The 52,500-nt window shown below is 44.4% G+C and overlaps 3 protein-coding genes across 6 annotated transcripts in view; 1 reads left to right on the forward strand and 2 right to left on the reverse strand.

Moving 5' to 3' along the window:
- Positions 1-2,768: 2,768 nt before the first annotated feature.
- Positions 2,769-5,700, reverse strand: LOC139155209 (U4/U6.U5 tri-snRNP-associated protein 1-like; the record flags this gene model as incomplete). The annotated part of the gene is made up of 2 exons (XM_070730297.1): positions 5,300-5,700; positions 2,769-2,823 (listed from the first exon to the last, which is right to left on the reverse strand). Coding segments are annotated over exons 1-2 (392 nt in total), but the record flags the coding sequence as incomplete, so codon positions are not given.
- A 6,184-nt stretch (positions 5,701-11,884) lies between these two features.
- On the forward strand, positions 11,885-37,177 carry DEDD (death effector domain containing). Its single transcript, XM_070730298.1, is given in 6 exon segments — positions 11,885-12,033; positions 22,272-22,401; positions 22,403-22,682; positions 24,749-24,856; positions 30,697-30,843; positions 36,252-37,177. Coding segments are annotated over 6 exon segments (1,071 nt in total). The 5' UTR covers positions 11,885-12,004; the 3' UTR covers positions 36,629-37,177.
- A 5,529-nt stretch (positions 37,178-42,706) lies between these two features.
- The window catches only part of NIT1 (nitrilase 1), a 15,414-nt gene continuing 5,620 nt past the window's right edge, over positions 42,707-52,500 (reverse strand). For 3 of the 4 annotated variants that reach the window (XM_070730302.1, XM_070730299.1, XM_070730301.1), the window contains 3 exons: positions 46,267-46,442; positions 44,602-44,727; positions 42,707-43,727 (listed from right to left, as the gene is read on the reverse strand). In XM_070730302.1, the coding sequence (XP_070586403.1) occupies positions 43,449-43,727; positions 44,602-44,727; positions 46,267-46,442 (581 nt within the window). In that variant the 3' untranslated portion in view covers positions 42,707-43,448. The remainder of the gene's footprint in view (positions 43,728-44,601; positions 44,728-46,266; positions 46,443-52,500) is intronic. The other variant, XM_070730300.1, reaches the window with a different exon arrangement.

Raw genomic sequence — 52,500 nt, forward strand, 5'->3', positions numbered from 1 at the left:
AATAATAATAATAATAATAACAACAGACTCTCAATGGGGGTGGGGGCGTCCCTGAGCTGGCTGTTTTCTAATAGGAAAGTGAACCCAAGAACAAGGGGACACAATCTGAAGTTAGTTGGGGGAAAGATCAAAGGCAACATGAGAAAAATATTATTTGACTGAAAGAGTCGTAGATGCTTGGAACAAACTCCCAGCAGACGTGGTTGGTCAATCCACAGTCACTGAATTTTAAACATGCCTGGGATAAACACAGATCCATCCTAAGATAAAATACAGGAAATAGTATAAGGGCAGACGAGATGGACCATGAGGTCTCTTTGTGCCGTCAGTCTTATAGGTTTCTAACATGAGAAGATATTATTTCACTGAAGAGTTGTAGAGGCTTGGAACAAACTTCAATGACTGGGATAAAACACAGATCCACCCTAAGATAAAATACAGGAAATAGTATAAGGGCAGACTAGATGGACCAGGAGGCCTTTTTCTGCCGTCAGTCCTTCTAGGTTTCTATGTTTCTATGTTTCTTCAAAACGTTTCATGTCCCAACAAGGCAACACCATCAGTGCTAGAAGGCTACGCCCGAGTCTACGGAGAGGGGCGGCACACAAATCCAATAAATTATTATTATTATTATTATTATTATTGTTATTATTAGAAGGGGGCGGCGTTTCATCTCTGAAAATCAAACAGCAAACAATAGAATACAGTGATACCTCGTCTTACGAAACCCCTCGTCATACAAACTTTTCGAGAGACACACCCGGGGTTTGAGATTTTTTTGCCTCTTCTTACAAACTATTTTCACCTTACGAACCCAAGACTTCGCCACTGGGAAACCCCTTCCCCTCCGGACTTCCGTTGCCAGAGAAGCGCCCGTTTTTGCGCTGCTGGGATTCCCCTGAGGCTCCCTTCCATAGGAAACCCCACCTCCGGACTTATATTGCCAGCGAAGCGCCCGTTTTTGCGCTGCTGGGATTCCCCTGAGGCTCCCCTCCATAGGAAACCCCACCTCCGGACTTCCGTGTTTTTGTGATGCTGCGGGGGAAATCCCAGCAGGGGAATCCCAGCAGCGCAAAATATGGGCGCTTCGCTGGCAACAGAAGTCCGGAGGTGGGGTTTCCCATGGAGGGGAGCCTCAATGAAATCGCAGCATCGCAAAAACACAGCGGTCCGGAGGTGGGGTTTCGAGGACTTCGGTGTTTTTGCGATGCTGCGATTCCCCTGAGGCTCCCTTTGCTGGGAAACCCCACCTCCGGACTTCCGTTGCCGCGAAGCGCCCGTTTTTGCGCTTCTGGGATTTCCCTGCAGCATCACAAAAACACGGAAGTCCAGAGGTGGGGTTTCCCATGGAGGGGAGCCTCAGGGGAATCCCAGCAGCGCAAAAAACGGGGGCTTCGGCTGGCAAAAGGGTGAGTTTTGGGCTTGCAGGCATTCATCGCTTTTCCATTGATTCCTATGGGAAACGTTGTTTCGTCTTACAAAACATTTCACCTTACAAACCTCGTCCCGGAACCCATTAAGTTCGTAAGACGAGGTATCGCTGTATAGGGACCCTAGTCTGACCCCCTTCTCAAAGCATGAGTGGCCCTGTATTCCACTGCAGCCTGCTAAAGCCGGCGATCGGGTCCAACATTAGACCCCCCTCGAGACCCACTATAAAAGTGAAAAAACATTTTGGATTCCCGCATTTGGAGGGGCCCAGGGGAAGAGCCTTCTCTGTGTGGTGGCCCCGGCCCTCTGGAACCACTCCCCCCGGAGATTAGAATTGCCCCCACCCTCCTCGCCTTTCGTAAGCTCCTTAAAACCCACCTCTGTCGTCAGGCATGGGGGAACTGAGATATTCTTTGCCCCTAGGCCTTTACAATTTATGCATGCTGTGTTTGTTTGTAGGGATGTTTGTTTTACAATAAGGTTTTTTTAGTTGTTTTAGTATTGGATTTACATGCTGCTTTTTATTACTGTTGTTAGCCGCCCCGAGTCTACGGAGAGGGGCGGCATACAAATCCAATAAATAAATAAATAAATAAAATTATAGTCCTTGATTCATGGGCAGGGGTACCCTCTCTCGGAGGTTACCTGGGTTAAGAGTCGGGATGTCAAGGCTGATAGGTTAATTAAGCAGTTACACCAAAATTACCCGACCGAGCCTCCCCAGGGAGTGGGGGGAGCGGGGGAGAGAAGAGTATAAAAGCAGTACTAACCCCTATATGTTTTATTCTATTGTTTCAGGGGGTGGTTCTTCGCGAAGGGGGGGAGATGTTAGAGGCCTTGGCCTGCCACAGCAGCACAGAGTGTTAGGGGAATTGGGAGGGATAGGTTGAACGAGAGGGAAAGTTTACTAGTCACGACAAATGCTTTTCTCAAAGCCCAAGGTCATCTTTGGTTTGGCATCGACTGAAGAAAAAGGGAAGTCGGTGGAATCCCTGCCCTCGGGCTGGTCCTCGTGATGAACTTGTGGGTGGGGGGGAGGTGGGATGGACCTTAACTTGGGAGGGGTACTGGAGAGAAGTGAGTATCGGTACGGCAGTAGCGTTACCAACATGGCTCTGATAATAAATCGAGAGAGAATTGGACTGGGATCTGATTTATTTCTCAGACGCTCTTTGGGGCGTTGACAAATGAGACTTATACCATGGCTCTCCAATCTATTCCTGAAAACCTCCAGTACCGAGACACACTAACAGAGGAATGGCAATTTCCCAACGAATGTAATTAATTCATTAATTAATTAATTCATTCAATCAATTTTTATGCCGCCCTTCACTCACTTTGTCTCCTCGATGCTGAGCGAAGCGTCTCCTCCCGAGGACTTCGAGCTAACAGCTATTAGAGAAGGAAGACAGAGGCAGAGAAATTAATTAGTCAGCACCCAATAAACATTGTGAGTTGGCCACCCCGAGTCTGCGGAGAGGGGCGGCATACAAATCCAATAAGTAAGTAAGTAAGTAAGTAAAGTAAGTAAGTAAGTAAGTAAGAAAGTAAGTAAGTAAGTAAGTAAGAAAGTAAGTAAGTAAGTAAGTAAGTAAAGTAAGTAAGTAAGTAAGTAAGTAAAGTAAGTAAGAAAGTAAGAAAGTAAGTAAGTAAGTAAGTAAGTAAAGTAAGTAAGTAAGTAAGTAAGTAAAGTAAGTAAGTAAGTAAGTAAGAAAGTAAGTAAGTAAGTAAGTAAGTAAGTAAAGTAAGTAAGTAAGTAAGAAAGTAAGAAAGTAAGTAAGTAAGTAAAGTAAGTAAGTAAGTAAGTAAGTAAGTAAAGTAAGTAAGTAAGAAAGTAAGTAAGAAAGTAAGTAAGTAAGAAAGTAAGTAAGAAAGTAAGTAAGTAAGAAAGTAAGTAAGTAAAGTAAGTAAGTAAGTAAGTAAGAAAGTAAGTAAGTAAGTAAGTAAAGTAAGTAAGTAAGTAAGTTAAGTAAGTAAGTAAGTAAGAAAGTAAGAAAGTAAGTAAGTAAAGTAAGTAAGTAAGTAAGTAAGTAAGTAAGTAAATACATACATACACACATACATACATACATACATACTGTACATACATACATAAATAAATTGCAAGTCTTCGGAGAGGGGTGGCATACAAGTCTAATAAATTATTATTATTATTATTATTATTATTATTATTATTATTATTATTATTAATTATCTCACGGTTTGGGTTTTTTGTTTTGCACAACTTGATATCCAACACGGTCAGATTTCCGTTTCTTTTGGGAGTTTTGAGAAGGATCTAATCCAGTGATGGCAAACCTTTTTTTTTTTCTCGAGTGCCAAAAGCAACGTGAGAAAATATGATTTGACTGAAAGAGGAGTAGATGCTTGGAACAAACTTGAACCTATGATTACAACACAGGAGGGAAGTGTTTTTAACAGGAAAGTGAACCCAAGAACAAGGGGACACAATCTGAAGTGAGTTGGGGGGAAAGATCAAAAGCAACGTGAGAAAATATGATTTGACTGAAAGAGAAGTAGATGCTTGGAACAAACTTCCAGCAGACGTGGTTGATAAATCCACAGTCACTGAACTGAAACATGCCTGGGATAAACATATTTTATTTATTTATTATTTAGATTTGTATGCCGCCCCTCTCCGCAGACTCCTAAGATAAAATACACGAAATAGTATAAGGGCAGACAAGATGGACCAGGGGGTCTTTTTCTGCCGTCAATCTTCTAGGTTTCAGATTCGCTTAACAACGAGATGACTGGCTTTTTTTTATCCACTGCAGGGATTCGCTTAACGACCGTGAGTGGAAAGGTTTTTAAACGGGGCAAAAAAACTCCCTTATCAACTCCCTGGCTCAGGAGTAGGCGAAGTTGGCTCTTCTATGAGGTGTGGACTTCAACTCCCAGAATTCCCCAGCTAGCATCTTTGACTCAGGGATGCTGGGAGTCGAAGTCCACACCTCATAGAAGAGCCAAGATCATAGATTCCTAGGGCTGGAAGGGACCTTGGAGGTCTTCTAGGCCAGGAGTAGGCCAGGTTGGCTCTTCTATGAGGTGTGGACTTTAACTCCCAGAATTCCTCCGCTATCATGCTTGACTCAGGGATGCTGGGAGTTGAAGTCCACACCTCATAGAAGAGCCAAGGTGGCCTACCCCTGTTCTAGTCCAACCCCCTGCCCAAGATCATAGAATCCCAGGGCTGGAAGGGACCTTGGAGGTCTTCTAGGCCAGGAGTAGGCCAAGTTGGCTCTTCTATGAGGTGTGGACTTCAACTCCCAGAATTCCTCAGCTAGCATGTTTGCCTCAGGGATGCTGGGAGTTGAAGTCCATACCTCATAAAAGAGCCAAGATCATAGATTCCCAGGGCTGGAAGGGACCTTGGAGGTCTTCTAGGCCAGGAGTAGGCCAAGTTGGCTCTTCTATGAGGTGTGGACTTCAACTCCCAGAATTCCTCAGGTAGCATGTTTGACTCAGGGATGCTGGGAGTTGAAGTCCACATCTCATAGAAGAGCAAGGTGGCCTACCCCTGTTCTAGTCCAACCCCCTGCCCAAGATCATAGATTCCCAGTGCTGGAAGGGGCTTTGGAGGTCTTCTAGTACTAGGGGGTAGGCCATGTTGGCTCTTCTAGGACTTGTGGACTTCAACTCCCAGAATTCCTGAGCCAATCATGTTAGCTGAGGAATTCTGGGAGTTGAAGTCCACCTGTCATAGAAGAGCCAAATTGGCCTACGCCGGGTCTGGCTTAAGTAGGAAAATGTCGGGCCTCAATTGGGACCGAAAGCCGAGGGCTACCGATACTCCCCTGCCCGTTCACGTCGCCCCTGCGAGGTAGGCCGCTGAGGAGCAACCCTTCTCTCCCCCCGCTCCTCGTACCTCCGCCTTCGTGGCCCTCGTCCCGCTTCTCTCGCTGGCTCCGCCGCCCAGTCTCGCCGTCCTGCCCGGCGGCGGCGCTGCTCCGGCTGCCCCGGGCGGCGGAGGAGGCCTCATCGCCGCCGCCGCCACCCCGCCGTCCGCTCCGTTCGCCCCGACTCCGGCTCCTCTTGCTCCGCCGCTCGCCGCCGCCGCTGCTGCGGTGCTTGTGCTTCTTGTGCTCGCGGTGGCGGGACGACGAGGAGGAGGCCGCGCCGCCCGCCGAGGAAGAGGAGGCCGCGGGCGGCGCGCCGTCCTCGGAGGCCTCGCTGCGGTCGCGGTGCCGCTTGGAGGAGCCCATGGCGAGAAAATGGCGGCTCCCCTCCTCCCCCCTCCCCGGAGGAACGGCGCTTCCTCGTCGCCGGCTGGACACATCCGGCGATCGGAGTACCACTTCCGGTCCGACCGGAAAACCCCTCCGCCGGCGGCCTTGATAGCCAAAACAATGGGTTCCTAGGCGAAGCTTTGGTTCTGTGCTGTCTTCTAAGTCTCCGTTGAGCGTTTGTGGGAAGGCGGGAGGATTTTCTTACTTATTTTCATATTTATTTTCATATTTATTATTATCTTATTCATTTATTTATTTATTTTCTTATCTATCTACCTCCCGCCCTCCCTCCCTCTCTCTCTCTCTCTCTATCATTTATCAATCTATCATCTATCTATTTATCTATCTATCGTTTATCTATCTGTCTATCTATTATATCTATCTATGTATATCTATCTATCTATCTATCATCTATCTCTATATAATTTATCTGTCTATCTATCTATCTATCTATCTATCTATCTTTCTATCTATATCATCTATCTAAATATCTATCTATCTATCTATCATTTATCATCTATCTATATCTATCTATCATCTATCTGTCTATCTATGATCTATCTATCTATCTATCATCCATCATTTATCTATCATCTATCTATCTATTTATCTATCTATCTATATCTATCATCTATCTATCTATCTATCTATCTATCTATCATCCATCATTTATCTATCTATCATTTATCTATCTGTCTTTCTGTCTGTCTGTCTGTCTGTCTGTCTGTATGTCTATCTATCATCCATCATTTATCTATCTATCTATCTGTCTGTCTGTATGTCTATCTATCTATCTATCTATCTATCTGTCTATCATCTAACTATCTATCTATCATCCATCATTTATCTATCTATCTATCATTTATCTATCTGTCTTTCTGTCTGTCTGTCTATCTATCATCCATCATTTATTTATCTATCTATCTATCTATCTATCTATCTATCCGTCTATCATCTATCTATCTATCTATCTATCATCCATCATTTATCTATCTATCTATCTATCTATCTATCTATCTATCTATCTATCTATCTATCTATCATCCATCATTTATCTAGCTATAGTGGTGGGGGGGAGGTATTTAGTCAGACACCAGTTGTGCAAGTTCTCCCACTTAAAAAGATAAGAGAGGCCTGTAATTGACATCATACGTAGACCTCAACCATGAGAGACAACAGGAGAAAACACATCCAGAACATTACATTGTCTGATTTTTAACGAATTTGTTAGCAAATTATGGTGGAAAATAAGTGTTTGACCCACCTCTGCCGTCAGGCATGGGGGATATCTCCACTGGCCTATGTAGTTTATGCATGGTATGGTTGTGAGTTTGTTTTGCTTTTTAATAAGGGTTTTTTTTAGTGACTTTTAATTATTAGATTTCTTTTACATTGTTTTTATTATTGTTGTGAGCCGCCCTGAGTCTACGGAGAGGGGCGGCATACAAATCTGCTTAAATACTTCCCCCCCACTGTATCTGTCTATCTATCTATCTACCTACCCACCTACCTACCTATCTTTCTGTCTGTCCATCCATCCATCCGAATTTTTAATGCCGCCCCTCTCCTTAGACTCAGGGCAGCTTATAACATGTTAACAATAGAAACATAGAAACATAGAAGTCTGACGGCAGAAAAAGACCTCATGGTCCATCTAGTCTGCCCTTATACTATTTTCTGTATTTTATCTTAGGATGGATATATGTTTATCCCAGGCATGTTTAAATTCAGTTACTGTGGATTTATCTACCACGTCTGCTGGAAGTTTGTTCCAAGGATCTACTACTCTTTCAGTAAAATAATATTTTCTCATGTTGCTTTTGATCTTTCCCCAACTAACTTCAGATTGTGTCCCCTTGTTCTTGTGTTCACTTTCCTATTAAAAACACTTCCCTCCTGAACCTTATTTAACTCTTTAATATATTTAAATGTTTCGATCATGTCCCCCCTTTTCCTTCTGTCCTCCAGACTATACAGATTGAGTTCATGAAGTCTTTCCTGATACGTTTTATGCTTAAGACCTTCCACCATTCTTGTAGCCCGTCTTTGGACCCGTTCAATTTTGTCAATATCTTTTTGTAGGTGAGGTCTCCAGAACTGAACACAGTACTCCAAATGTGGTCTCACCAGCATTCTATATAGCGGGATCATAATCGCCCTCTTCCTGCTTGTTATACCTCTAGCTATGCAGCCAAGCATCCTACTTGCTTTCCCTACCGCCTGACTGCACTGTTCACCCATTTTGAGACTGTCAGAAATCATTACCCCTCAATCCTTTTCTTTTGAAGTATTTGCTAACACAGAACTGCCAATACAATACTCAGACTGAGGATTCCTTTTCCCCAAGTGCATTATTTGACATTTGGAAACATTCAACTGCAGTTTCCATTGCTTTGACCATTTATCTAGTAAAGCTAAATCATTTACCATATTACAGACCCCTCCAGCACTTTTTAACAGAGCCAGCATATTGCCCCCAACATTCCCGGTCCTTAGGAAAGGTCAGGATATTATAACCTATTTTATCTTCCATTTTCGGTGTTGTTTCTGTGTCATATACAGTAATATACATTTTTTTTGAATTTATTTATTTATATTGTCATATTTATATTTATATTGTTAAGTAGAGTTGGGCAGCATATAAATTTTACAAATAAATAAATGTTTATTTAGTGTAATATTGGAGGAGGTGACCCTTTACTGTAATTTTATATTAATTGGATTAATTTTATTGCAAATCGCTGCTTTTTAATATGTCGTAAGCCGCCGCGAGTCATTGGAGAGGGGCGGCATAGAAATTTAACTAATAAATAAATAAATAATAATAAATTTGCAGGGCCCCCCCAACTGTGGCAACTATAAGACTTGTGAACTTCAACTCCCAGAATTCTCCAGCCTGGCAAAGCTGGCTGTGGAATTCTGGGAGCTGAAGTCCACGAGTCTTAAAAGTTGCCAAGTTTGAAGACCTCTGCTTTGAGACCTGTATGCAACGAAATTTCATTTTTAATGTATGCCAATTAATGTGGTGGGGCCTAGGGGAAGAGCCTTCTCTGTGGCGGCCCCGGCCCTTTGGAACCAACTCTTCCTGGAGATCAGAACTGCCCCAGGCATGGGAAATTGACATCTCCCCTAACTATTTTGGTTTATGTATGGTCTGATTGGGTTGTGTGATTATTTTGTTATAAGGGTTTTTTAAATTGTGTTTTTAAATATTGGATTTTGTACATACAAATCTAATAAATTATTATTAATTCATTCTGTGACCTGGTTCTGAAGTAGAAAGGTTTGTATGAAGAAGCAATTTTTGCCATACGAATCAATGTAAAAGAAAATAAGGCATTCGATTGGGGAAACCACAGGGAGGGTGGAGGCCCTGTTTCCTCCCAGGAGATTCCTAGAGAGGCCCCACGGAGGCTTTCCCCCGCCTTTTCCAGCCCCATTTCCTCCCATATTCCTAGAGAGGCCCCATGGAGGCTTCTCCCTGCCTTTTCCGGCCCCGTTTCCTCCCAGATTCCTAGAGAGGCCCCATGGAGGCTTTTCCCCACCTTTTCCAGCCCTGTTTCCTCCCAGCAGATTCCGAGAGAGGCCCCAGGGAGACTAAATTATTACTAAATTATTTTCACTTATGTCTTTCTAAATCTTTGCAGTTCTTCATGCCTTTAGCTTAAAAATTTTCAAATTGATTCTACTATACTAATCTATTATTGACTGTTGCTGGTATATTTATATTAATGGTAAAAAGGAAAATATCAACCCTACGAGACTCGACTTTCAATCCTGGGCCTAGAAAGCTTAGAACTAAGACGCCTTAAACAAGATCTAAGTCTTGCCCACAAGATCGTATGCTGCAACGTCCTGCCTGTCAAAGACAACTTCAGCTTCAACCACAACAACACAAGAGCGCGCAACAGATTTAAACTTCATATGAACCGCTCCAAACTTGACTGTAAAAAATAAGACTTCAGTCACCGAGTTGTCGAAGCGTGGAACTCATTACCGGACTCCATAGTGTCCTCCCCAAACCCCCAACACTTGACCCTTAGATTATCTACGGTTGACCTATCCAGATTCCTAAGAGGTCAGTAAGGGGCGAGTACAAGTGCACTAGAGTGCCTTCCGTCCCCTGTCCTATTGCTCTCCTATATCTCCTATTCCTTTCTTCTATTCCTCTATCTCTTCTTCTAGTCTTTCATTGATATGTTCTATTACTATATCTTCTTTTCTATTATTTCTTAGATATATTTTACTATGAGTCTCTCCTCTATAACCTTCATCATGCATTTTACTGTGTGTATATAGATATACAGTATACCCACTAAAACCCTCACTGTGTATTGGACAAAATAAATAAATAAAATAAATAAATATCTCCTATTCCTTCCTTCTATTCCTATATCTCTTCTTCTATTCTTTCATTGATATGTTCTATTACTATATCTTCTTTTCTATTATTTCTTAGATATATTTTACTATGAGTATCTCCTCTATAACCTCCATTATGTATTTTACTATGTGTATATAGATATATACCCACTAAAACCCTCATTGTGCATTGGACAAAATAAATAAATAAAATAAATAAATAAATATCTTCTATACCTTTCTTCTATTCCTCTATCTCTTCTTCTATTCTTTCATTGATATGTTCTATTCCTTTATCTTTGCTCTTCTTTCTTAGATATATTTTACTATGAGTCTCTCCTCTATAACCATCATCATGTATTTTACTGTGTGTATATAGATATATACCCACTAAAACCCTCATTTTTTATTGGACTAAATAAATAAATAAAATAAATAAATATCTCCTATTCCTTCCTTCTATTCCTATCTCTCTTCTTCTATTCTTTCATTGATATGTTCTATTACTATATCTTCTTTTCTATTATTTCTTAGATATATTTTACTTTGAGTCTCTCCTCTATAACCTTCATCATGTATTTTACTGTGTGTATATAGATATATACCCTCTAAAACCCTCATTTTTTATTGGACAAAATGAATAAAATAAATAAATATCTCCTATTCCTTCCTTCTATTCCTATATCTCTTCTTCTATTCTTTCATTGATATGTTCTATTCCTATATTTTCTCTTCTCTTCTTTCTTAGATATATTTTACTATGAGTATCTCCTCTATAACCTTCATCATGTATTTTACTATGTGTGTATATATATATAGTACCCACTAAAACCCTCATTGTGTATTGGACAAAATAAATACCGGTAAATAAATAAAAAATAATAAAAATATTTTCAAATTGATTCTACTATACTAATCTATTATTGACGGTTGCTGGTATATTATATTAATGGTAAAAAGGAAAATATCAATGCTAGTTACAATTGATTTATGCAATTTTTTCCTTAATTTTAATTTTTCTTAGCTCCTTTTTCATAACTAAGCAAACATTGAAATCATCCTTTCTCCTCTGTAATCTCTCCCATCCAAAAACGTGTTTCGTCCTAGTTTCATTGCAGTTATTTTAATGTTTTTGCATTCAAATATTCCAATTATTTAATCAGCTGGTCCGACCATGAGTGGGTTCTCCTGCCTTTAAAGCTCCGCCCACTGGTGGTGCTGAAAATTACGTCATCGGACCCGCCCACGCCGGGAGATTCCCGGAAGCGCTGCAAGGACCGGGGAAGGAGTTGCACGTCGCGCATGCGCGGGATTGCTGGCTTGTTTTAGGACTGGTAGGCCAGGATGTTTTATCTTCCGCTCTGTCCACGCCCACTCCCTAAAACGAGGCGGGGCGACTCTCCCCTTTTGCCCATTCCTCGCCAAAGCAATTCAATAGCCGCGACGCCCAGCGCCTTGCCCTTTCCCAAGATGGCCACCGCTCTGCTCTATTTAACCGCGCCCTCCTGCCCTTCCTCAACATGGCCGCTGCGGCGTTTCGATACGGCCCATCGCGCATGCCTGCCCTCCTTCAACATGGCAGCCCGCGGGCGTTAATAGCCGCGACGCCCAGCACCTTGCCCTTTCCCAAAATGGCCGCCGCTGTGCTCTGTTTAACCGCGCCCTCTGCCCTTCCCCAAGATGATCGCCGCGGCGTCCCATACATCCCTTTCGCGTAGTCCTGCCCTTCTTCAACATGGCCGCCCGCGGACGTTGAACAGCCGCGACGCCCAACATGGCCGCCAGTCCCCAAGATGGCGCCTGCCCGCTTCGCCGCGCCCACGGGTCGGGACGAGGTCGGTAGGTCAGGGGATTCCCGGATGTCTCTCCCCTCTCCTCTCCCAGCCTCTCCGGGTAGGAGGCGGCGGTTGCCCGGATGTTCCTGTTGCTGCGGCGCCCGTGGCCGGGTCGTCACCGGGGGGCGCGGAGCGGCTGGGCCCAACATGGCGGCCCCGGCGGCCCTGTGGAGAAAGTGAGCAGGAGGGCGAGGCGGGTGGGAGGAGCCAGAGGCCGAATTGGGGAGGGGGCGGCCTAGAGAGGGAGGGGCCGGCCCCGCCCCGTAGCCGTGGGGCAGGCGGGGGGCATTCCTCGGGGGCGGGGGGGAGGGACGGAGCCCCCCCTTGAGGCCTGAGGGTCTGAGGGGGGGCACTCCGAATTGGCGACCCTCCCACATAGGAAAGTGGGGGGGGGGCGGGTATCTTTGGGGCTGGAGGAGATGGGGGGCTATGGGGGGGGCATGAGCCCTCCCCATACTGAAAGGGGGGGTCGTATTAGCCCCCCCCAGCTGCTCTTCTCTGCCAGCCAGTCCTCTGGGGCCCCCAATGCCAGCGAATGGACGGGAGGGGGCAGGGCCATATTAGGGATCCTCAGAAAGGGGGGGGTTATTATTATTATTATTATTATTATTATTACTACTATTACTATTATTACTATTACTATTACTACTATTATTATTATTTATTATTATTATTACTGCTACTACTACTACTATTACTATTATTATTACTATTATTATTACTATTATTATTATTCATTAGATTTGTATGCCGCCCCTCTCTGTAGACTTGGGGCGGCTCACAGCAAGAGTAAAAACAATACACAATAACAAATCTAATAATTAAAATATTTATTTATTTACTTATTTATTTATTAGACTTGTAATTATTATTATTATTATTATTATTATTATTATTATATTTGTATGCCGCCCCTCTCTGTAGACTCGGGGCGGCTAACAACAATAATAAAAACAGCATATAAACAATCCAATATTAAAACAGTTAAAAACCCTTATTATAAAAACCAAACATACATACAAACATACCATGCATAAAATTGTAGAGGCCTAGGGGGAAAGAATATCTCAGTTCCCCCTTGCCTGGCGGCAGAGATGGGTTTTAAGAAGCTTATGAAAGGTGAGGAGGGTGGGGGCAATTCTAATCTCTGGGGGGAGTTGGTTCCAGAGGGGTGGGGCCGCCACAGAGAAGGCTCTTCCCCTGGGTCCCGCCAAGTGACATTGTTAATCGACGGGACCCGGAGAAGGCCAACTCTGTGGGACCTTATCGGCCACTGGGATTCGTGCAGCAGAAGGCGGTCCCATAGGTTTATTATCATCATCAGAGTTATTATTATTATTATTTATTAGATTTGTATGCCGTCCCTGTCCGTAGACTCGGGGCGGCTCACAGCCATAATAAAAACAATGTACAACAAATCTAATATTTAAAAATATCTAAAAACCCCTTGGGGCTAGTTGTCTTGGTGTGTAGTGCTCTGTAATGACGTATTGAGGGTAGGAGTTGAAACGGTTTGTGTCCAGGATGCGAGGGGTCAGTCGATATTTTCACCGCCCTCTTTTTGACTCGTGCAGTCTACAGGTCCTCAGTGGGGAAGGCAGGTTGGCAGCCATTGTTTTGTTCTGCAGTTCTGATTCTCCTCCGAAGTCTGTGTCGGTCTTGTTGGGTTGCAGAACCGAACCAGACAGTGATGGAAGTGCATCAGATGACAGACTCAATGATTCCTCTGTAGAACTGGATCAGCAGCTCCTTGGGCAGTTTGAGCTCCCTGAGCTGGTGCAGAAAGAACATTCTTTGTGGTGCTTTTTTGGTGATGTTTTTGATGTTAGGTGACCATTTTAGGTCTTGAGATACGATAGAACCTAGGAATTGGAAGGTCTCTACTGTTGACACTGCGTTGTCTAGTATTGTGAGAAGTGGAAGGGTTTCTCCTAAGGTCTACCACCATTTCTATGGTTTTGAGTGTCTTAAGTTCTACATTGTTCCCGTCACACCACAAGTTGTGAAGGTTATATAGAAACATAGAAGACTGACGGCAAAAAAAGACCTCATGGTCCATCTAGTCTGCCCTTATACTATTTTCTGTATTTTATCTTAGGATGGATCTGTGTTTATCCCAGGCATGGAAGTTTGTTCCAAGGATCTACTACTCTTTCAGTCAAATCATATTTTCTCATGTTACAAACATAGAAGCATAGAAGACTGACGGCAGAAAAAGACCTCATGGTCCATCTAGTCTGCCCTTATATTATTTCCTGTATTTTATCTTAGGATGGATCTGTGTTTATCCCAGGCATGGAAGTTTGTTCCAAGCATCTACTACTCTTTCAGTGAAATAATGTTTTCTCATGTTAGAAACCTAGAAGACTGACGGCAGAAAAAGACCTCCTGGTCCATCTCGTCTGCCCCTTATACTCTTTTCTGTATTTTATCTTATGGTGGACCCATGTTTATCCCAGGCATGTTTACATTCAGTTACTGTGGATTGACCAACCACGTCTGCTGGAAGTTTGTTCCAAGGATCTACTACTCTTTCAGTCAAATCATATTTTCTCAGTGACTGAAAACTTAGCCTATATTCAGCCCGGGGAGAGAGAGAGACGCCCTTGCCTGTGGTCAGGAGAGAGGGGAAGAAAAAATAGAGTACAGAGTAAAAGAGTTGGAAGTAACCTCAGAGGTCGTTTAGTCTAGGGGATATACAAACTTGTCAACGTTTAGGACTTGTGGACTTCAGCTCCCAGAATTCTTCAGCCAGCTTTGCTTTGAATAGGTCAGCTTTGCTGGCTGAGGAATTCTGGGAGTTGAAGTCCACAAGACTTAAAACTTGCTCTTGTTCTAGTCCAACTCACTGCTCAAGCTTGAGCAGGAGATCTATTCCAGTTGTCCAGTACAGTGGTACCTCTACCTAAGAACACCTCTACTTACGAACTTTTCTAGATAAGAACCGGGTGTTCAATATTTTTTTTGCCTCTTCTCAAGAGCCATTTTCCACTTACAAACCCGAGCCTCCGAAACTGTAACTGGAAAGGGCAGGGAGAAGCCTCCGTGGGGCCTCTTTAGGAATCTCATAGGAGGAAACAGGGCGTGAGAAGGCGGGGAAAATCTCTTTGGAGGAAACAGGGCTGGAAAAGGCGGGGAGAAGCCTGCGTGGGGCCGCTCTAGGAATCCCCTGGGAGGAAACAGGGCCGGAAAAGGCAGGGAGAAGCCTCCGTGGGGCCTCTCTAGGAATCTCCTGGGAGGAAACAGGGCCGGAAAAGGCGGGAAGAAGCCTCTGTGGGGCCTCTCTAGGAATCTCCTAGGAGGAAACGGCTGGAAAAGGGGGGGAAATCTCTTTGGAGGAAACAGGGCTGGAAAAGGCGGGGAGAAGCCTGCGTGGGGCTTCTCTAGGAATCTCCTGGGAGGAAACAGGGCCGGAAAAGGCAGGGAGAAGTCTCCGTGGGGCCTCTCTAGGAATCTCCTAGGAGGAAACGGCTGGAAAAGGGGGGAAAATCTCTTTGGAGGAAACAGGGCTGGAAAAGGCGGGGAGAAGCCTGCGTGGGGCCGCTCTAGGAATCTCCTGGGAGGAAACAGGGCCGGAAAAGGCAGGGAGAAGCCTCCGTGGGGCCTCTCTAGGAATCTCCTAGGAGGAAACGGCTGGAAAAGGGGGGGAAATCTCTTTGGAGGAAACAGGGCTGGAAAAGGCGGGGAGAAGCCTGCGTGGGGCCGCTCTAGGAATCTCCTGGGAGGAAACAGGGCCGGAAAAGGCAGGGAGAAGCCTCCGTGGGGCCTCTCTAGGAATCTCCTGGAAGGAAACAGGGCTGGAAAAGGTGGGGAGAAGCCTCCGTGGGACCTCTCTAGGAATCTCCTGGGAGGAAACAGGGCCGGAAAAGGTGGAGAGGAGCCTCCGTGGGGCCTCTCGAGGAATCTCCCGGGAGGAAACAGGGCCGGAAAAGGCAGGGCGAAGCCTCCGTGGGGCGTCTTTAGGAATCTCCCGGGAGGAAACAGGGCCGGAAAAGGTGGGGCGAAGCCTCCGTGGGGCCACTCTAGGAATCTCCTGGAAGGAAACAGGGCCGGAAAAGGCGGGAAGCCTCCGTGGGGCCTCTCTAGGAATCTCCTGGGAGGAAACAGGGCCTCCACCCTCCCTGTGGTTTCCCCAGTCGAACGCCTTATTTGCTTTTACATTGATTCCTATGAGAAAAATGGCTTCTCCTCACAAGCGTTTCTACTTAAGAACCTGGTCACGGAACGAATGAAGTTCGTAAGTAGAGGCCCCACTGTATTTTCCTAAAAGCAGCTCCCACAAATCCAGGAGGAAGGAAACATAGCTGAAGTTTGCAGTTCCGTTGAGGGCTTTTTATTCATCCCATTTTTTCTTTTTATACAGCATTTATTTATTTATTTATTTATTTATTTATTTTGTCCAATACACCATACATATAGAAGAGAATAGACATGAGGTAATATATAAAAAGAAAAATATAAAATAGAGGAGAAGATATATGAAAGGAAGAAAATATATATGAGATATGAGATAAAGGAAAGAGAATTGGACAGGGGACGAAAAGCACACTAGTGCACTTATGGATGCCCCTTACTGACCTCTTAGGAACCTGGAGAGGTCAATCGTGGAGAGTCTAAGGGAGAAATGTTGGGGGTTAAGGGTTGACACTATTGAGTCCGGTAATGAGTTCCATGCTTCGACAACTCGATTGTAAAAGTCATATTTTTTACAGTCAAGTTTGTAGCGGTTAATATTGAGTTTGAATCTGTTGCGTGCTCTTGTGTTGTTGCGGTTGAAGCTGAAGTAGTCATTGACAGGCAGGACATTGCAGCATATGATCTTGTGGGCTTGCATGCATTAATTGCTTTTCCATTGATTCATTGTTTCGTCTTACAAACTTTTCACCTTACAAATCTCGTCCCGGAACCAATTAAGTTCGTAAGACGAGGTATCATTGTACCAGTGATACTTCAACTCCCAGAATTCCTCAGGCAGCCATGATCCTTGCATATCATTTACCTCAGAGGTCTTCAAACCTGACAACTTTAAGGCTTGTGGACTTCAAATCCCAGAATTCCTTAGGTAGCCATGATCCTTGCGTATCATTTACCTCAGAGGTCCTCAAACATGGCAACTTTAATATAGTGGGGTTCTTTTTAAAACTATTTTAAATACTTAAATTTATTGAATTTATTTGGATTTGTACGATTGTTTATATTTTTTGTTGTGAGCCGCCCCGAGTTCGCGGAGAGGGGCGGCATACAAATCTAAATAATAAATAAATAAACTTTAAAGCTTGTGGACTTCAACTCCCAGAATTCCTCAGGCAGCCATGATCCTTGCGTATCATTTACCTCAGAGGTCTTCAAACCTGACAACTTTAAGACTTGTGGACTTCAACTCCCAGAATTCCTCAGACAGCCATGATCCTTGCGTATCATTTACCTCAGAGGTCTTCAAACCTGACAACTTTAAGGCTTGTGGACTTCAACTCCCAGAATTCCTCAGGCAGCAATGATCCTTGCATATCATTTACAGTGATCCCTCGATTATCGCGAGGGTTCCGTTCCAAGACCCCTCGCGATAATCGATTTTTCGCGATATAGTGGTGCGGAAGTAAAAACACCATGTGCGCATGCGCGCCCTGTTTTCCATGGCCGCGCATGCGCAGATGGTGTTTTTACTTCCGCACCTGGGAAGACCCAGGGAAGGTTCCTTCCGCCGCCCAGCAGCTGATCTGCTCGGCAGCGCCGCAGCAGCGAGGAGCCGAAGATCGGGGTTTCTTCCCACGCAAAGGGGAAACCCCGATCTTCGGCTCCTCGCTGCTGCGGCGTTGCCGAGCAGATCAGCTGCTGGGCGGCCGAAGGAACCTTCCCTGGGTCTTCCCCGCCGCCCACGCAAAGGGGAAACCCCGATCTTCGGCTCCTCGCTGCTGCCCGCCCGCCGCTTGCCCGCCGCCCGCCGCTCGAGAGCAAGAGGGGGAGAGATAGAGAAAGAGAGAGAAGGAAAGAAAGGGATGAGAGAGGGAGGAAGAGAGTGTGAGAGAGGAAGAAGCAAGATAGAGAAAGAGAGAGAGAAAGAAAGATGAGAAAGGAAGAGAGTGACGTCATCGGGTGGGAAAATATTAATATTTTTTGAAAAATCGCGATATAGCTTTTCGCGAAGATCGAGATCGTGAAAATCAAGGGATCACTGTACCTCAGAGGTCTTCAAACCTGATAACTTTAAGGCTTGTGGACTTCAACTCCCAGAATTCCTCAGGCAGCCATCATCCTTGTGTATCATTTACCTCAGAGGTCCTCAGACTTGGCAACTTTAAGGCTTGTGGACTTCAACTCCCAGAATTCCTCAGACAGCCATGATCCTTGCGTATCATTTACCTCAGAGGTCTTCAAACCTGACAACTTTAAGGCTTGTGGACTTCAACTCCCAGAATTCCTCAGGCAGCAATGATCCTTGCATATCATTTACAGTGATCCCTCGATTATCGCGAGGGTTCCGTTCCAAGACCCCTCGCGATAATCGATTTTTCGCGATATAGTGGTGCGGAAGTAAAAACACCATGTGCGCATGCGCGCCCTGTTTTCCATGGCCGCGCATGCGCAGATGGTGTTTTTACTTCCGCACCTGGGAAGACCCAGGGAAGGTTCCTTCCGCCGCCCAGCAGCTGATCTGCTCGGCAGCGCCGCAGCAGCGAGGAGCCGAAGATCGGGGTTTCTTCCCACGCAAAGGGGAAACCCCGATCTTCGGCTCCTCGCTGCTGCGGCGTTGCCGAGCAGATCAGCTGCTGGGCGGCCGAAGGAACCTTCCCTGGGTCTTCCCCGCCGCCCACGCAAAGGGGAAACCCCGATCTTCGGCTCCTCGCTGCTGCCCGCCCGCCGCTTGCCCGCCGCCCGCCGCTCGAGAGCAAGAGGGGGAGAGATAGAGAAAGAGAGAGAAGGAAAGAAAGGGATGAGAGAGGGAGGAAGAGAGTGTGAGAGAGGAAGAAGCAAGATAGAGAAAGAGAGAGAGAAAGAAAGATGAGAAAGGAAGAGAGTGACGTCATCGGGTGGGAAAATATTAATATTTTTTGAAAAATCGCGATATAGCTTTTCGCGAAGATCGAGATCGTGAAAATCAAGGGATCACTGTACCTCAGAGGTCTTCAAACCTGATAACTTTAAGGCTTGTGGACTTCAACTCCCAGAATTCCTCAGGCAGCCATCATCCTTGTGTATCATTTACCTCAGAGGTCCTCAGACTTGGCAACTTTAAGGCTTGTGGACTTCAACTCCCAGAATTCCACAGCCAGCCATGATCCTTGCGTATCATTTACCTCAGAGGTCTTCAAACCTGGCTAGGTTTGAAGACCTCTGAGGTAAATGATACCTCTGAGGTAAATGACAACTTTAAGGCTTGTGGACTTCAACTCCCAGAATTCCTCAGGCAGCCATGATCCTTGCGGATCATTTACCTCAGAGGTCTTCAAACCTGGCTAGGTTTGAAGACCTCTGAGGTAAATGATACCTCTGAGGTAAATGACAATTTTAAGGCTTGTGGACTTCAACTCCCAGAATTCCTCAGGCAGCCATGATCCTTGTGGATCATTTACCTCAGAAGTCTTCAAACCTGACAACTTTAAGGCTTGTGGACTTCAACTCCCAGAATTCCTCAGGCAGCCATGATCCTTGTGTATCATTTACCTCAGAGGTCCTCAGACTTGGCAACTTTAAGGCTTGTGGACTTCAACTCCCAGAATTCCACAGCCAGCAATTATCCTTGCGTATCATTTACCTCAGAGATCTTCAAACCTGGCTAGGTTTGAAGACCTCTGAGGTAAATGATACCTCTGAGGTAAATGACAACTTTAAGGCTTGTGGACTTCAACTCCCAGAATTCCTCAGGCAGCCATGATCCTTGCGGATCATTTACCTCAGAGGTCTTCAAACCTGGCTAGGTTTGAAGACCTCTGAGGTAAATGATACCTCTGAGGTAAGTGACAACTTTAAGGCTTGTGGACTTCAACTCCCAGAATTCCTCAGGCAGCCATGATCCTTGCGGATCATTTACCTCAGAGGTCTTCAAACCTGGCTAGGTTTGAAGACCTCTGAGGTAAATGATACCTCTGAGGTAAATGACAACTTTAAGGCTTGTGGACTTCAACTCCCAGAATTATCCAGCCAAGCACAGTGTCGAGTTGAAGTCCACAAGTCTTTAAAAGTTGCCAAGTTTGGGGACCTGCTTTTATACGTGGTGATTTTTCTGGAAGACTGGACAAGGACCTTCACGGGATGCCGTTGGAATCTGCTCCTGGGGTTGGACTAGAAGACCTCCAAGGTCCTCCCAGCTCTACTCTGTTTTGAAAGCGTGTGAAATGGTTGAACCAGGAGGCCTGGAATTCTTGCTTGTATTTTTTTTTCTTTCAGTTTAAAAAAACAAAAACAAAAATCCATTTGGAAGAAAAACCCTTGTTTTCCTGTTCCCGGCCTCCCTCTCTCTCTCCTCCTCTCCCTCCCAAAGAATTTTTATTTTTTTATTTTTATTTTTAAATATACGCCTTAAAGTGCCTTTTGGCAGTGAAGGAGCCGTCCCTGGCCAAAAAATGCATTTGAGCCTGTCAGCTGGGACTCGATCCAAGGGAAACGGTAATAGGAGGATTGTACTGTATTTGAAATTGCATTCAAAATGCTTCCTCATAGAACAGGGAAAAGTTCCCCTAAACACCTTGGTTGTTTCTTCCAAAATGTGAGAGTCTGACGCCGTCGTCCTGGTCCTCCTCTTCTTCCTCCTCCTCCTCTTCTTCCTCCTCCTCCTCGTCTTCCTCTCCTCTTTTTCTTCCTCTTCTCTTTTTCCTCTCCCCCATATATTCCTCCTCCTCCTCCTTGTCTTCCTCTCCTCTTTTTCTTCCTCCTCCTTCTCTTTTTCCTCTCCCCCTCATCTTCCTCTTCTCCTCCTCCTCCTCATCTTCCTCCTCCTCTTCTTCCTCTTCTCCCTCCTCTTCTTTTGGCTCCTTCTCCTTCCTCTTTTCTACTTCCTCCTCTCCTCTTCCTCCTCTTCTTCCATTTCCTCTCAAGTTGCTCTTCCTCTTCTTCCTCCCTCTCCTTCCTCCTTCTCTCCTTCCTCCTCTTCTTCCTCTCCTCTCCTCCTTCCTCTTTTCCTCTTCCTCCTCTTCTCTTCCTCCTCTTCTTCCGTTTCCTCTCATGTTCCTCTTCCTCCTCTTCTCCCTCCTCTTCCTCTTCTCTTCTTCCTCCTCTCCTTCCTCTCCTCTTCTTCCTTCTCTTCTCCTTCCCCTTTTCCTCTTCCTCCTCTTCTCTTCCTCCTCTTTTTCCTTTTCCTTTCATGTTCCTCTTCTCTTCATCCTCTTCTCCCTCCTCTTCCTCTTCTCTTCTTCCTCCTCTTCTTCCTCTCCTTCCTCCTCTTCTTCCTCTCCTTCTCTTCCTCTTCCTCCTCTTCTTCCTTTTCCTCCTCCTCCTTCTCTCCTCTTCCTCCTCCCTTCTATCACTGACGGTTGCCTAGTTGTGTAATGAAACATCTGCCAAAAAAGTCACCGAACCTCAAGAGATCCCCCCCTCCTACAAGGACCCCACAGTAGTCTTCCTTCTCTCTACAAACTCCTTCTTTTGTAACACAGATAACGTTCCCTAGTTGGGTTTTGAAATAATGAAAATAATGAAACGACATGTAACAAACCTAATATTTAAAATAATTAAAAGACCCTTATTTTAAAAAACCGAACATACACACAAACATACCATGCATAAATTGTATAGGCCTAGGGGGAAAGTATATCTCAATTCCCCCATGCCTGACGACAGAAGTGGGTTTTGAGGAGCTTGCGAAAGGCAAGGAGGGTGGGGGCAACTCTGATTTATTTATTTATTTATTTATTATTTGGATTTGTATACCGCCCCTCTCCGAAGATATCTGGGGGGAGCTGGTTCCAGAGTGCCGGGGCCGCCACAGAGAAGGCTCTTCCCCTGGGTCCCGCCAAACGACATTGTTTAGTCGACGGGACCCGGAGAAGGCCGACTCTGTGGGACCTAACCGGTCACTGGGATTCGTGCGGCAGAAGGCAGTCCCGGAGATATTCCGGTCCGATGCCATGAAGGGCGTTCTTTCTTTCTTTCTTTCTTTCTTTCTTTCCTTCCTTCCTTCCTTCCTTCCTTCCTTCCTTCCTTCCTTCCTTCCTTCCTTCCTTCCTTCCTTCCTACCTACCTACCTACCTACCTACCTACATTCATTCATTCATTCATTCATTCATTCATTCATTTATTAGATTTGTATGCCGCCCCTCTCCGTAGACTCGGGGCGGCTAACAACAATAAAGAAAACAATGTAACAAATCTAATATTAAAAAATAATCTAAAAAACCCAGTTGGCCTCATGAAACGACGGCTAGGCTGCACCCTTCGGGGCTCTTCCAACTGACCCCCGTTCCTTTTCTCTTTCCCCCAGTGTCCCAGGTGAAGGAGAGCCGCCATCGTCCCCTCCCTTCCCCTGGATGCTGGGCGGCCGAGGCCGGTTCTCGCCGTCGCCCAAGATGGCGACCTTGAAGCGGAGCCACCAGCAAGCCTGGCCGGAGGAGGAGGGGGGACCGGGAGCACGGCCTCTACAGCCTCCACCACATGTTCGACATCGTGGGCACCCACCTGACCCACCGCGACGTCCGCGTGCTCTCCTTCCTCTTCGTGGACGTCATCGACGACTACGAGCGGGGCATGATCCGCAGCGGGCGGGACTTCCTTCTGGCGCTGGAGCGACAGGGCCGCTGCGACGAGACCAACTTCCGGCAGGTGCTGCAGCTGCTGAGGATCATCACCCGACACGACCTCTTGCCCTACGTCACCTTGAAGAGGAGGAAGGCTGGTAGGTGGCCTCCCGCTTGGGTTTTTAAAAAATATACAGTAATACCTCGTCTTACGAACCTAATTGGTTCCCGGAAGAGGTTCGTAAGGCGAAAAGTTCGTAAGGCGAAAGGTTTGTAAGGTGAAAAGTTCGTAAGGCGAAAGGTTCGTAAGGCGAAAAGTTCGTGAGGCGAAAAGTTCGTGAGGCGAAAAGTTCGTGAGGTGAAAAGTTCGTGAGGTGAAAGTTCGTGAGGCGAAAAGTTTGTAAGGCAAAAAGTTTGTAAGGCAAAAAGTTCGTGAGGCGAAAGGTTCGTGAGGCGAAAAGTTCGTAAGGCAAAAAGTTCGTAAGACAAAAAGTTCGTAAGATGAAACATTGTTTCCCATAGGAAACAATGTAAAATCAATTAATCCGTGGAACGGACCCCCCCCCCCCCGCAAAAAAAACGCCACCACCCGGCTTTCACCTTTTGAAACAGCCGGGGGGCTTCTCGGTGGCCTCCCAAACGCCAAACCCGAACTTCCGGGTTCGGCGTTCGGGAGGCCTCTGAGAAGCCCCCCGGCTGTTTCAAAAGGTGACAGCCGGGCGGCGGGGCTTCTTGGCGGCCTCCCGAACCCCGAACCCGGAAGTTCGGCAAAAGTTCAGGTTCGGGAGGCCGCCGAGAAGCCCCGCCGCCCGGCTGTTGTCTTTTAACACAGCCGGGGGGCTTCTCGGCGGCCTCCCGAACCCCGAACCTGGAGATTTGGTAAAAGTTTGGGTTCGGCAGGCCGCCGAGAATCCCCGCCGCCCGGCTGTCGACTTTTGAAACAGCCGGGGGGGCTTCTCGGAGGCCTCCCGAACGCCAAACCCAGAAGTTCGGTGTTCGGGTTCAGGAGGATGCTGGGAAGCCCCCCCGGCTGTTTTAAAAGATGACAGCCGGGCGGTGGGGCTTCTCGGGGGCAGCGGCGTGTTTGTAAGACGGAAAAAGTTCGTAAGAAGAGGCAAAAAATTTCCTAACCCCGGGTTCATATCTCGGGTCGTTCGTAAGATGAGGGGTTCGTATCATGAGGTACCACTGTATATTGGGGTGTCTTTTTTGGATTTTTTAAACCTAAAACTGTAATTTAGATTGCTAAATATTAGATTTGTTACTGTGTACTGTTTTTTTGACCATTGTTGTGAGCCGCCCCGAGTCTACGGAGAGGGGCGGCATACAAATCAAATAAATAAATAAATAAAATAAAATAAAATAAAATAAAATAAAATAAAATAAAATAAAATAAATATGAAAAGAGAGGGGCGGCATACAAATTTAATAAATAAATAAAATAAATAAATAAATATGAAAAGAGAGGGGCGGCATACAAATTTAATAAATAAAAAAAATTAAATAAATAAATAAATATAAATAAATAAATATGAAAAGAGAGGGGCGGCATACAAATTATATATATATATATATAAGCTTTGTGCTGCTGTAAATATGGAAATATTCCATATTTACAGCAGCACGAAGCTTGAAACTTCAGCCTGATGATGGTAAATGTGATTTCACCGAAACGTCGCATAGACACTCAAAATATTACACGGGGCAAAACCCGAACTCAGAGCAATCTACACATGTATGTATGTATGTATGTATGTATGTATGTGTGTGTGTGTGTATATATATATATTCACATGTTTTTTTTGCTGAATTTGAAAATTAAGGGAGACTAGGATAGATCTATTTCGGCCTTATTTTGGCCTCATCAGCTAGCCATACCCTCACTGGGACTTGAACCTGCAACCTTTGCCTTGTAAGGCAGAGAATTATATATATGAAAAGAGAAAAGGACATATAAAACCCTCTCATTTAAAGCCAGACAACACATGCCTACCAAACATAAGGTATAAAAGCCTGGGGGAGGTGTCTCCTATAATCCTAATCATGGTTTTACTAACCAGGTTATATAGCACACAGCAAGTATAAATCTCTCTAGTACAAACGTGTTAGCTCCCTCTTGTGGCCATTATTATTATTACCATTATTATTATCCTTATCATTATTTTTTGCCAGAGGATTGACCGTTTTGTCTTTCACGCGTTTCCATTCCTTCCTCCATGTCCAGTATGTCCGGACCTTGTCGATAAGTACCTGGAAGAGACGTCCATCCGCTATGTGACCCCCCGAGCCCATAGCCGTACAGAGCATGTTCCGGTGCATCCACACAAATCTGGTGAGATTCCTTGCGCGCATCTCCACCTCCGAAAGCCCCCTTTCCAGATGCTGCGTTGTTGGGCAAGCTTTGGGGTTTTTTTTACATCTTGCATAAAACTCTTGTAATGGTGAGTGCAGACGTGGTCACCACAATAGAGGGGGGGAAAAGATGTTGGGACTCTAAATGAGGGCAGAGAAGAGCAACTAAGACTGATTTATTTCTCTCTCTCTCTGTCTTATCTATCTATCTATCTATCTATCTATCTATTTCTATTTATTTATCTATGTATCAATCTATATCAATCTATCTATCTATCTATCTATCTATCTATCTATTTCTATTTATTTATCTATGTATCAATCTATATCAATCTATCTATCTATCTATCTATCTATCTATCTATCTATTTCTATTTATTTATCTATGTATCAATCTATATCAATCTATCTATCTATCTATCTATCTATTTCTATTTATTTATCTATGTATCAATCTATATCAATCTATCTATCTATCTATCTATCTATCTATCTATCTATTTCTATTTATTTATCTATGTATCAATCTATATCAATCTATCTATCTATCTATCTATTTCTATTTATTTATCTATGTATCAATCTATATCAATCTATCTATCTATCTATTTCTATTTATTTATCTATCTCTGTCTGTCTATCTATCTATCTATCTTATCTATCTATCATCTATCTATCTATCATCTATCATCTATCTATCTATCTATCTATCTATGTCTATCTAATCTATCTATCTATCTATCTATCATCTATCTATCTATCTATCTGTCCATCTATCTATCTATCTATCTATCTATCTCTGTCTATCTAATCTATCTATCTATCTATCTATCTATCTATCTCTGTCTATCTATCATCTATCTATCTATCTTATCTATATCTATCTATCTATCATCTATCTTATCTATCTATATCTATCTATCTATCATCTATCTTATCTATCTATCATCTATCTATCTATCTATCTATCATCTATCTATCTATCTCTGTCTATCTAATCTATCTATCTATCTATCTATCTATCTCTGTCTATCTATCATCTATCTATCTATCTTATCTATCTATCTATCTATCTATCATCTATATATCTTATCTATCTATCATCTATCTATCTATCTATCATCTATCTATCATCTATCTGTCTGTCTGTCTGTCTGTCTATCTATCTATCTATCTATCTATCTATCTATCTATCTATCTATCTATCTATCTATCTATCTATCTAAGTTTCAGTTTCAGTTTAAGCAGATTTGTATGCCGCCCCTCTCCGCAGACTCGGGGTGGCTCACAGCAATAACAATACAATGTAAAGCAAATCTAATATTTAAGTTAATTTAAAAAAACACCATAAATTAAAACCAATCATACATACTGACATACCATGCATAAATTTTATAAGCCTAGGGGGAGGGAACATGTCAATTCCCCCATGCCTGACAACAGAGGTGGGTTTTAAGGAGCTTACGAAAGGCAAGGAGGGTGGCGGCAACTCTGATATCTGGGGGGAGTTGGTTCCAAAGGGTCGGGGCCACCACAGAGAAGGCTCTTCCCCTGGGTCCCGCCAAACGACATTGTTTAGTTGACGTCTTCTACATTTCTAGGTTTCCATTGCCTCGTGAGCCCTTCATAATACACAATCTAGGGCCGGGGTCCCCAAACCTGGCAACTTTAAGACCCCTGGGCTTCCAACTCCCAGATTTCTCCAACCAGCTATGCTGGTAGTCGAAGTCCACAAGTCTTTTAATAAAGTTGCCAAGTTTGGCCACCTCTGATCTAAGGCCTTAACTTCCAGTATATCTGTTGTGGTTGGCTCTGGCCCAGCTCCTGCCCCAGGGAATGTGGAGAGGTGGAGGCAGGGGAAACGTCAACATGTCCTAGGGCTGTTTTGTTGCCAGCAGAGTCAGTTAGTGCAGTTTCCTCGGTGGGGGTGACTCGGAAGAGGGGGGCTTGGCACACAGCCCAGGAAGCCAATCTCCATTATCTTCGGTCCATTCGGATGCGGAAGTCTTGGACCCCCGCAGGCGCAGAGTTACGCGTAGAAGAGACCAATTGAGGACCTATTACAGGAAATAAGAGGGGCCACCTGTGTTTTTGGGTGAGGCTCCAGTAATTAGAGCTGCTGATACAAATAGCAGCGTGTGGGTTTGGCCGTTGTGGACGATTAATCTGACCGCAGTTCTTCAGGACCGTGCCTCGCTGTGTCTGAACTTTGTTGGTGGATTTTTCACGCCTTTGGCGCCAAAGCAGAGCAAAGTGTGTGTGTTTCACTTGGTGGAAGAAGGAGGGCTGTGAGGTTTCTTCACAGCTGCTAGCTAAGTACTTAAGGACTGATTAAGGGACGTTGTACAGCCTACAAGGTTGTTTTGCTTTGTTTCTTTTGAATTTTGTTGCGGTTCTAGATACGTTTTATTTCAATATTAGATTTGCCTCACTGTTATATTGTGTTTGTGTTACTGTCGTGTTTGTGGATTTTTCACAAGCACGACAGCAAAGTGTGTGTGTGTGTTTCAGAAGAGAAGGATTTATGGGTAGTGATTTCTGACAGTCTCAAAATGAGTGAACAGTGCAGTCAGGCGGTAGGGAAAGCGAGTAGGATGCTTGGCTGCATAGCTAGAGGTGTCACAAGCAGGAAGAGGGAGATTGGGATCCCCTTATATAGAGCGCTGGTGAGACCCCATCTGGAATAATCCTGTGTCCAGTTCTGGAGACCTCACCTACAAAAAGATATGGACAAAATTGAAGGGGTCCAAAGACGGGCTACAAGAAGGGTGGAAGGTCTCGAGCATAAAACTGACCAGGAAAGACTCCATGGACTCCATCTGTAGAGTCTGGAGGACAGAAGGAAAAGGGGGGACATGATTGAAACATTTAAATATGTTAAAGGGTTAAATAAGGTCCAGGAGGGTTTAAGTGTTTTTAATAGGAAAGTGGACCCAAGAACAAGGGGACACAATCTGAAGTTAGTTGGGGGAAAGATCAGAAGCAACGTGAGAAAATATGATTTGACTGAAAGAGTAGTAGATGCCTGGAACAAACTTGAACCTATGATTACAACACAGGAGGGAAGTGTTTTTAATAGGAAAGTGGACCCAAGAACAAGGGGACACAATCTGAAGTGAGTTGGGGGAAAGATCAGAAGCAACGTGAGAAAATATGATTTGACTGAAAGAGTCGTAGATGCCTGGAACAAACTTCCAGCAGACGCGGTTGGTCAATCCACAGGAACTGAATTTAAACATGCCTGGGATTAAAGATAGATCCATCCTAAGATAAAATACAGAAAATAGTATAAGGCCAGACGAGATGGACCATGAGGTCTTTTTCGGCCGCCAGCCTTCTAGGTTTCTAACATGAGAAAATATTATCTCACTGAAAGAGTAGTAGATGCTTGGAACAAACTTTCATGCCTGGGATAAACATAGATCCATCCTAAGATAAAATACAGGAAATAGTATAAGGGCAGACTAGATGGACCATGAGGTCTTTTTCTGCCGTCAGTCTTCTATGTTTCTATGAGAAAATATTATCTCACTGAAAGAGTAGTAGATGCTTGGAACAAACTTCCATGCCTGGGATAAACATAGATCCATCCTAAGATAAAATACAGGAAATAGTATAAGGGCAGACTAGATGGACCATGAGGTCTTTTTCTGCCGTCAATCTTCTAGGTTTCTATAATTCCTTTTATTTCAGCAGAAATGAGAGAGAGAGAGAAAGGGAGAATAATAATAATATAATAATATTTATTTATTTATTTATTTCATTAATTCGATATCTAGGCCCCCCCCCCTTCCCCGCAGAGTCAGGGCGGCTCGCCACAAAAATAGAACAATACAATATATAAGGGATCCATTTTAAAATTAAATGTAAAAATTAAAAACAATCGTCCACATTCATCCCAGATTTATTCCAATCAATGATCGGAGCTAGTTGTTACATTCAACAGCCCCAAGTCTGCCGGCAAAGGTGAAGTTTTTAAAGCCTTGTGGAAGGCCAGGAGGGTAGGGGGCAGTATGAATCCCTTGTAGGAGTTGATTCCAGTGGTCCGGGGCCACCACAGAGAAGGCTCTTCCCCCGGGAGTTGACATCCAACCATCTTAAAGTTGAATAAAGTTGGGAAACCTTGTGCCTACACCTGGACTACCTTGCAGGGCTAACAGGGATGTCTCTCCTGGTCCTTGTTGAAGACCCCAGCCTGGCCCCAAGACCCCCAATCGCTCCCATGCCTTTGGGAGAACCAGAATTCGCCCCCTCCCAGTTTTTATTTTATTTTATTATTTTATTTTATTTTATTTATTTTATTTTATTATTTTATTATTTTATTTTATTTTATTTATTTTATTTTTTATTTTATTTTATTTTATTTATTATTTTATTTTATATTTTATTTTATTTTATTTTATATTTTATTTTATATTTTATTTTATTTATTTTATTTTATATATTTTTTTTTTATTTTTTTTTTTTATTTTTTTTTATTTATTTATTTTTTTTATTATTTTATATTATATTTTATTTTATTTTATATTTTATTTTATTTATTTTATTTATTTTATTTATTTTTTATTTATTTTATTTTATTTTATTTTATTTATTTTATTATTTTATTTTATTTTATTTTATTTTATTTTATTTATTTATTGGATTTGTATGCCGCCCCTCTCCGGAGACTCGGGGCGGCTAACAGCCATAACAAAACAGCATATAATAATAATCCACTACAAAAAACAATTTAAAACCCATTATTATAAAACCAAACATACACACAAACATACCATGCATAAAATTGTAAAGGCCTAGGGGCAAAGAGTATCTCAATTCCCCCATGCCTGACGGCAGAGGTGGGTTTTAAGTAGCTTACGAAAGGCGAGGAGGGTGGGGGCAGTTCTAATCTCTGAGGGGAGTTGGTTCCAAAGGGCCGGGGCCGCCACAGAGAAGGCTCATCCCCTGGGTCCCGCCAAATGGCATTGTTTAGTTGACGGGACCCGGAGAAGACCCACTCTGTGGGACCTAACCGGTCGCTGGGATTCGTGCGGCAGAAGGCGGTCCTGGAGATAATCTGGTCCGGTGCCATGAAGGGCTTTATAGGTGATGACCAACACTTTGAATGGTGACCGGAAACTGACCGGCAACCAATGCAGACTGCGGAGTGTTGGAGTGACATGGGCGTATTTAGGGAAGCCCATGATTGCTCTCGCAGCCGCATTCTGCACGATCTGAAGTTTCCGAACACTCTTCAAAGGTCGCCCCATGTAGAGAGCGTTGCAGTAGTCCAGCCTCGAGGTGATGAGGGCATGAGTGACTGTGAGCAGTGACCCCCGGTCCAAATAGGGCCACAATTGGTGCACCAGGCGAACCTGGGCAAACGTCCCCCTGGCCACAGCTGAAAGACGGTTCTCTAATGTGAGCTGTGGATCGAGGAGGACGCCCAAGTTGCGGACCCTCTCTGAGGGGGTCAATAATTTCCCCCCCCCAGGGTGATGGACGGACAGATGGAATTGTCCTTGGGAGGCAAAACCCACAGCCACTCCGTCTTATCCGGGTTGAGTTTGAGTCTGTTGACCCCCATCCAGACCCCAACAGCCTCCAGGCACCGGCACATCACTTCCACTGCTTCGTTGACTGGACATGGGGTGGAGATGTAAAGCTGGGTATCATCGGCGTATTGATGATACCTTGGATGACCTCACCCAGCGGTTTCTTCCTCTATTATCAACTCAACCGCTAAAATCCAGACCGAGTGGCCTCCTTTCCCTGTCACCCAAAGCTAAGCACTTCGCCCTGGCGTTGAAACTCTTTTGACCTTTCTCTGTCCCGCAGTGCCTCCCCACCACCCGCTGGTCTACTGCTGCTCCTCGGGCCCCCAGATCTGCGCCAAGAGGTCCGGCCGGGGACGGGCGCTGCTCGGCAACCAGCGGAAAAGGCGGAAGTCCGTGACGCCGGACCCCAAGGACAAACAGACCTGCGGTGAGGTTCCCGACGGCCCCTTTTAAGGCAAAAATCCCCCCCCCCAGGGCTCCAGCCGTTTGCCACCAGGTCCACCGGCGTCTTAAAACGGCATGGAATCGTGGAATTGGGATGGAATTGACCGGTGGCGGTGAAACTGTTTTTTCGCCATCACTGCCATAGACCATAGAGAATAGAACAGAATAGATAATGGAGAATAAAATAGAAGAGAGAATAGAATAGAATAGACAACAGAGAATAAATTAGAATAGGGAATAGAATAGACAATAGAGAGTAAAATATAATAAATATTAGAATAGAATAGACAATAGAGAGTAAAATAGAATAAATATTAGAATAGAATAGACAATAAGAGAATAGAATAGAAGAGAGAATAGAATAGAAAATACAGAATTGAATAGAGAATAGAATAGAGTGGGCCTTCTCCGGGTCCCGTCAACTCAACAATGTCGGTTGGCGGGCCCCAGGGGAAGAGCCTTCTCTGTGGCGGCCCCGACTCTCTGGAACCAGCTCCCCCCCAGAGATTAGAACTGCCCCTACTCTCCCTGCCTTCCGTAAACTCCTCAAAACCCACCTTTGCCGTCAGGCATGGGGGAACTGAAACATCTCCCCCCTGGGCACGTTTAATTTATGCATGGTATGTTTGTGTGTGTGTGTGTGTGTATATTAGTATATTGGGGTTCTTTTTAAACTTTTTAAACTTTTTAAATTTATTTGGATTTGTTACGATTTGTTGTGTCTCGTTGTGAGCCGCCCCGAGTCTGCGGAGAGGGGCGGCATACAAATCTATCTATCTATCTATCTATCTATCTATCTATCTATCTATCTATCTATCTATCTATCTATCTATCTAATTTATCTATCTATCTATCTATCTATCTAATTTATCTATCTATCTATCTATCTATCTATCTAATTTATCTATCTATCTATCTATCTATCTAATTTATCTATCTATCTATCTATCTAATTTATCTATCTATCTCTATCTATCTATCTATCTATCTATCTATCTAATTTATCTATCTATCTATCTATCTAATTTATCTATCTATCTATCTATCTATCTAATTTATCTATCTATCTATCTATCTAATTTATCTATCTATCTATCTATCTATCTATCTATCTATCTATCTATCCATCCATCCATCCACCCACCCACCCACCCACCCACCCACCCATCTATCATCCATCCATCTATCTATCTATCTATCTATCTATCTATCTATCTATCTATCTATCTATCTATCTATCTAAATAAATAATAATAAAAAATAAATAAATAAATAAACAAACAAACAATAAAATAGAGAATAGAATAGAGAATAGAATAGAATAGACAATAGAGAATAAAATATAATAAATATTAGAATAGAATAGACAATAGAGAGTAAAATATAATAAATATTAGAATAGAATAGACAATAGAGAGTAAAATATAATAAATATTAGAATAGAATAGACAATAGAGAATGAAATAGACAATAGAGAATCAGAACAGAATAGAATAGAATTCTTTATTGGCCAATTGTGATTGGACACCCGAGGAATTTGTCTTTGGTTCGGATGCTCTCGGTGTCCATCAAAGATAAATCCGTCAAGGATCATAAGGCGCAACACTTAATGATTGTCATAGGGTACAAATAAGCCATCGGGAACCAATATTAATATAAATCTTCAGGATACAAACAACAACTTACCGTCCTACAGTCATAAGTGGGAGGAGATGGGTGATAGGAACCATGAGAAAACTAATAGTAATAGCGATGCAGCCTTAGACAGTGGCGAGGGAATTCTTTGTTTAGCAGAGCGATGGCGTTTGGGGAAAATCTGTCCTTGTGTCTAGTTGTCTTGGTGGCTCTGTACCAACGTTTTGAGGGTAGGAGTTGAAACAGTTTGTGTCCAGGATTCTAGCGGTCAGTCAATATTTTCACCGTCCTCTTTTTGATTCAGTCCTCAATGGAAGGCAGGTTGGCAGCCATTGTTTTGTTCTGCGTTTCTGATTCTCCTCTGAAGTCCATGTCGGTCCTGTTGGGTTGCAGAACCGAACCAGATGGTTACGGAGGTGCAGATGGCAGACTCAATGGTTCCTCTGTAGAACTGAATAGGATAGGATAGAAAAGAATTGAAAAAAGACTAGAAAAGCATAGAAAATAGGAATAAAATAGAACAGAATATTCTAAGGAGAAGGGCAGCATAAAAATCAAATAGATAGATAGATAGATAGATAGATAGATAGATAGATAGATAGATAGATAGATAAAAATAGATAGATAGATAGATAAGATAGATAGATAGATAGATAGATAGATAAATAGATAGAAATAGATAGATAGATAGATAAGATAGATAGATAGATAGATAAGATTAGATAGATAGATAGATAAAAATAGATAGATAGATAGATAAGATAGATAGATAGATAGATAAGATTAGATAGATAGATAAATAGATAGAAATAGATAGATAGATAAGATAGATAGATAGATAGATAGATAAATAGATAGAAATAGATAGATAGATAGATAGATAGATAGATAAGATAGATAGATAGATAGATAGATAGATAGATAGATAAATAGATAGAAATAGATAGATAGATAGATAGATAAGATAGATAGATAGATAAGATTAGATAGATAGATAGATAGATAGATAGATAGATAGATAGATAGATAGATAAATAGATAGAAATAGATAGATAGATAAGATAGATAGATAGATAGATAAGATTAGATAGATAGATAGATAAAAATAGATAGATAGATAAGATAGATAGATAGATAGATAGATAGATAAGATAGATAGATAGATAAAAATAGATAGATAGATAGATAAGATAGATAGATAAGATTAGATAGATAGATAAATAGATAGAAATAGATAGATAGATAAGATAGATAGATAGATAGATAGATAAATAGATAGAAATAGATAGATAGATAGATAGATAGATAGATAAGATAGATAGATAGATAGATAGATAAATAGATAGAAATAGATAGATAGATAGATAGATAGATAAGATAGATAGATAGATAAGATTAGATAGATAGATAGATAGATAGATAGATAGATAGATAGATAGATAGATAGATTAATAGATAGATAGATAGATAAGATAGATAGATAAGATTAGATAGATAGATAGATAGATAAATAGATAGAAATAGATAGATAGATAGATAAGATAGATAGATAGATAGATAGATAGATAAATAGATAGAAATAGATAGATAGATAAGATAGATAGATAGATAGATAGATAAATAGATAGAAATAGATAGATAGATAGATAGATAGATAAGATAGATAGGTAGATAGATAGATAGATAAATAGATAGAAATAGATAGATAGATAGATAGATAAGATAGATAGATAGATAGATAGATAGATAAATAGATAGAAATAGATAGATAGATAGATAGATAGATAGATAGATAAGATAGATAGATAGATAGATAGATAAATAGATAGAAATAGATAGATAGATAGATAGATAGGATAGATAGATAGATAGATAGATAGATAGATAGATAGATAAGATAGATAGATAGATAGATAGGATAGATAGATAGATAGATAGATAGATAGATAAGATAGATAGATAGATAGATAAATAGATAGAAATAGATAGATAGATAGATAAGATTAGATAGATAGATAGATAGGATAGATAGATAGATAGATAGATAGATAGATAGATAGATAGATAGATAGATAGATAGATAGATAAATGTGAAACTCAAAAAATTAGAATATCATGCAACAGTTCATTTATTTCCGTAATGTAACTTAAAAGGTGAAACGTAATATATATGAGAGAGACTCATGACATGCCAGGCAAGATAGTTCAAGCCATGATTTGTGATCATTGTGATGATTATCGGGTCCAGACCCAAATCCCCCATCTCAGAAAATTAGAATATTACATGCCGATCGGTTTCCGGTCGCAATTCAAATCGTTGGTAATGACCTATAAAGCCCTACATGGCAATCGGACCAGAATATCTCCGGGACCGTCTCCTGCTGCACGAATCCCAGCGGCCGATCAGGTCCCACAGAGTCGGCCTTCTCCGGGTCCCGTTCGACTAAACAATGTCGTCTGGCGGGACCCAGGGGAAGAGCCTTCTCTGTGGCGGCCCCGGCCCTCTGGAATCAACTCCCCCCGGAGATTAGAACGGCCCCCACCCTCCTTGTCTTTCGCAAATTAATTAAGGCCCACCTGTATCGCCAGGCATGGGGGAATTGGGACATCTCCTCCAGGCTTATATAGTTTTATTGTTGCATGGTTTTTAAATGATGGGGTTTTAGATACTTTTTTTAATACATTAGATTTGTTAAAGTGTCACATTGTTATTAATATTGTTGTGAGCCGCCCCGAGTCTCCGGAGAGGGGCGGCATACAAATCTAATAAAATATTATTATTATTATTATTATTATTATTATTATTATTATTATTATTAATTGTACGTAGACCAATATCTGATCTCTGAAAAGTATAAGCATGCATAATAACTCAGTACAGTGGTACCTCTACCTACGAATGCCTCTACTTACGAACTTTTCTAGATAAGAACCGGGTGTTCAAGATTTTTTTGCCTCTTCTCAAGAACCATTTTCCACTTACAAACCCCAGCCTCCGAAACTGTAACCGGAAAAGGCAGAGAGAAGCCTCCATGGGGCCTCTTTAGGAATCTCCTTGAAGGAAATAGGTCCGGAAAAGGCAGGGAGAAGCCTCTGTGGGGCCTCTCTAGCAATCTCCTGGTAGGATACAGGGCTGGAAAACGTGGGGAGAAGCCTCTGTGGGGCCTCTCTAGGAATCTTCTGGGAGGAAACAGGGCTGGAAAAGGCAGGGAGAAGCCTCCGTGGGGCCTCTCTAGGAATCTCCTGGTAGGATACAGGGCTGGAAAACGTGGGGAGAAGCCTCCATGGGGCCTCTCTAGGAATCTCCTTGGAGGAAACAGGGATGGAAAAGGCAGGGAGAAGCCTCCGTGGGGCCTCTCTAGGAATCTCCCGGGAGGAAACAGGGCCGGAAAAGGTGGGGAGAAGCCTCCGTGGGGCCTCTCTAGGAATCTCCTGGGAGGAAACAGGCGGGGAGAAGCCTTCGTGGGGCCTCTCTAGGAATCTCCTGGGAGGAAACAGGGCCTCCACCCTCCCTGTGGTTTCCCCAATCGAATGCCTTATTTGCTTTTACATTGATTCCTATGGGGAAAATTGCTTCTTCTTGCAAACATTTCTCTTTAAGAACTTGTTCACGGAACGAATTCAGTTCGTAAGTAGAGGCACCACTGCTTGCAATTCCTGCCCCCATGCGGTGTAGCATGGAAGCCGTCATCCTGTGGCACTGCCTAACGCTCCCACCAATGTCTCCCCCTCTCCCCCCCTCCCCCTTCCCGGCAGATATCCGCCTCCGAGTCCGGGCCGAATACTGCCAGCACGAGACGGCCCTGGAGGGCAACGTCTTCTCCAACAAGCAGGACCCCCTGGAGCGCCAGTTCGAACGTTTCAGCCAGGCCAACACCATCCTGAAGTCGCGGGACCTGGGCTCCATCATCTGCGACATCAAGTTCTCGGAGCTGACCTACCTGGACGCCTTCTGGCGCGACTACATCAACGGCTCCTTGCTGGAGGCCCTGAAGGGCGTCTTCATCACGGACTCGCTCAAGCAAGCCGTGGGCCACGAGGCCATCAAACTGCTGGTCAACGTGGACGAGGAGGATTACGAGGTGGGCCGGCAGAAACTCCTGAGGAACTTGATGCTGCAAACGGCCCCTTGAAAGACCCTCCCGGTGGCGGTGGCAGCGGCGGCGGCTCATTCGGTTGTCAGGGGGTTGTTGTTTTTTTTCCCCCTCCTTCCTTCCTTCCTTCCTTCCCTTCCTCTCCTTCTTTTTTTGTGAAATTATTTTCCTTTTTTTTAAAAAAAAAAAGGAGAGAAGGGGTGGGGGGGAAACGGAGGGCGGGGTGCGCGTAATACCTCCGAGGGACGAAATCGGTCACGTCGGCTGAATAATGTTTTTTCTGTGGGAGGGCAGGCCATTTTTTCCTCCTCCTTTCCCTCAGTGGTGGTGATGGGGAGTTGAAACGGGGAGGGCCCCCGTCTCAAAGGAACGCCTTTCCCCCCTCCCCAACGGAACGGTGCTCGGTGGTTCTTTCTTAGCGCCTGCCCTCTTGTGCGGTCCCGGTTTTTTTCCCCCCCCCCCTCTTGTTTCTGTATCGTCGCCACCGATTCGTTCGCCTGCCGTTGCCCCCTCCCGACCCAAAGCAGCCCCCCCCCCTTACGCCACCGAAGGCAGGCCCTGAATTCCTATTAAAGAAGCTGTTCTTGTCGTGGGGGTCCCCATTCCTGTTTCTCTGCGAGGGGAGGGGGCTCTCCTTTTCGTATTTCCCATGGCGGGGTAGGGGGTGAGGTCCGATTCGGTTACGGCATTGTCGACGGGATAGGGAGGGGTCTTGTGCGAAGCTGGGCCAAGGTGGGTCCTGAGGCGAGGGTGGGAGGTTTCCTTGTGGGTCAAAACAGGACAGGGGTCTCCGTCCTTGGTAGCTTTTTAAGACGAGGGGATTCCGACGCCCGGGAGGGGATTCCGACGCCCGGAATTTAAAGACACAAGTCTTAAAAACGGCCGCGGTTGGAGAGTCCTGAGATTGGGGGACACACTCCCCCCCCTCCTTCCTTTGACTAAGCAGCTCCGCCAAGATCCCGGCTCGGGTCGGCTCTCCCTGCCTCCCATCCCCACCTGGACCTTTTCGTCTCTCTCTCTCCGGCCTCCAGAGGTGGACCGGAACAGCCTTCCCTCTTCAGCCTCGGGGGACAGCTGCCCACCTGCGTCGCTTGGCCCAAAATAGGAAGGAAAGCCTCCGTCCGCTGGAGAAAGAGAAGAGCTCAAGTTTTAGAAGGGACACCCCCTGTGTGGTCGGGTCCAGTCTCCAACCTCGGCCACTCTTAAGACTTGCGGACTTCAACGCCCAGAATCCTGGGAGTTGAAGTCCGCAAGTCTTCACAAGTCGCCGAGGTTGGAGACCCCTGGTTTTAGCTGACCAGTCTGTTCCTCCAGGGGTTTCCTCACGCCCCCCCAGTCCCGACATCCCCCCCCCAGTGGGGCAAAATCGAATTAGCTTGGAGCGGGGCTTCCCGAATTTACATCTAAATTTTGGTTTTCTTTAGGGAGATGTCTAGGGGGGAGAGGCGGTCATCGGGCTCTGCTGGAAATTTCAGCCATGGGGTTACGTTTTGGTAGCCCCCCCAGCTCCCCCCCCCATCCCAGACCTGTGTCTCTTTTCCTGATCAGCTGGGGATTTTGCCGACGCTCCGGGAAAATAGAACCGCCTGGAAAGGAAGGAATCGGTTCTTTGATTTGCGCCGGGTTCCTTGTTTGTTGGGTGCTCCCTTAAATCCGTTCGCCCCCCGCCCCTTAAATCACGCGGAAGCCTTGGCAAGCAGCAGCCGAGCCCCCCTCCCTGCCAGTAAAAACACGCCCTTATGGCCGAGGGGCCGTTTTCTTTGCCGAAGAAGGCTCCGTCCAGCAAAGGAAGGAACTCGGGAGAGGCGCCCGGCAAGCGTCCGGTTTATCCAGCCATAAACTCAGGCGGCCCGTCGAGCATTGACGGGTTTTCCATTCCGCGTGGAAGAGAGAGGCCCGTTTAATTTCCCCCCCCCTTGACGTTCCTCCGCTTACGGGATTGTGTTCACGATTATTTGCCTCTCCATTGGCCGGTAAAAACGGCTTTTTTTTTTTTTTTTTACGAAGGTTTCGGATTTGGTTTCGGAAGCGAATCCCCCTCCCTGCTGCTTTGGCGCGTCGGCGCGCGAAAGAGGGATTCGCGCGACTCTCTTTCCTGCACAGTTGCCGACCTTAAAATTGTACAGGACGTTGGGGGTTTTTTTAACGGGTCCGCTTCCGCGAGTCGCCAGCGGGGAGGCCCTGCGTTGGTTCTTATGCTGGGGCCTCAAATTTGACCCCCCCCACTTCTCAATTCCTCCCACATTTTTCCCCCCTCTATAAAAACCCGCTTCTCGTCTGAAGTGAGTTGCGGAAAAGTTACGACCCCTGATTCCATTGGCTGCATAAAACGATCCCCCAAAAACTTGGGAAAGGGAGTAAGTGACCATTGGCTTAAAACGGTCAAGTCGGACTTCGGAGTCTTTCCCCCTTGTCCCCCCCACGCCCCCCCCGGAGTACCCAAAAGTCTAAATCATTGCAAAATCCCTCTTATTTCATGATAATTCTGGCACCAATTTGTGTAAAACCAGTGACTTATTATTATTATTATTATTGTTATTATTATTATTTTTAAAGGAAAGGCCAGTGTTGACCGGTCACGTTCCCTAATGTACCATTTCCCCCCCGAGAAATGACGACGACGACGACCATGATGATAATAAACAAAATCTTCTGCCTTTGTTCGGAGCAGCTGTTGGGGGTCGGTGGCTCCCTGGAGTAGTGTGGGGCCACCAAGCGAAAGTCTATGTCAGCTGGTGCCCTGGAAAGGATTTTTTTTTTAAAAAAATAAGAGAGTCACTCCGTGTCAAGTGGTCCCCGCTTTACCCTCTTGGATTTTGATGAAATTTGGCACGTGGTTTCTTTATGGTATCGAACTAAGCCGTGCGAAATTTTAGTTCGAAAGACTAAAAATTGGGAGTTTTAGGACAGTGTTTCCCAAACTTGGCCAATTGAAGATATTTGGACTTCAACTCCCAGAATTCCCCAGCCAGCTTTGGAGATATTTGGAGAACCTGCACACCTTGTGAGGGTTTATAAGCTGGCAAAACTCCATGTGCCTAGTCCTCTTACCTTTTTATATGGTTCAGGCTCAAACTTTGCCCCCCCCCAAAAAAAAACCAACCTCAAAAATTTACAGCAATCTTAGAAACATAGAAGTCTGACGGCAGAAAAAGACCTCATGGTCCATCTCATCTGCCCTTATACTATTTTCTGTATTTTATCTCAGGATGGATATGTTTATCCCAGGCATGGAAGTTTGTTCCAAGCATCTACTACTCTTTCAGTGAAATAATATTTTCTCATGTTAGAAACATAGAAGTCTGACGGCAGATAAAGACCTCATGGCCCATCTCGTCTGCCCTTATACTATTTTTTGTATTTTATCTTAGGATGGATCTATGTTTATCCCAGGCATGGAGGTTTGTTCCAAGCATCTACGACTCTTTCAGTGAAATAATATTTTCTCATGTTAGAAACATAGACTGACGGCAGAAAAAAGACCTCATGGTCCATCTCGTCTGCCCTTATACTATTTTTTGTATTTTATCTTAGGATGGATCTAGGTTTATCCCAGGCATGGAAGTTTGTTCCAAGCATCTACTACTCTTTCAGTGAAATAATATTTTCACGTTAGAAAAATAGAAACATAAGGAGATTGACGGCAGAAAAAGACCTCCTGGTCCATCTCGTCTGCCCTTATACTATTTTCTGTATTTTATCTTAGGATGGATCTATGTTTATCCCAGGCATGGAAGTTTGTTCCAAGCATCTACTACGCTTTCAGCGAAATAATATTTTCTCATGTTAGAAACATAGAAGTCTGACGGCAGAAAAAGACCTCATGGTCCATCTCGTCTGCCCTTATACTATTTCCTGCGTTTTATCTTAGGATGGATCTATGTTTATCCCAGGCATGGAAGTTTGTTCCAAGCATCTACTGCTCTTTCAGTCAAATCATATTTTCTCATGTTGCTTTTGATCTTTCCCCCAACTAACTTCAGATTGTGTCCCCTTGTTCAGGCTGCTCTCGCTTCGAAACTACTTGGCCTTTCAGGTTGAACCATAATTTTGCACAGCCTAGTTTGATACCAATAAGGTGGGAATGGTCTTTATTGGTCCCCTTGACACGGAATAACTCGAGACCCCATTTGGAATAATACTGTGTCCAGTTCTGGAGACCTCACCTGCAAAAAGATATGGATGAAATTGAAGGGGTCCAAAGACGGGCTACAAAAATGGTGGAAGGTCTTAAGCATCAAACTCTAGGAATCTCCTGGGAGGAAACGAGGCCGGAAAAGGTGGGAGAAACCTCTGTGGAGCCTCTCTAGCAATCTCCCGGGAGGAAACGGGGCCGGAAAAGGTGGGAGAAACCTCTGTGGAGCCTCTCTAGGAATCTCCCGGGAGGAAACGGGGCCGGAAAAGGTGGGAGAAACCTCTGTGGAGCCTCTCTAGGAATCTCCTGGGAGGAAACGGGGCCGGAGAAGGTGGGAGAAGCCTCTGTGGAGCCTCTCTAGGAATCTCCTGGGAGGAAACGGGGCCGGAGAAGGTGGGAGAAACCTCTGTGGAGCCTCTCTAGCAATCTCCCGGGAGGAAACGGGGCCGGAAAAGGTGGGAGAAACCTCTGTGGAGCCTCTCTAGGAATCTCCCGGGAGGAAACGGGGCCGGAAAAGGTGGGAGAAACCTCTGTGGAGCCTCTCTAGGAATCTCCTGGGAGGAAACGGGGCCGGAGAAGGTGGGAGAAGCCTCTGTGGAGCCTCTCTAGGAATCTCCTGGGAGGAAACTGGGCCGGAAAAGGCGGGGAGGGCAAAAATAAAAAGTGTATGTGTTTGCAAGCAGACAGATGAAATCAATTGTAGAATATGTTAAAGGGTTAAAAAAAGGTCCAGGAGGGAAGTGTTTTTAATAGGAAAGTGAACCCAAGAACAAGGGGGCACAATCTGAAGTGAGTTGGGGGGAAAGATCAGAACATGAGAAAATATTATTTCTCTGAAAGAGTAGTAGATGCTTGGAACAAACTTCCATGCCTGGGATAAACATAGATCCATCCTGAGATAAAATACAGAAAATAGTATAAGGGCAGACGAGATGGACCATGAGGTCTTTTTCTGCCGTCAGTCTTCTATGTTTCTAACATGAGAAAATATGATTTCATTGAAAGAGTAGTAGATGCTTGGAACAAACTTCCATGCCTGGGATAAACATAGATCCATCCTAAGATAAAACACAGGAAATAGTATAAGGGCAGACGAGATGGACCATGCGGTCTTTTTCTGCCGCCAGTCTTGTTATGTTTCTACGTTGTAACCCTTGAAGGCCTGTCCCGAAATTCAACTACGCCGGCTGGGGGATTCTGGGAGTTTTGAAGTCCACGGAGCCTTAAGGTTGGACATCTCCGATCAAACAGAAATAAGAGTCTTTGAGTGGCTTCGGAAAAAATGCTGAAGTGAAGGGAGGCTGAAAAAACAAATTTATTTCAGGAACGAGGGCCCTCTAGCATGGTCGTCTGAACCCCAAATATCTGAATAGCCCAAAATGACCAGACCAACCTCTGATGCTCCCAGGAGAAGACTTTGTGTGGAAATGTCTCCCTCTCCATCTCAGCAGTTGTCTACATTCTGTTTCTTTCCTTCCCGTTTTTCCTCGGCCCCTCTGAAAAACAGCTACAGCGATTCCTCGTCTTACGAACCCCTCGTCGTACAAACGTTTCGAGAGACAAACCCGGGGTTTAAGATTTTTTCGCCTCTTCTTCCAAACTATTTTCACCTTACAAACCCACAAGACGCCGCCACTGGGATGCCCCCCCCCTCCGGACTTCCGTTGCCAGCGAAGCGCCCGTTTTTTGCGCTGCTGGGATTCCCCTGAGGCTCCCCTCCATGGGAAACCCCACCTCCGGACTTCCGTGTTTTTGCGATGCTGCAGGGGAATCCCAGCAGTGCAAAAACGGGCGCTTCGCTAGCAACGGAAGTCTGGAGGTGGGGTTTCAAGGACTTCCGCGTTTTTGCGATGCTGCGATTTCACTGAGGCTCCCCTCGCTGGGAAACCCCACCTCCGGACTTCCGTTGCCAGCGAAGCGCCCGTTTTTGCGCTGCTGGGATTCCCCTGCAGCAGCACAAAAACACGGAAGTCCATGGGTGGGGTTTCCCATGGAGAGGAGCCTCGGGGGAATCCCAGCAGCGCAAAAACGGGCGCTTCGCTGGCAACGGAAGTCCGGAGGTGGGGTTTCCCATGGAGGGGAGCCTCAGGGGAATCCCAGCAGCGCAAAAACGGGCGCTTCGCTGGCAACGGAAGTCCGGAGGTGGGGTTTCCCATGAAGAGGGGAGCCTCGGGGGAATCCCAGCAGCGCAAAAACGGGCGCTTCGCTGGCAAGGGAAGTCCGGAGGTGGGGTTTCCCATGGAGGGGAGCCTCAGGGGAATCCCAGCAGTGCAAAAGCGGGCATTTTGCTGGCAAGGGAAGTCCGGAGGTGGGGTTTCCCATGGAGGGGAGCCTCAGGGGAATCCCAGTAGCGCAAAAATGGGCGCTTCGCTGGCAATGGAAGTCCGGAGGTGGGGTTTCCTATGGAGGGGAGCCTCAGGGGAATCCCAGTAGCGCAAAATGGGCACTTCGCTGGCAACGGAAGTCCGGAGACGGGGTTTCCTATGGAGGGGAGCCTCAGGGGAACCCCAGCAGCGCAAAAACGGGCACTTCGGCTGGCAAAAGGGGGTGAGTTTTGGGCTTGCACGCATTTATCGCTTTTCCATTGATTCCTGTGGGAAACGTTGTTTCATCTTACAAACTTTTCACCTTACGAACCTCGTCCCGGAACCAATTAAGTTCGTAAGACGAGGTATCGCTGTACTTGCAGCAGCCAAGCCCCCTCCGCGGGTCAAGCCGAGCCCGTCAAGGGGACACAAAGCCCCACTCGGCAGCTGCCCGTCCGTAGAGCCGAGGCTGGCGGTGGGCAAAGACGGGCATCTCCTGTCGGAGTCGGTGCAGGTAGCCCAGGTCGATTTCGGCAAAGCAGAGGCCGGGCCCTTCCTGGCACTGGGCCACGATGCTGCCCCAGGGGTCCACCACCATGCTGTGGCCAAAGGAGGTGCGCCGTGGGTGGTGCTGGCCCGTCTGGGCGGCGGCCACCACGTAGCACTGGGTCTCGATGGCACGGGCTCTCAGCAGGACCTGCGGACGGGAAGAGAGGATCAGCTGGAAGGGAGCTGGGAGGTCATCTGGTCCAGCCCCCTGCTTAGGCGGGAAACCAGTTTTTAATAATAGTAATAATAATAATAATAATAATAATAATAATAATAATAATAATAATAATAGCGTTTGTAGGTCTTCTAGTACAGCCCAATAATAATAATAATAATAATAATAATAATAATAATAATAATAATAGAGTTGGAAGGGACCTTGGAGGTCTTCTAGTCCAACCCCCTGCTTAGGCAGGAAACCCTACACTACTTCAGACAGATGGTCATCCAACATCTTCTTAAAAATTTCCAGTGTTGGGGCATTCACAACTTCTGGAGGCAGGCAGTTCCACGGATCAACCGTTCTGACTGTCAGAAAATTCCTCCTTAGTTCTAAGTTGCTTCTCCCCTTGTTCAGGCCTTGTTCTCTCCCCCAAAAACTAAGGTGCGTCTTATACTCCGGAAAAATATGATAAGAAGGACGAGAGGGAGAAAAGGAACCGGTGGACTTAATGGAGGTGGCCCCAAATTTCTGTCGCTAAGCGAATGGCCCATTTTGCAGCCTGTCTTGCCAGAGTTCTTAAGCAGACCCTCGTTCTTCGGTTAGTAACACAATCATGAGGGCTTCCCCACCGGCGTTACTTGTCAGACGGTCGCCGAAAAAGGATCATGTGACCCCGAGACATTGCGACCGTCATAAACACGTTTCGCTGGCCAAGTGTCTTTGAGTTTTGATCACGTGGCCCAGGAGAGGCTGCAACGGTCGCTAGGTGTGGGAAAAAGAGTCCTAAGACATTTTTTTCAGGGCCGTGGTCACTCTGAGCGGTCGCGAAGTCCAGCTGAGGACCACCTGAGGGACTCACCTCCCAGTGGGCAGCGCCGGTTGTCACGGTGAAGGCTGACGGGTAGGTGAGAATCTCAGCGCCCGCCTGGGCCAGAGCCAGGGACATTTCCGGGAAACGGAGGTCGTAGCAGATGCCGAGCCCCACCTGGAAGAGGGACAGAAGTGGTGAGAAACATCCAGAAACTTCCGTCGGTAAGAACGGAGTATATCAAACTTGGCAACTTTAAGACAGGTGGACTTCAACTCCCAGAATTCTTCAACCAGCCATGATCCTTGCGTATCATTTACCTCAGAGGTCTTCAAACCTGGCTAGGTTTGAAGACCTCTGAGGTAAATGATACCTCTGAGGTAAATGACAACTTTAAGGCTTGTGGACTTCAACTCCCAGAATTCCTCAGCCAGCCATAATCCTTGTGTATCATTTACCTCAGAGGTCCTCAAACATGGCAACTTTAAGACTAGTGGACTTCAACTCCCAGAATTCCACAGTCAGCCATGATCCTTGCGTATCATTTACCTCAGAGGTCCTCAAACTTGTCAACATTAAAACTGGTGGACTTCAACTCCCAGAATTCCACAGCCAGCCATGATTGTTGCGTATCATTTACCTCAGAGGTCCTCAAACCTGGCAACTTTAACGCTTGTGGACTTCAACTCTCAGAATTCCTCAGGCAGCCATGACCGTTGCGTATCATTTACCTCAGAGGTCCTCAAACCTGGCAACTTTAAGACTGGTGGACTTCAACCCCCAGAATTCCTCAGCCAGACATGATCCTTGAGAATCATTTACCTCAGAGGTCTTCAAACCTGCCAAGACCTGGGTAGGACCTCATGGTCCACCTAGTCCGCCCTTATACTACTTCCTGTACTTTATCTTAGGATGGATCTATGTTTATCCCAGGCACGTTTAAATTCAGTTTCTGTGGATTGACCAACCATGTCTGTTGGAAGTTTGTTCCAAGCATCTACTCCTCTTTCAGTCAAATCATATTTCCTCTGGTTGCTTCGGATCTTTCCCTTCAACTGACCCTCAGAGTGTGGCCCCCTTGTTCTTGGGTCCACTTTCCTATGAAAAACACTTCCCTCCTGTGTTGCAATCATAGGTTCAAGTTTGTTCCAAGCATCTACTACTCTTTCAGTCAAATCATATTTTCTCATGTTGCTTCTGATCTTTCCCTTCAACTGACCCTCAGAGTGTGGGCCCCTTGTTCTTGGGTTCACTTTCCTATTCAAAAGACTTCCCTCCTGTATTGAAATCATAGGTTCAAGTTTGTTCCAAGCATCTACTCCTCTTTCAGTCAAATCATATTTTCTCACGTTGCTTTTGACCTTTCCCCCAACTGACCCTCAGAGTGTGGCCCCCTTGTTCTTGGGTTCACTTTCCTATTCAAAACACTTCCCTCCTGTGTTGTAATCATAGGTTCAAGTTTGTTCCAAGCATCTACTCCTCTTTCAGTCAAATCATATTTTCTCACGTTGCTTCTGACCTTTCCCCCCAACTCACTTCAGATTGGGAAACACTGGACTAGATGACCTCCAAGGTCCCTCCCAACTTTGTTAATCTGAAACAATTAATGGTCACGAGGCCTTACCGGTACATGGAAATTAAATGTAAAGGTTAGATGCTCTGGGAGGGGTTGGGGGGGCTGCAGGAGAGGTCGTGGAGCCCCTTTGAACCCCGTACCTTTCCAGCTGGAGTGGACACAGGCGGCACCATCTCTGGTCCAGGGTTGGTGAAGGCGCTTTCCTTCAAAGACACCTTCCCTTCCAGCTCCACGTCAAAGAGGTGGATCTTCCGATAGGCAGCCGCCACGGACCCTAAGACCAGCCTCGCCCAAGGGAAAAAAACAAAGGAAGGATCTGGTAGATTAGAAGCCGATAAAAGATATCGAGAATAAAATTATCATCTCAGGTAGGTCATGGTCAAGCCACCCTAGAGGTCATCCATAGACGATTGACGGCAGAAAAAGACCTCATGGTCCATCTCGTCTGCCCTTCCACTATTTCCTGTATTTTATCTTAGGATGGATCTGTGTTTATCCCAGGCATGGAAGTTTGTTCCAAGCATCTACTACTCTTTCAGTGAAATCATATTTTCTCATTTTAGAAACATAGAAGACTGACGGCAGAAAAAGACCTCATGATCCATCTCGCCTGCCCTTATATTATTTCCTGTATTTTATCTTAGGATGGATCTGTTTATCCCAGGCATGTTTCAAATTCAGTGACTGTGGATTGACCAACCACGTCTGCTGGAAGTTTGTTCCAAGGATCTACTACTCTTTCAGTGAAATAATATTTTCTCATGTTAGAAACATAGAAGATTGACAGCAGAAAAAGACTTCATGGTCCATCTCGTCTGCCCTTATACTATTTGCTGTATTTTATCTTAGGGTGAATCTATGTTTATCCCAGGCATGTTTCAAGTCAGTGATTGTGGATTGACCAACCACGTCTGCTGGAAGTTTGTTCCAAGGATCTACTACTCTTTCAGTGAAATAATATTTCCTCACGTTGCTTTTGATCTTTCCCCCAACTCACTTCAGATTGTGTCCCCTTGTTCTTGGGTTCACTTTCCTATTAAAAACACTTCCCTCCTGGACCTTATTTAACCCTTTCACATATTTAAATGTCTCGATCATGTCCCCCCTTTCCCTTCTGTCCTCCAGACTCTACAGATGGAGTCCATGAAGTCTTTCCTGGTCAGTTTTATGCTTAAGACCTTCCACCATTCTTGTAGCCCATCTTTGGACCTGTTCCATTTTGTCCATATCTTTTTGTAGGTGAGGTCTCCAGAACTGGACACAGTATTATTCCAAATGTGGTCTCACCAGCGCTCTATATAAGGGGATCACAATCTCCCTCTTCCTGCTTGTGATACCTCTAGCTATGCAGCCAAGCATCCTACTCGCTTTCCCTACTGCCCGACCCATTCTGAGACTGTCAGAAATCACGACCCTTACATCCTTCTCTCCTGAAGTTTTTGCTAACACAGAACTGCCAATACAAGACTCAGATGGAGGATTCCTTTTCCCCAAGTGCATTATTTGACATTTGGAAACCTTCAACTGCAGTTTCCATTGCTTTGACCACTTATCTAGTAAAGCTAAATCATTTGCCATATTACAGACTGTCAGAAATCACGACCCCTAAATCCTTCTCTTCTGAAGTTTTTGCTAACACAGAACTGCCAATGCAAGACTCGGATGGAGGATTCCTTTTCCCCAAGTGCATTATTTGACATTTGGAAACATTCAACTGCAGTTTCCATTGCTTTGACCACTTATCTAGTAAAGCTAAATCCTTTGCCATATGACAGACGCCTCTAGGAATATCAACCCCATTGCACACTTTAGAGTCATGGGCAAATAGGCAAACCTTCCCCTAGGTCACTCACAAACCTATTGATAAGAATATAGACCCAGTACAGACCCTTGTGGCACACACCGCTTGTCACCTGACTCTGCTCAGAATACTCGCCATTCACAATAACCCTCTGATGTCTACACTTCCGCCAGCTTGAAATCCATTGAACTATCCAGGGATTAAGTCCAATCTTCACTAACTTATCTATCGGCTCTTTCTGTGGAACCGTATCAAAGGCTTTGCCGAAGTCCAGATAGGCAATATCCACGGCACAACACATCCGAAAGTTCTGTTCCCGGGTCTATTTGACCCAGACCGCAAATTGTTCATTTTAGGTACTTATATTTGGTCTTTTCGAAAGCTTTTTTCCACTTGGAAACAAGTTTGACCATTTCTGCACACAATGAAATGAAAATTGAAACTGGAAAAAAATTAATGCTTATTGGTTTATTTTGATCATAAAATGCGCCCCCCCCCTTTTTGTGAATTTCTTTTCAATTTATAGATATGATGATCAGCAATGTTAAATTTAGTAAATCAATGCCTAAGATATTAAAAATATTTCTGATTTGGAGCCTAAATTTTTTTTAAAGTGAAAATGGTTGCAAGCATTTTTTTTTTGGTGTGTGTGTGTGTGTGTGAGGCCTTATTTCTGATTAAAAAACCCCATAAAGCATCATTTTTTTTCAGCTCATTTATACTTTTCTTATGTTCAACTTTACTAAAATTGAACGCATTTTGCAGGCTAAACTACCTATAAATTGAAAAAAAGTTTACCAAAAAAAGAGGGCGGCTGCCTTTTATGACCCAAATAAACCAATAAGCATTATTTTTTTCAGTTCATTTATACTTTTCTTATGTTCAGAAATGTTCAAACTACCAATCCCACACCAACTTTACTAAAATTGAACGCATTTTGCAGGCTAAACTATCTATAAATTGAAAAAAAGTTCACCAAAAAAAGAGGGCGGCTGCCTTTTATGATCCAAATAAACCAATAAGCATTATTTTTTTCAGTTCATTTATACTTTTCTTATGTTCAGAAATGTTCAAACTACCAATCCCACACCAACTTTACTAAAATTGAACGCATTTTGCAGGCTAAACTATCTATAAATTGAAAAAAAGTTCACCAAAAAAAGAGGGCGGCTGCCTTTTATGATCCAAATAAACCAATAAGCATTATTTTTTTCAGTTCATTTATACTTTTCTTATGTTCAGAAATGTTCAAACTACCAATCCCACACCAACTTTACTAAAATTGAACGCATTTTGCAGGCTAAACTATCTATAAATTGAAAAAAAGTTCACCAAAAAAAAAAGAGGACGGCTGCCTTTTATGACCCAAATAAACCAATAAGCATTATTTTTTTCAGTTCATTTATACTTTTCTTATGTTCAGAAACTACCAATCCCACACCAACTTTACTAAAATTGAACGCATTTTGCAGGCTAAACTATCTATAAATTGAAAAAAAAGTTCACACAAAAAAAGGGGGGGCTGCCTTTTATGACCCAAATAAACCAAAAAGCATTATTATTATTTTTTTTCAGTTCAATTTTCATATCATTGTGTGCAGAAATGTTCAGACTACTTTCCAAGTGAAAAAAAAGTTTTCAAATTGACCAAATGAAGAATTTTCGGGCCGGGTCAGGGTGACCCAGGAACAGAACTTTAGGCCTATTTTTTTTTCCAGCAAGAAATTAGCCCCCCACCCTCCCCAAAAAAATTATCATAGAACCCCTGAAATGATGCAGAGTCATGAAATTTCAAGTTTCAGATATGCAGGGGATTTTTTTTACAGGGTCTTAAACTTTGATTTTGGGTTTCACGGAGTTTTTAAATCGGTGTTTACAGATAACAATGTCTTTGTTTTACACACACACACACAAAAATGCAGGCAAACAAACCACCTATTGGTTGAACACCACAATGTAAACATCAAAGCATCCCAGATGCTGTGTTTTGACTTAAGAAGTTGTGTAAACACAACCACTCTACGTCGTCAACATGCTTTATATTTTTGTTGGAGGTGTGAAGTTGAATGGAAATGTTTGTTGTTGGTTTTTTTCAACAAGCATAATTTTTTTCCTAAGAATCCAGGTTGGCTCAGCACATTTCTAACTTATTATTATTATTATTATTATTATTATTATTATTATTATTATTATTATTATTATTATTATTATTATTATTTAGATTTGTATGCCGCCCCTTTCCGTAGACTCGGGACGGCTCACAATACAATAAAAACAGTTTATAACAAATCTAATAATTTAAAATTTAAAGTATTTAAAAAACCCCATTATTAAGTAGACATACATACAAACATACCATACATAAATTGTATAGGCCCGGGGGAGATATCTCAGTTCCCCCATGCCTGACGACAAAGGTGGGTTTTAAAGAGTTTGCGAAAGGCGAGGAGGGTAGGGGCAGTTCTAATCTCTGGGGGGGAGCTGGTTCCAGAGAGTCGGGGCCGCCACAGAGAAGGCTCTTCCCCTGGGTCCCGCCAACCGACAACTTTGCTCTCTTGCTGCAGGAATACGAGGGGAAACGGGAAAAAGAGAGAGAGACACACAACCCCACCTGATTTAAGGGTGCTTCATTCATTCGTTCATTCACTCACTCATTCATTCATTGGATTTGTATGTGTTAGTACATGGTACTCACCGGTAGTTGGGGTTGCCATGTATGTAAACTACCAATGGTAGTTTGTACCTTTATAGATGCAATATACCTTTAAGGACTTTGGCTGGTTCGCCACAAGAGGGCGCCAGCGCTCTCTCCCGATGATGATGCTGGAGAGCTCATTCATTCTTTGCCTTGACCTTGTGGGCGAGAGTACATTTTGCTACATTTTCTTTGGCGGGCCCCAGGGGAGGAGCCTTCTCTGTGGCGGCCCCGGCCCTCTGGAACCAACTCCCCCCGGAGATTAGAACTTCCCCCACCCTCCCTGTCTTTCGTAAACTACTCAAGACTCACTTATACCGCCAGGCACGGGGGAGTTGAGATATTCCTTCCCCCTAGGCCATTACAATTTATGCATGGTGTGTTTGTGCGTATGTTTGGTTTTATAATAAGTTGTTTTATTATTGGATTGTCACATGCTGTTTTTATCATTGTTGTTAGCCGCCCCGAGTCTACGGAGAGGGGCGGCATACAAATCCAATAAATTATTATTAATTATTATTATTCATGCTGCTATGTACGGTTTGTTGTTTATTTCTGTTTTGTGCTTGTAAATATTTATACAGCGATACCTCGTCTTACGAACCCCTCGTCATACAAACTTTTCGAGAGACAAACCCGGGGTTTAAGATTTTTTTGCCTCTTCTTCCAAACTATTTTCACCTTACAAACCCAAGCCGCCGCCACTGGGATGCCCCCCACCTCCGGACTTCCGTCGCCAGCGAAGTGCCCGTTTTTTGCACTGCTGGGATTCCCCTGAGGGTCCCCTCCATGGGAAATCCCACCTCTGGATTTCCCTGTTTTTGCGATGCTGCATGGGAATCCCAGCAGTGCAAAAACGGGCGTTTCGCTGGCAACGGAAGTCCGGAGGTGGGGTTTCCCAGCGAGGGGAGCCTCAGGGGAATCCCAGCATCACAAAAACACGGAAGATTTGATACGGTTCCACATAAAGAGCCGATAGATAAATTAGTGAAGATTGGACTTAATCCCTGGATAGTTCAGTGGATTTGCAGCTGGCTGAAGCGTAGACACCATAGGGTTGTTGTGAATGGCGAGTATTCTGAGCAGAGACAGGTTACACGCGGTGTGCCACAAGGGTCTGTCCTGGGTCCTATTCTTTTTAATATGTTTGTGAGTGACAGAGGGGAAGGTTTGGTAGGGAAGGTTTGCCTATTTGCCCATGACTCTAAAGTGCACAACAGGGCTGATATTCCTGGAAGGGTCTGTAATATGGTAAAGGATTTAGCTTTACTAGATAAATGGTCAAAGCAATGGAAACTGCAGTTTAATGTTTCCAAATGTCAAATAATGCACTTGGGGAAAAGGAATCCTCCATCTGAGTATTGCATTGGCAGTTCTGTGTTAGCAAAAACTTCAGAAGAGAAGGATTTAGGGGTCGTGATTTCAGACAGTCTCCAAATGGGTGAGCAGTGTGGTCGGGCGGTAGGGAAAGCAAGTAGGATGCTTGGCTGCATAGCTAGAGGTATCACAAGCAGGAAGAGGGAGATGGTGTATAGAGCGCTGGTGAGACCCCATTTGGAATAATACTGTGTCCAGTTCTGGAGACCTCACCTACAAAAAGATATTGACAAAATTGAAGGGGTCCAAAGACGGGCTACAAGAATGGTGGAAGGTCTTAAGCATAAAACGTATCAGGAAAGACTTCATGAACTCAATCTGACTTCTGGAGTGTTCTGCCTGGCCCAGAAACAAAGTAATTAACTTAAGACACAAACATTCACAAGCTTATAAAAAAAGGAAACAAAGATATACAGAAAGTTGCAAGCCTTGGCGTCTGCCGGAGTCATGTTAGTTTATGAGTCCAACAGGTCAGAGTTAATAACTCAAGTCAGCACAGAA

Source organism: Erythrolamprus reginae (assembly GCF_031021105.1).
Source record: "Erythrolamprus reginae isolate rEryReg1 chromosome 13 unlocalized genomic scaffold, rEryReg1.hap1 SUPER_13_unloc_9, whole genome shotgun sequence".
In the NCBI taxonomy this organism is placed as follows: Eukaryota; Metazoa; Chordata; class Lepidosauria; order Squamata; family Dipsadidae; genus Erythrolamprus; species Erythrolamprus reginae.